A 72,089-nucleotide genomic window follows, 5' to 3' on the forward strand; every position below is an offset into this window, starting at 1 on the left:
AAGGGTGAAGTCCTTGTAGATCTCTGGCACTTTGAGGACAGACCGATCCAGGAACTCTCCACTGTTGTCTTTGTATAGTATGCTCCTATTAAAGACAGATTCATAGACATCAACACGTATTATATTAGGTGTACATAGCTTGCTTTAACATCATTACTATCTTACCTTACCTTCTCTGATTTGGTTTTTTGGACATCAGTAATTTCTCTCCCAGGCCTGGTTGTGCACCCTGTGAATTTAAGCAAGAAACATAAGTGTATGTAACATGATTTTACTATTATATTATTATTATTTTTACAATTGCATTATTATCAGACTTGCCAACCTTCTTGGTTTGTGCTACTGCTGCCTGTCCTCTGCACACAGGTGAGTATGTTCTGACTGGCACAGGTCCATGCACATAGTGCAGCTGTGATGCAGCTCAACGGGTACTTAAGTCACACCTGGAAGAAGAGAAACAAACCAACAAAATACTTGTTCTTTCTGCTCAGTTTGCTTTGTATTAATTAAAACAAAATTACATTTAAGTTGCAAATAAAGCATATCATCTCTAGATCTGTTTTATTAGTGGTGAAATTGTACTTAACAGACTGGGTCCGTGTACTTTTTCGTTCATTTGATTTTCATTTCATAAACAGGTATTAAAACAAATGGTTATTTGATTTTCGTTTTAAATCATGGGGATCAGACCTCCGGTTGCTGGGTCTAATATTCTAATATTAGCTGCTGCAGCTAGCTAGCTAGCTGCTACCAGCCCTGTGAGCTTGGTCCCCGCGAGTTCAGCTCCCAGTGCTGACTGACTCTGGTCGTCTGCAGAGCTGCGTTACCCGCTCTAGCTGACCTGGGAATCTTCCGCTGCGTGATTTATTCATATTTTATTTACTTTGCAGTGATATGCTATGCACTGATGTCAGGCAGGCTTGCTGCTGCTTTTAGTCTGAGCCTGTGAGATAACTAAACTTCCTTTGAATATAACGTGCATATAAATAGACGGAATAAATAAAAGTCCCCGGAAATAAATATAAGTAAAACATATGTATTTAGGCTATTGAACTATAATGACTAATGCCTATATATGTATCGCCTCATTTATGTATTTCATGTTCCATTTCATAGCCATATTTATTATGTAAAGGGGCAAAAATGGACGATCAGTCGCTCAGGAAGTTATAGAAAAAAAAAAAATGTAACTTAATGTACCTAAACAATGATCAATCAGATATCAATCAGTTATCAGTCACATAACGTCCATAATAATTGGACTTTGGGTTAGATTTTTTGACAGTTTTCAGTGGTTATGAGGAGCAATATGAGAGAGAAATTTGGTAATCATTGATCATTGTTTAGGTACATTAAACCACCTCTATTTGTTTCTGGACATCAAGCTAGGCCATATGCTAGCTAGCTAGCTAGGTGCTTAAGTTATGTTACTCACCCTCGTAGTTGTGGACATAACTTCATACGTCCCACTTCAAAGCTTTCTCCCGTTTCCTGACGGGTGCAGGTGAAAGTGCGTCGACCATTCTGTGCACATTGTTGACATATACTTATAATAAAGCTATAAACGGCGCGAGATATATAAACTTGGTTACAGTCAGGTTACAGTGCAGCCGCCCTCAACAGACGTTCTAAAGTAAAGTGAACGCACCCTCAACGGGGTTGGGATCATTTCATTGGTCAACACTACAGCTGGCATTCTATTGGTTGTTGACTTTTGATAGGGTTATAACACACAAAAAATCCAAGCGCGCAGGAGAAATCCGAGAGCAGAAACTTTGCAAGTGAGCAGAGTGCGAGGAGAAGGTTCAAAGCTGAGAGCAGGAAATCTGTCCAAACAACAACATATCTGAGTCCAAGCAGAAAGTTTGAGTGCAAGCAGAGCAAATCCAAGCGCGAGCACAAACTTTGAGCACAAGCAGAGAAAATCCAAGCGCGAGCACAAACAAGCAGAGAAAATCCAAGCGCGAGCACAAACTTTGAGCACAAGCAGAGCAAATCCAAGGGCGAGCAGTGACTATTTGAGTGTGAGAGCAAGGTTTTGAGGGAAATTATTACAAAATCTGAACGTAATATCAGTGAGAAATGCTCTCAAATTGAAAGAATGCGCTCTTGATTAAAGATAGGAATATAACTCCATAACCACTAAGGTCTACATAAAAGCATCCAAAGAGCATCATGTCATGGGACCTTTAATGTTCTGTTTACAATAGGTCCTGTTGTACAATGTCATGAAATAAGAGAATGAAACCTGCAGCTAGCCACCAGGGGGCAGTGGAGTTCTTACCCCTGTGAACCATACCGGTTCATCAGTTTTAACCACCGTTGCAATTAATTCTCAAGAGACTTAGCATATTGAAAAGTGCAGAGACAAATCAACAACTAATATAAATAGTAGAAATACAGGTACACATACATCCCACTAAAAGCTGAAAATATAAGAGACAGACAGTGGAATAGCTACACAGGTGTGAACGTTTTCCCCTCCAATTACTGTACACAAACAACATGATTTTAAAATAACTTAAATACAGTTCACAAACCTGGATACAGCACACAAAAAGGTAAAAGCGTGCTTTTTGGGGGGGCGTATTTCATTTGAGATGCTTCTGAAATAAGTGCACCGGAAATAAAACGTAGATTACTGATCTTTTTTTCTTTTTAACAAATGTAAAGGTATCTTGAAGTATGCATTATCTGATATTTGTTGTGGTCTCCTAATCAGTCGCTGACATTTGTAAAAGACTCAATTTGTCAATGTTTACATTTTGCATCTGACCTACGTAGGAGGACACTCGTGTTTAAAGCTCCATATGGATCTATTTTGTCAGCTGTTTCGACGATATGCATTCTAGCCAATCACAAAACAGACTCGAGCGGAGTAATACAGCGGCTCTTTGGGTTAACGCTACTTCTCTACCCACCTGGAAGTTCTTTACTTGTACATACTTTTTCTTAAACGGAAACTCCTCTTACCCTCACTGATAGCAGAGACGGGTTAGACGCTATTACTAGTCGCTACTGCTAGTAGTTAAAGAGAATCTTTGCTTCCAGTTACCATGGATGTACACACAAACGCCCCCGCGGTGTGACACCGCGGAGGAATACAGTCGGCGGTGTTTCGGCACTTTATAAAGTACTGTGACTCTTTCCGCCCGTGCTTCGTTTCCATATTTGTAATAGTGACTGTCGACTCTCGGTGAAAGCTCTCCCGCGCTAAAATGGCAGTTTAAAGGCGTGCAGCGGCTATCCTTGCAGCGGCAGCGACCCGGCAGTGCAAAGGCTAAGTGCACTGGCTATTTCTGGCAAAATGGCGTAAGTATTTCTTATTTCGACATATTTGCTTCAGCCGCCTAGCTAAATGTCAGCTGGACTAACGTTAGCTATATGCAGTTTACAGACCTGATGAGTACGGTTAAGCACTTGGGCGTTACTAACTTGTATAAGACTATTGTTGCAATGGATACAAAGTAGATCCCGATATTACGATTTCCTGGTTCAGGTGTCGGTGTCAAATTACGAACTGTCAGTTGAATTAACGTTAACAGTAGCTAAATAGCCAGCCGGCTGAACAGCTGGGGTTGTGCCGAACCATGGTAACATTGGCCTCTGTAAACTGCAATAACTTTTCAAGTCCATGTAAAAATCGTATGTATTTTATAGTGACCATAAATCTAAACATTTGTGTTTGTGTATATTAGCTAGCTAGCTAAACATTGACAACGTGGCGTGTCCAAAATGGCGCGCAGTCTTTCTTCCAGCCCTCGTACAGATGGCTCTGTTGTGAAAATGGCGGTTGCCCTCCCACATCTCCGCTGTGACGCAGTGAGGGCGGAGTTACTGGCCAAAGCATGACCAAATTAGGAAATGTTATGCCCCGGTGGAGGGCGGGGTGTTTCTCGTCACCCCTGCTTTGTCAACTTCACTGGAACGGATTAGCCAAAATTAGTCTCCCCTCCCCCGTTCTGCCAGCCTAACTACCCAAGCACACGTCAACGAGAAAGTTGTATTGTTTGCGCTGGGGTTGTTAAAGTCCGGAAGGTGTAGGCAGACTTGTTTCATGAATCGCAGACACTATGAGGAGTGTTTCAGATATACAGATAAGGTTGGCCTCTTTCAAAGGCATGTCTCAACTTGAACTATATTTGTGTCCTTGAAGGGCGAGTAGGTGTGGAGCAAGTATAATCGCATACAAGACACATAAATACATACAAGTTCTACACACAGTCCAACTGGAACACAATCGTAACAGTACGAGGACAAATAAATGCCAGTACAAGGTGCATGGATAGCAGCGTCAAAGTAACCTACATAGGGTAGGAAAAAGTGCATATCAGCCTACAAAGTTGACACAATATAATCAACAATGACCATCGTCAACAACATCCTTTACATCACCAACCCCTTTTGTCAACGCTTCTGACATCTTCAACACGGTCAACAGACTAGAATATATAACCAACTAAGGAATAAAGAAATTATGATGCTAAGGAATAAAGAAAGAAATGATGATACTGCCACGTATCCTATTTTCCTAGGATTTCAATACCTTTACTGTTCACATTTTTTTTTTAAACGTCAAACATGCTTGTTCAGGTGTGTTCAGCTCCCAAAATATTTACCCATTTTTAACCCATTAGGGTTCTACACTCAAACTGTCTATATTCCTCGCTTTGTCCCCCCCCATAACAGGCATTTCTGTGTCTCCTTTACCCAGGTCTCTCTCGGCAACCACCTACAGCTTTGCTGCCGTCGACAGCAGTACGGAACCCCTCGACTTGCTAACGTCATCAGACTCTCCTTTGTTTTTATTCGCCCTTTCACGTCTAACGTTGACCAGCAGCAACCATGACACTCGAGCTGGCGTTGGAGGACGTGGAGGCCCTGTACTTAGGTTAGTGTGTTTTTATTTTTAATTTTTTTAATGACAAATGTTCCTAAAGCACGACTACAGACGTTACTGAATATACAGCACTCGTGTTTGGATAACAAGCTGGAAAGTGTGGCAAATTGCAAAGTTTAGCATGAATAAAAACATTTCATGTATCAAAACAAATGTATATTTTTGTGTTTTGTGGCTCTGATCTTAAAGTCTGACCAATCAGATCGTCAGGCTTAGCGGGGCTATAAGTTGAAACGCATCGTTTTCTATATTAAATAAGTATTTTGTACAGAAAATTAGAAATTAGGCGTTTAACGAAGAGGTCCTTGTCCACAGGGCCCTCGTTTTTGATGGCTGACCCCATGGGGCCCCTTCTGGACCAAGATGAAGAAGAAGCTCTTTCTCCCTCCACCTCTTTAGAGGGGAAGGCGCCAGCTTCGCCCCCCCTCTCTTTCTCCTCCCCGTCTCCCTACCAGACCTTGTCGTCCTCTCCGTTTTCTTCTGCCTCCCCTCCTCCCTCTCCTCCTCCCCCCAACCAATCCTCCTTGTTCCTGGGAACCAAGGCCGGAGTGGACTCCCTGTCCCTCCCCTGGCTGGGAGCCAGCGACCTGCTCAACACCCACGTTGGAGCGGACGATGGCAACGGTGAGAGTGACTTAAATTTCACATCGATGAAATAATAATCAGAAGCCATGAGGAACAAAAGATTGTAAGCACAGTTAAGTAGGATTACAATTACTGTATGAGAGTAGAGTAAGGTAATTCACTAACTACAAATGGAGCTGCTATACAGAGGAAAGTCATAGGCTAAATTAGAAACTGCCTTTATCAGTGAGTTCTTATGTGGAAAGAAACCAAGGGCAGAATGGTTTTCCACTACTGAGGTGATTAAGTTGGGAATGCTTACTGCTTTCAGGCTAGCGGTTAATATTTTATAGGGGCCTTAATATGTTTGTAAAGCACTTCTGGTTGCCCTGCAGGCAGCATGTCCTAGATGTTAAAATTAGGTTGTACTCTGACATTGTTCCTTTTTTTTTTTCCTTTTTTTTTTTGTTAAAGGCGTGCCACATTTTGACATTCCTACAGTCAAGTTGCTCAAAATATGTGGGCGTTAATGTCTTTTGCAAGATGCTGTACAAACTTTGGCCAAGACCAACATTTAAAGGCAGTTTAATTGGTAGTTATTGGTAGGTGTGTTGGGCAATGGAGAACAATCAGTGGTTAGCAGCTGGCAGGTGTGGTTCTCAAGGGTGTACTTGAACAGGCTCAAACCAGTTTTTTTTTTTTTTTTTTTTTTTTTTTTTTTTTTTTTTTTTTTTTTTTCTATGCTCTCAATACTCGTCACAATGTTTATCTGTGTCACAAAACCATAACCGTACAGGGCGGGAGTGTCAAAGATTAATTTGTGCTTGAGGTCATCCATAAAATGTGTGAAGTAATAACATTAATAAATCCTCTCTATCGGCAGATGATGCTTTTGCAGGCATGGACTGGATGTCAGAGAAAATCGACCTGAGTGAATTTGACCTGGATTCCCTCATTGGCTCCTGCTCATCCGATGAGTCTCCCACCTCCCCTAAGGATCTCCTGGCCTCCCTGGACTCCCACATGGATCTGGATCTAGATGCCTTCGGCCCAAGCATCCCCGCCCAGCACGGGAGCCTGGAGCTGGGTCTGTCACTGCCCAGCATCCCCCCTCTCCCTCTGGAGCTCGCTCTCCCTGGAGCGGGCGAGTCCAAGAAGACCGAGGTGGCTCCGGATCAAGAGCTCATTGTGAAATGTGAGCCCCCCTCTCCGGCTCCCTCTCCAACCTACACACTGGAGCTGGGCAGCGAAGTGGATGTCCTGGATGCAGAGAAAACTGCCACATCCCTCACAGCCACCATCATTCCAGATCCCAGTGGAAGCTATCAGACCACCAACCCCATTATGCTCTCTATTCCCACCTCTGGCCACTTTGTTGTGGTGCTCACCAGTAAAGATGAGACCTCCCTCGTACCTCACCCTGACCAATCCATTAAAACATCTCCTCCATCAAGCGACTGTGACAGTGACTCTGGCATTGAGTCCGTTGCCGGCTCACCTGCCCGCCTCCCATGTCCTCCTCCCGCCCCCTCTCCAGCAGCTGGTTCCTCCAGGACCAAACCCTACTCCAAACCAGAGCCCTGTGATGCTTCCTCCCCCTCGGCCAAGACCTCCAGGGTCAAATCGGTGTCTGGTGCTCCCAAGGTGGAGAAGAAACTGAAGAAGATGGAGCAGAACAAGACGGCAGCCACTCGCTACAGACAGAAGAAGCGGGTCGAGAAGGACCTACTTCAAGTCGAGTGCGACGAGCTTGAGAAGAGGAACAATGAGTTGGCGGAGAAGGCAGACTCAATCAGCCGAGAGATTCAGTATCTCAAGGACCTGATGGAGGAAGTTCGGAAGCGCCGCGTCAAGACAAGTTCAGTGGCTTCGTAACCAGAATGTGTAGTGACGGCGCCGTTTCTACTCAAACACTCGCATGCCACAACAAAATGTTTTTAAAAAATGGCATGCTAGGGTGGATGTATGAAACGGGCTACAGAAAGGAGGGAATTGCTAGATGAAAGTGAAAAGACTCTGGAAGTTGATTGTTAGTGTAGAGCAGGGGGCTGGGAGGTAGTCAGGTGAAGCATCTGTACATGCTTGTCTCTCAGTCCCCTGTTAGATCCCCAAAATGTACTCTCTGTCTTACTAGCGGTACTTGGGCAAACAGGCAGGGTGTATATTTGTATTTGTAGACTAGGCATGCAAAACATGAGTCAACAGTAGCTCCCGGTAGTGTTAGACTTTGAAAAGAGATTTCCTCACACTCAAAGCATCAGTCAACAGCCAGACCCCAACCCAGTGTCAATAAGTGAGACCACTTCTACCTTGTTACCCACTCCTTTTGAACCCAGTGTCACCCCATTTCCACTGTCCTCTTTAACAGCTTCAAGTCCAGAAAGGGGCCTCAACCTATTTATGAATTCTTGATGTTACACTGTCAACTTGGATTTATTTTTATGTTTATTTACTTCTCTCCTCCTTTGCTTGCAGATATTAGTTATTTAATACTGGATAACACCTGATCATGTCTTGAGTAGCTCAGTCTCTTAGCACAGTTGTATGGCTTGTAAAAAATGCTTGCTCTTCTTTTTCTAATAAATATCTGTCAGAATTCAAGTGACTTGTGTGATGTGTTTTACTGATTTTAAGATGGTATAAAACGGAAAAGCTGCAGATCCTTAAACGTGACAAGCTAAAACTGCCAGGTTATTGACCCAAAGGATTTAGTCATTTTCAAAATTTGAAGTTGATGAATAATACTTTGTGGAGGCTTTCAACAAAGGATAAAGCTATTGTTTAATCTATAAACCAAAAGGGTGGTGTGACAACCCAAATTGAAATTACATGAAGTGTTTGGAATTTGTTATTCTATCCTAGAATAACAACAAAATATTGTGTGCAGGAGTACAACAAGCCTACTTTCTCAAATATAGACGTAGGAGAGACAATGGATGTTAGTCATTTTTTATGTTAATATATGGCAATCATATGTGTACCTATGCAACAGACAAACTAGAGACATCTTGCTGTACTGTTTCCACTTTCCTCAGCATAATTATGGGTACTAATATTTACATGTTATGTGCATGAGTCATATAGCCCATGATGCCAAACTTTTGGTGTGTCAATATAATCCAGTGAAATATAACTAGTTTATTGTTTGACACTGAGGGTTACCAGAAAACCAGTACATAGTAGTTGCAAAATATTTTAAATTCTTCAGCAAGATAAGGCAGCACACACCTTTTTAAATAATTTGTTTCTTATTTTTTCTTTCTTAGAAATTGATAAGTATTCATAAATGTCAGTCTTAAATGGGGGTAATAATCCACAAATCTCATTAATTTAACCTGGCAAACAAGTTCAAACCAGTCAACTTTCAGCTCTAAAAAGCTTAAGTGAAGTCTCAGGTCACTACCTAGACTCTAGGTACTTTTTTTGTTGAGACAAGCAGAAAGAAAGCGAGAAACATATGGGCAAACCTTTTATGGGAAGGTCCTTGTAATTGTGAAACCAGTCTCACATGTTTCACAGGTGGGTGTCAGAGGAAGTACATATTACATAGGGGTTGAGCCGCAGATCTTCAGATCAGGTCTTTAATAACAGCTTGAGTGCCACATATGTGCTTATTAAGCATCTGTTGTGTGTGTGTGTGTGTGGTCACATTTGGAGACATATTTTTCACATCAAAGCAGTTGATTAATAAGGTCAACCTTTATAACTTGTTCCAAAAGTGGGGCACACATTAACATGCTTTCTGTCTAATTTGTGACAATGTGTAGGCGATTCCAGTAATACCTCCTGAGACTGAAAATAAGTCAGTGTAGTATCCCTGAAAGTGATACTAACACGTGTGTTTCGGAGTCAGCTCAATGTGCTGACCGCTGTCAAGCAGCTGTGTAAATTTAGTCTTGGCAGAAAAACCCGTGAAGCACATGGACGCACTCCTCCCTGACAGATTCCACATTAGTGAGGCCTCGCCCTCCTGAGAAGTCACAGATAAGAAGAGGGACCCGGCTGAACAGCAATAACAAAGGCTGCTTTATTATGACTTTGATATTGAGGCTACAAATGAGTTGTTTGGTGGTTTCATTGGTTGTAAAAAGAGAAGTTCGGCAGATTTTACGCCACTTTGTAAAGCAGTAGGCTACATGGATTCATTTTTTGTTATGTTCATGATATATGCTTGATATCATCTGTGATCAAGGTTATTATATCACAGTATAATGTTGTCTTTTTCACTTCTTAAAGTATGCTTCTACCTGCTTGGGCCAATGATATCTAAAATATTATCTCATTAGTAACCCTTGTGTTGACTCAGGGTCAAATTGACCCGTTTTCAATTTTTGTTTTATATCAGAAAATATGGGACGTAGAAATAAGCGCTGAAAATGTAAAAGAAGAACATTTTTACAATTTAAAACGTTGGGAAAAGCAAAAACAAACTGTGAAAAAAAGGCGTTGAAAAATATTTGACGGGAAGACCGCACAAGGGAAAAAATAGCCATGTAGCTAAAACCAGGATGCTTATCTTAGCGTATCTTAGCAGACCGGAAAAGAGGGGGACACGACACTGAACCAGGCTGGTCAAACAACATCTGCTTACTTGCACCTCTTAAACTCACCACCTGGTGTTTTGTACAAATTAAACAACCAAGATAATGGTCATTAGAGAGCGTTAGCAGTGCTGGTGTAGGCGGATGTTGGCACCTTTCAACGGAGCTAGCTGTTTCCCAGTCGCCTTTGTCTTTGCGCTAGTTTAGCTAACCGGCTGCTAGCATTAGCTTCATATTTACCGTACAGATATGAGAATGGTGTCTTGTCATTAAATCCAATAAGCATAGCATGAAATCCAATAAGCGTATTTCCCAAAATGTCGAACTAGGCTTAAGCAATATTCCTTTAAAGGTCAAAGACTATCAGTAGGATGTACATTTTGTATAAAGAAATACTGTTATCCGTTGATGCTATAAATGAATGCCTAATAAGTCCAGAAGCGTACTACTTTATATTTCTGGACTCCAAAGCAGGCTGTTGTGTGTTGTATGCAAAACGAGGCTTTAGTTCCGACCAAGTCGGTCATGAAAACTAGGACACATGACTGCACACAAGCACGCACACATTCTGGCCTGACGCGGCCTTTGCTAAATCGCATGAGTAACTGTGAGAAACTGTAGTAATGATTACTATGGACCGCACGGAATGTGACGAGACAAGAATAATCGTTGGCGCTTTGCTCGGAGCCACCACGCCCATGATCCATGTGGTTGAACAAACAGTTTATTTCCGTCTATCAGCTTTTCAGAGGTGCAAAAGATCACTTTCACTAGATGCTCTACTTTTAAAGACACTTTTTACTCTTAATCCTTAGTGCTTTAAAACAAACTTCTCAACCTCTGTCAGGTCCGTGTGAGAAGCATGTTTGAGGTTTCTCTTCCAGTTACCAGACTCCACGGGCATGTATACCTCAGCTTCACTCTGGATTCTTAAGGCCTTCTTAGACACACATAAATTACACACACACAAATTGGGATACGAGCGTGATATCAATCTCCCCCATCTAAATTTCGGCAAAAAAAGTGAATAAGCGTTCTTTATACCGAGAGGTGTTTCTAATATTTTACTTTGTGAATGTTGGATTTTTTTCACGGCTCTTCCATTAGACTGCATTAGTTTTAGCTATAGGTGTACATAATAACACAGAAAGTTTATAGCCTTTAAGCTCTCCTCTTATTCCTTTCCTTTCTTTAAACATCCTTTCTTCACATCTGTTTGGACTTGTTGCCCGAAGCCAACCCAGTAAAACCGGTTTTGAAAGGGTACAAATTGAATTTTACCCTCTTATTGCCTGCACTTTGATGCTATAGGCTGTTGAGACAATACTCGACTATATTTCAAATGACATTACATGACACGATGGCATCTGGCTCACCAAGGACTGGACCTAGTAGGGCTGTAACTCTATTCATAGTTTGTCTACTGTAAGTCAGTAACAGTCAAGCAATCTGACACTTTCTAATATTCCAGTCTATTCCTGGCTGATATTAATACATCTATCATGTGAAGGATAAACTTGTTTTAAAGTCCACGTGTGGATACTGACACATTGGAAGACATGGAAGCGCAGGATAGTTTATTGTGTCGGCAGCTTGGAGGAGTTGGACTGAAGAATTTATTTTGGCTCCGAAATGGTTACCACTTGTGTTGACACAACGCAAAGTGTGCAGAACAGCTAGTTACAAGTTTCTTTTGTTTTAACGTTGTAAATTTGCATTCAAAAGTCCACATGTCATGGTAACCTTGACATTACATTACCCAACACAAAAACCAACAAAAGGCCAGCACAGCACCTGGATATTTTAACAATCAACATTCACGGTTATGCTCCTTTGTTGTTACTGTACAGTTGACTCATACTGCACCAAGAATATCGTTTGTTTTGGAGTTTGGTGGGTTTTAGACTCTACAGGTGATGATTCAGAGGCTTTCCCACCCATGATGTGAAATTGTCCAGGAAACATTGCATTCTCGTATTTTTCCCCAGCAAATGAGAAGATTTGAATGACTGTTAAATAAAAATATCAGAATCACTGTAGTTACTGGCCTCCAACAACCATATCAGCCACGACTATAACTATAAAACCATTCTAAGATTTAACGGCATTCGTTCCTGTGGGGGAAATTACGTAACAGTAAAAGTAAAGGAAACGGGAAAGAAAATGAAGAAATAGGCCGTTATAAACAGTGTATGGGAAAGCTCCATCACATTCTGTATGTCTAAAATGGAGAATAGGTGAAGGCTGCTGGGTGACAGGAACAAATCCACGTCAGCGGGCTTGAACACATGGCACTTTACTACAGCTCCCGCCATTGGCCAATGACCAAGTCGAGGCGAATGCACTCTCTAACTAAATGTGACCAAACCGTTAAACAGACTATAAACAAGGAACGTGTCAAAATGAGTTAGTTACTGTCAAACAGAGAAAGGGAAGACAAACAACAGTCGCTCTAGATGACCCCAGGAGCAGTATGTGGAGCATTCAGTTCACTTTTTGTTTGTTTCATTCATGTTAAAAAAAACGTATTTCTCCTCTAGTCAGTGTTTGTGGGTTAGTTCATAATTCTTCAGACATCTGGGCTTGATTGTGATGCAAGAGTTTGTTACTTCACATCCTGTCAGTAAATGTTTCATCCCTTGTGTGTTTCCTACTTTACACCTCTGTCGCCAATACATCTAAAGTAGAACAAGAAGCTGGGAGGTAGTAAGAGTATTTAATAGTAATAGTAATTTACCGATCTGAATGCACTTATTTCACTGCAACTGAGTAGCCTTGTTGGAATCAGCTCAAGTATTTCTTATTTATAATTTGGCTTTGGCTGCTTCGAAAATATCTCTTACATAAATATAAACCCTTGAAAGCATTGCAGCAAAAGTCACTAATGAACTTGCCACACATATACGATTCATTATTTCATTTTGTTATATTCTTAAATGTAAACAAAGCAGTATGACATCTGTCCAATCTGCCTTTTTTTAGTGGGTGTAGCTATCTCTTGAAAGCCCCATATCATTTTCTGAAGCCTGATCCTTTTTCAGTCAAACATGACCGTGAACCTAAAAAGCAAATACAACTCTAATACTTTTTTTTTTTTCTTTCTTAAAGGTTTCCTGTTGAAAGTTAACGGATTTTGAGCTGATTTTTACACCAGAAACTTGTATGAGATCACTTCTAAGTCTTCTAAGAGATATTTTGGTATTCGTGTACTCCGCTCCTGAATTTCACCCAGTGTGACCCTGTGCCCACTCTAGCTGAGTGAATCATCGTGCTGGTCATCAGCTGATATGCTCCACAGAGGATCTCTGAGCAGCTGAGCTCATTACTGAGGTCATGGGCTTCAGATTAGGAAGACAGATTTACTCCCAGAAAGTGGGACGACACATTTTGTTCACTGTACTTCACTGTCTTTCACGTGAGACCACTTGTAAACCAAAGGAATTCACATTTATTGTGACATACGTTGGAAAAAATGTAATATACAAAAAAAGACACCACATCCCCACATATATCTTACAGTATGCCAATGGTTTGTCAGTTTTTCTAAGAATGAATCACTTTATAAAAATGACCAAACATCCCATATTTTTCTTACACACACAGTGTGCATGGTAACTTTACAGATAATACAGGTGACCAACACTTTCTGCAATTATAAGAATGGGCAATAACAGGTGTATTCTGCTATATGTTTGACATACATATGGTTATTCCCACTCCATGTATTGTTTTTCCGTCCTTTTATGTATTTAATCTTATCCAAGTGCTTCCATCTGTATAAGTTCAATTGTGCAAGGGCAGTGAAAATGTTTTGGCTACAGACAAAGTGATATTAGTTTGTGTGATCTTATATGTCTAACTTTGTGAGGACCAATGTGAGTTCTGTATCTGTCCTGTCCTCACTTCCTCATATTACTGTTTAATGGTTAAGATTAGTTTTTTAGAAGTAAGGTTAGAATTATGTTTAGCTGAAATTTAGGAGAAGAGCAGTAGTTGTGATGGCTAAGAATATGATTAAAGGCTAGTATTATGTCAATGAGGGTCTGCACAAGTGGGCCTGTTAGTACAAGTGTGTGTGTGTGTGTGTGTGTGTGTGTGTGTGTGTGTGTGTGTGTGTGTGTGTGTGTGTGTGTGTGTGTGTGTGTGTGTGCATGTGTGTGTGTGTGTGTGTGTGTGTGTGGTGTGCGTGTGTGTGCGTTTGTAGTATTTCCAGGCCATATTGTTGTCTCAGTTTGAGTGGACACCCGTTTCTCTATTTGAATTAAAATACCGATAGGCCTCACAGATGTAATCAGTGTGGGGTTTTTTATGTTGAAATTCCGCAGAAGGAGGAAGTGAGTAATTCTGAGAACAAGCCAACGATTACTTAACACTAAAACCTAATATTTGACAAATCGATGTAGACGGAATGGGTGTTAGACAAAGAGTTATGACTCAAAAGGTTTTATTGCAGCAATTGTTGAGCAAATGTTTAATTTCTTTCGGAACCTTTTTATTTCACCAGTGAACAATTCACTCCCTTTTGTCTGCAGCTCAAGGGCTCCCTCTGGTGTCACCTCTTCAAACTGGTAAGAGAGATGTATGTTTTACAAGATTGTATGTTTTATTGTGTGACCTATGTGTCATATAAAATAGACCCCTAAACCAGAGCTCTCTGCTGGATGTCACTGCTATCAACATTTATTGTCGGAGAGACAAAAGCTCGTCTGAATAACATCTCCGCTTCGAAGATGTTAACCTTTCTGCATAAACACACACTTTGGGAGACATGAGTCAGCAGGTAACATGAATATAAGCTGTGCTGACACAAGTCCAAATGACCCAGTCGTGTTGATGTGTTCATAGTCAGTGCCTGGAGATGCCTGAACAGTTCATTTGATCTTGATTTTCAAGTTTGAACTTTTTTAAAGCAAACTACAGAATTTACACTGACATCCAGTGGTTATCTTTGCACAATGACGGAAGATGAAGAGATGGAGCTGATCCAAAAATCTGCATGGACAAAAAAACAGGATCCAGTGCATTTATTTCCATGGTAATGAACTATGCTGTCGAGATACAGAGATAGTACCCCCCAAAAAAAGATCAAGATGGTGCTGGACGCAGATCGATTTTTGAACCTCGTGGACATAGTTTGAATCTTTTTGATGTTTGAACCTTGTGGACAGCGCTTGTCCGTCCCTCATCACCACCACTGAGGTGCCCTTGAGCAAGGCCCTTAACCCCAACCGCTCCAGTGCAGCTGCTCAGTCAGTAGGGAGTTGGGTTGGTAAGCGGATGGTTGCTGGTTCAGGTCCCCATACGGACAAAAGTATGGTGGTGAACTGGTAGCTGGAGAGGTGCCAGTTCACCTCCTGGGCACTGCCAAGGTGCTCTTGAGCAAGGCACAGAACCCCCAACCCCCAGTCTTTCCATGGGCAGGCCCCCTCACTCTGACATCTCTCCATTTTGTGCATGTATAGGTAGTGAGCATGTGTGTGTTTCAGGCCTGTGTGTAATAATAACAACAGTGAAAACATTGTATTTTCCCTTGCGGGTTTAATAAAGTATGAATTATTATTATTATAAGGGTTACTTCACTGAGTTTAAACAGAAGGGAAGAAGTGGTCCATACCAGACTTAGATTAGGTCACACAGGATTGAACGCTACCTTACAAATAGTAGGAAATGGTAATGGCTTATGCATTGACTGCCAAGACAAAGAAGATGTAGAACATGTACTTTTTGCATGTGAGAAATATAGTAGAATAAACTGGCAGGAAATGGAAGGAGACAACTCAATACATGATACTTGAAGAAAAGGGTATGAGACTTAAAGCTTTATTTTTCTTAATAATACTGATATAATGAAAATAATGAGGGGGGTGGGGGTCTTTGTTTTGAAGTTCATGGTATTACCTATTACACACTCCTGTACAGTTGGTGGCGGTATACTAACAAAGTAGTAATCTGCCAAGGAAAAAGAAGAAGAAGAAGAACTGGATTGACTGAAAGTAAGGAGAGCAAAATAGAGTGGGAGGAATGAGCACACAGCCCATGGCATTACAGTCATAAGATCAGGGCTTTCTGTTAGCCTATAGTTCCTTTTTCTCTCTTTCACTCAGCACTACGGATGTGGCGAGGGCGGAACCGCAAACACTGCTAGCTGCTTGTGCTTATTTTGCGGCCTGCTGCGAGCAAACAGAAACAGCTAGAAGAAGAATGTCGGTTGAATCATCGCCTCCTTAGAGACTTCATGCTGTTTAACCTTACAGGGTTCGTTATTAGAAGGTAGGTCAGCTCAATATGTGTGTTCATTAGTAACGTTCTTGAGTGGACAGACGGTTAAACCAAACTCCATTATATTTAAAAAAAAAAAACTAAGTTGAACTAAGTTATTTAGTAGCCTTGTGGCTTTTATTTTGACAGGTTTACCTGAACTGAAAGCCTTTGCTCGGGAGAATTAGTTCTAGAACTAGTCCAGCTAACGTTAACGTTACATGTTAAATGTTGTAAAAGCCCTCGTGGTCCAACCGTTTTTGCTTTATGTGAACAACAGAAAATGCCACACTGCAAGAACTCCATGTTACAACTAAAAGTCCTGTAGCCTATTTATGATTTAACTTAAGTAAATAGGCTATTTGTAGAAAACAATGTACCAAATGTATGAACCAACACAGAACCATGTAAGAAAAAAGAAAAGTTACGTCACTCATGTTATGCTGTGTGATGATTTTACATAAATGACACTTGCCCTTGGGAGCCAATCAGATTTGTCCATATTGAATTATTGAAACATGCGTGTGACATGACGTGCCTGCTGATCCTATGAGAAGTTGCAACAAAAAAGGTTAATTTTGTAACCTCAGAAGATAACGTTTTTTTTTTGCATATTTCTACTCCTATTTTTGAAAGGTTCTCATTTGAAGTGATTGGTGTTTTGAATAAGACATATCTTAGAATATGACTTGAATTAGAAATATTGTTTCTTTTGAAATTAAAATGAGTTTTAGCATGTGAGCAAACAGACCAAATGCTGCATCAACACAGTAGCTGCATAGTATGGTATGTTAAGCCCATGCCAGACATGGCAAATTAAACAATAAAACATTATAAATAGGTTTAAATTAATTGTACTTCAAATGATAGATTAGACTGTATCATCCATCCTCTCCTCTCTCTCTCTCCTGGCTCCACAGAATGTCCTCCGCTCTTCCCCGTCATGTCATTTGGGAGTCCGAGGGGCTGGTGGCCCACCTTAACCCCCGGCCCTGGACCCCGGGCTCTGTTATCCTGGAGCGCAGCACCCCCGGCAGCCTCGGAGGCAGCATCTTCCACCTGGAGAAGCAGGAGTTCTTATCCTGGCTGTTAGGGGCCAGAGCTGTTGCAGAGCTGCTGTGTGACAGGCTGGGGGTTAGGAGGTGTGCGCTGGTCAGCAGACCCCACAGAGACAGACCGGCCCAGGTGAGGGTCTCTTTGACCAGTTGATGGACTGGTTGGCTGTACTGTTCATGGAAAGAGAGCCTTTAGGATTTAAAGGGTAACTGCTGTTTTTTTTTTTTCATTTTCAAACCTGGACCCCATTTCCCCATGCATGTGTGTCTAATAGACCAATGTGACCAAAAATCTTTTGAAGTTGGTCCAGCATTGAGCGAGATCGCAATGACGGGCCGGCGCGAACCAAGCTGCAATGTAACCTAATAGGGCAATTGTGCAGCCTTGCTTTTTATCCACTAAAAGTGATTTATTTATTTATTTTTTTTGCTACTGCAGTGTTTCCTCTATGTTGATTTGACCATGGCGGCCCCCCACGGCAACATTTCTGCCCCCCCCGCTATCAGAAATAGGGCGTTTTGTATTGTAGGTGCATTATTTACATGCTGAAGTAGTGACACTGCATTAAGATAAAGTAATTAATAGTGGGTTTATTGTTATTTGCTACAGAATGCTTAGCCTATATGTCAAGATCAAAGTTGGCCAATATAGTAACTCAAAAAATACAGTTCAATCACAACTGAAAATATCCCTCCCTGTTCGGACCTGCCCCTACTGCTGAAACAAATCCTAAAGGAAACACTGCTACTCAGATAGTTTTTTTTATATGTATATATATATTTAACTTTTTTTTATTTGAGACTTTTGATAAATAATCATCCGTAATGTGGATATAATGACGAAGTGGGCAAAGGCAAATGATAGAACAGCTACAACATTCTTGTAAGTTCAGAAAATGACATCACTTTACTAACTTAATGCAGCCTTTAAAACCAGGAAAAGACAACACTTGTGTCATGTTGCGATATTACGATATCCAAAATTTAAGACTATATTCAGCCTCAGATATCGATATAATATCGATATGTTGCCCAGCCCTAGTAAATGGTACACATGTATTTTCATTTTCCACAGATCCGTGTCCTCCCTCTACATGGTCTGGATGCAGAGTGGCGCCCCCACCTGGCAGGAGAAGAAGAGCACAACGCCCACGACCCGGGCTACTGCACCTCGAAGACCGCTGGCCGATGGACTAACTCCAGCCTGACTGAAATCCAGACCAAGATTCGAGCTAAGCTCCCCATCCCTGACGCCCCGCCCGATCTGTCTTTCCTCGGGGACAACCCGGCTCATCCCGGCCTGTTTTCGCGCATCGTTCGCGGGGAGGAGGAACAGTGGCGGGTGTGGGAGGATGAGGGTCACGTGGCCTTCCTCACTCCTTTCCCTAACTCCCCCGGCTTCACCGTGCTGGTCCCACGCCGACCGCTGACCTCTGATATTTTCCGACTAGAAAAAGAGGACTACGAGGGACTGGTGCTGGCAACCTGGGAGGTGTCGAGGCTTGTGCAGGAGGCGCTGGGCGCCTGGGGGATGGGGCTTATTTTTGAGGGCTTCGAGATTGACTACGCTCACGCCAAGTTGATACCACTGCTTCTAGCGTCCTCATCAAGGACGGGAAATGAGACCACTAAACCACCACCTCCCCAGTTTTACCCCACTTATCCTGGATATGTGACCTCAGAAGATGGACCTGAAGCCAGCCTGGAAAGTCTGAAGGAACTGCACGTTAAAATGACTCCGATTTAATGCTGTTACCTATAGTTTGATTCCTACTCACCTGCCTAACCTGTAATAGTTTTAGCTGTGAATGGAATTCCTCTTTGCTTCTGAATTAACAAGAATTGTGTAAAATAACACATTTAAGAATGAAGGAGATGTGATGTATTTTGGTGTATGTGAGGTCATTGACATAATTTTTTGTACTGTCACAGTCGTTAATCTACCACAGTCTTGTCTTTGACTAATCATGATTGGACAGGGATGCTGCTTTGCACCAGCAAGCATGATCTGTAGGCATTAGATTAGATATCCAAAATTTGACACATTTATGAAAGATAAAGAAATCAAACATCTAATCATGGTTAAGCTGCATAATTTACAAATTAGACCAGGTCTAAAGTTTGTAAATATGAATGTGCTTCTGTCAATTACAAAGGAAGTTGCAAGTGTAATAAACTGACTAAAAGCGGATGTTTTTGTAAGGAGACTGTATGTCCTGCTCTGGCTTAGAATATAATAGCAGAAATAAGTGATTCCTTTACACATTCATACACTTATTTAGAATATACCAAATAAAACCCAATAGTTTGTGCGTTTTAAATATTGAGCCATTTTTGTTAATAGATAATAGAATGTAAAGTTCTGTTATTAGGCCTACAATCAAAATTAAAAAATTTTTAAGACAAGTTCTTTCACACATATTGTACGATGACAAACTCTTCAGGAAACATTCTATTTTTTTTTCTCAAAATAAGGACTTGTTGACATGTTTATCTCTGTCAGAGGTCATTAATACATTTTTGAAAATGCAACATGCATTCTGAAGAAAAAAAGTCAGACATAAGTTGCATTATATTTTTTGGCAATTACAAATAGTAAAATCTTTTTGAAACAATGGATTATTTTGAGAGTTGAAATTATATTTGTTAGTTTTTAACTCGCAACAAAACTTTTATAAATTGAGTCGTTACTTAAATCATGTAATAGAGTCATCACACCGCACAGTTGTGTTCTTTTATTAATTACACTGTGTATTTACTTTGTTAACCACTTGCATAATCTGCATGCCCACTCATTACACTGTTGATAATTGGTCCCACAGTGCATTTCTGATTATGAGGCTTAATAAATGACTGGCTAAGTGCTTAATCAGTGCTCTCTAAACCAGGCACTGCCCCAGGCCGTCATTCAAATGTTTTAAAAGAGGTGTACGTGTTAACAAGAGGGGGTTCTAATACTGGTTGCCATAGAAAAACAAACTCAACTCTCAAAGGAATAACCTACCTTATTTCAAATTATTACCAGCCGCGACAGTGTGTGTGTGTGTGTGTGTGTGTGTGTGTGTGTGTGTGTGTGTGGAGGAACTACCACAGAGGCAGTTTTGATTACTTTTGTTTACTAGCCAGTTGTTTAGGTCTGTCTACCAGGAATGTGATGGGAAAATGCCGCATCTACCAACAAAATGTGTTGTTTCCGTTTTCTTATCGGTTAGTTTAGTCTAGTTTGGATAAGACTAGTTTTTCTAACTAGTTTGTTTCAGAAAATAAACTTAATTTTGATTATTTACAGTCTAGTAATGTTAATTAAATGTTTCTCAAATGTGTAATTAGCTTCAGCAGGAATTTTGCTGGATTATTTTATAATTTAGCCATTGCCACATTTAGTTTTATTTTAAAACGCCCATATTATGCTCATTTTCAGGTTCATAACTGTATTTTAAGGTTGTACCAGAATAGGTTTACATGGTTTAATTTTCAAAAAACACCATATTTTTGTTGTACTGCACAGCTCTCTCTCACTGCTGCAGATCCTCTTTTCACCTGGTTTCTGTTTTAGCTACAGAGTGAGACCTCTTTTCATCTTCTTCTTCTGTACTATCTTTGATTGCAATCGCAAATGCTCAGTAGCTCAGATGTAGATCATGTCAGCTAGCTCCATAGACAGTAAAAGAAAGGTTGTTTCTCCAACTTTGGTCAGTTACAAGGCAGGATTAGCTGGGAGACTTCTAAATGAGGGCGCACATGTAAGTAGTTCTTTTGTAGATTATGGTGAACTTGTGTGTGTTGTAGCAGTGCTTTGCTATTGAGAACGAGGTAGCATGCTAGCGTTAGCATCCTAACGCTAGCATGCTAACGGTTGCAGTTAGCCTGCTCGTTTCGGCTTGTGACGTAGAAAGCCGTGCCGATTTTGAACAGCTCACCCGGAGACTGAAGGCAGGACACATTCAGAAACCGTATCTCACTCAAAACAGCAAGGATGGATTTCTTTCAAAGTTTGTATGTGTGTGGAAGCACCAGAGACACAAAAGAACACCCCAAATCCCAGAAAAAGTGTTTTTTTCATAATATGGGCACTTTAAACTAAATTACCGAGATGTAGGTTCCTCAAAATGAATATTTTTTTCAATTACAAAAAGCTAGGGAAGAATTTGTAAATAAATTAAGTTTGAGCTTTAGCTAAGGCTAAGCTTTAGCTATCTCACCAGCTAGCTTTCACTCGAAATACCTCTCTTGCTAGCTGTCTATTTCTCACAGTGCAGTTACTGCTATAACCATAGAAAGCCATTTCCAGGAGTCACCTACTATTGGTGCTTGGATCAAGAATATTGCGCAATGTATATCAATGGACAGACTGACATATATATTGAGAGGCAAACTGGGGTTGTATGAGAAAATCAGGAGGCCATTTGACCGGTTTGTGAAAGAAGAAGACACGGAGCTGCTGCTGTGATACTGTCATATCATTAGTTTATTGTTTTTTGATTGTTGTCGTACGGCAGAGGTTGAGAGAGTAATATTGTTGTGTGTTATGAAAAATTAATAAAAACGGTTACACTTTACTTGAAGGTATCTACATAAGAGTGACTTGACACTGTCATGAACGTGTCGTAAACATAAACAAGTCATAAACGTTTATGACATAATGCTTCTGTCTATAAGTGTCATTCGGTTTTTTGTCATGACAAGTTAGGGTTAGAGATAGGGTTAGGATTCATGTGTTCATGACAGTGTCATGTTACTCTTATGTAGGATTGGGCATCGTTTAGATTTTAACGATTCTGATTCCAATTCTGATTCTTCCTTTCGATTCCGGTTCTTATCGATTCTCGATTCCGATTCTTTGAGGAGTGGAGTTGAAACGGGTCACATGCTTATATGACAAATAAGAGGAAAGTTTTATTTTGATTATTTTGTTGCAGTTTGACGGGAGCTTTTTCAATGTAAAATACAGCCACACTAGAGCGCTGCTTACTGTGCTCCATGGCTGCAACACAACAAGCGCCTGGCCGCTACAGAAACCAAAACTTGCGCATGTTAAATTTGGAACCCATGATCAGATTTGAAACCAAATCCTCCAAACGATTCCAAACGATTCCAATAAAGAAACGATTCCGATGGAATCGTAATTTTTGAAACGATTCCAAGTAGGAATCGGTTCTCGATGCCCAACCCTACTCTTATGTAGATACCTTCATGTAAAGTGTTACCATAAAAACATTGTTTTAAAAAAAAAAGTAGACATTTCTAAGACGGGGTTATTTTATATTTAATGGAAGCTTGATCACACCTTGACATCGTGTGGCTTCTTAGAGAAACTCCCTCCACAGCACCTGCCTTCCACGCGCTCCATCTTGGTGATGTAGAGGAGAGGCTCAACGCTGCTGCTCAGATCCATTATGGAGAACACGCTAACGCTGATCTGGCAGCGAAACGCCACGAAGGTGTAGTAGGACACGAAGGGCATGAGAGCTACGGGCGGCAGGTAGTTGGACACGATGATGGCCAGCATGATCAGCACCATCTTAAAGGCCTTCTTCTTTACCGGGTGCATCACCTCCTTTCCCGCCACACAACGTCTGAGGACCCAGATGATGGAGATGTTGCAGAAGAGCATGACCGCAAAGGCAAAGAGGATGACACCGCTGAAGACCTCGTTGACGCTCATGACTCCCAGAATGCACTTGGTGAGGCCGTAAGCCAGAATGACGCCCCAGACCACCGCAGAGATGCCAATGCGAATCTTATTGTCTCGAACACCAGTGAAGAGTACTGGGTGGACCACAGCCACGTAGCGATCCAGACAGATACACACCTGGAACAGCAGATCAGTGAAGAAATGTCATGTTATAGTATACTTGAATTCATTTCCCCAGCTTTAGTAGGTAGAATCAAAATTACTGGACTAGAATTTTAGTTGATGAAAAACTGAAGAAGCTTTTTGGATGACTTTTATGTTATGACCCCATTTATTTCAAAGGAGAAAGTGTTCTGCACTTAGGCTCACATTTTTTAAATACTCATACTCAACTTACTTACTCCTGAAAATGACCACAAAGAGACAGAAAACCTGAATGAAGTTAGTTTGAAGTTGTACTTTTGAGTGCCTAGTCTCGCGTCTAGTCTCGCTTTGCCAGACCCTCCTCCAAAGTGCGCGGGAGGAGGGTCTGGCTACTTCACATAGCAGTCAGGGATGGGAGGAAAACGTGCTCTGGTTTATTGGCATTTCTTTAAACCAAATCACAATCGTCTTGGGCGGTGGTAAGCACCGGAGAAAAGCCGCGGTGCCACTGCAAAATAGGCTCGGAAGGAAGTTGTTTTGGTGGAACGTGTACGTTTAAAATTTGTTTTAGTCGTGCAACAGAAAACTCAGATTGGACAGATAGTCTAGCTAGCTGTCTGGATTTACCCTGCAGAGATCTGAGAAGCAGTTAACCATAGTCCTCAGAAATCCACCCAAGTACACAAAGGAAGCCCAAGGCAACGGATATCCGGCCTAAATGAGTGAAATCTGCCGATTTTCCGGCGGCAACGGAGCAATCCCGGAAGTGGAACGCTGAGGATATAGACTACAACGTGTCCGACTCGGCTACGAGCCATCTCCTTTAACCCTCGTGTCAAATTTGACCCGTTTTCAAAGCTTTTATATCCAAAATATGGGTTTCTTTGAACCAAAATGGCCAAAAATAACATGGATGCATGGATGTATCTTTGCACATCAAATTAATGATTACTTTTATTGAATTTTGGGTGTTTTATTCAATTTCATAAACATGTTTAAATGGTTTTAAAACAGTATTGTGACCAAACTTTAACATAAACCAGTCTGTGATTCACTCACCATCCTTTGATCTTAACTATTAGTCAAAATAATTCATAATTTCTGCTTTTTTAACTCAAAAATTTGGTATAATGTCATGTCAATTAGGTTTACTGATCATGAATTAAATAAAAAAAAGTGACAAAAATGTTTTAAAAAGTGACAAAAGCATAAAAAAAGAGCCAAAAATGCTGGAAAAAGCACCAAATATTCGAATTCACTTTTGACCTGGATGGACAACAAGTTCATGGTCGACGGCAAGACAACACAAGGGTTAGGTGGTCGATGAGAAAAAATGTTAATAACATTTTTGAACAGAGTAGAACAAGTGGTAATAACAATATTACCACTTTTGGATATGATCCAAATCTTACCCTATAATTATCTTTCTTAAATTTCAGACAAATAAGGTCATGAGGTTACGAGATTATGCAATTTGCAGCAACCACAGTATTTTATATATTACCGTACCTAAAATACACCAAACTAATATATATGGGTTGATGTTATTATGAGCAAGGTAACATCCAAAATACGGTGCTGAACTTGCATTCGCCTTTGCTTTTGCCCAACTGTATCTGTATTTCTGATCTTTCTGCATAAAAAGCAAACTATCTGATATCATGTATATGTATTAGAGCCTAGCCACATGTATCAAGCTGCACGGGACCCAGGCAACAGGTTAAGAAAGGCTGTTTTTACTGCAGTTTCTAAATTGAAGGTTCATAGAAATCAATTCTTATACATTAGCCATTTTATTTTAGGATGCAGAGAAGTATCACCCCATTTATCACTGCTCTGGTGTAAGGTATTACACACAAAAACTCACCAGAAAGAGTGGGGCTGTGTCCTTGATCCCATATGCGAACCTCTGAAAGTACCAAATGCGACTGTCATCCAGCAGCAGCCGGTTGACCATATCTACGGGCGTCATTACGCAGAAGTAGGCGTCCAGGATGGCCAGGTTGAAGATAAAGATGTCAGAGGTGGACGCGTCACTTTTCCTGGTGGCGATCTGCCAGATGACCAGGATGTTACAGGGCGTCCCCACTGCCAGGTTGAACACCTTGACCCCAAAGTAGAAAATGAAGCCGTAAGGGGAAACGGCGCACTCTGGGAACTGGTACCAGGGTGGAGGTCCTCTGGGGCCACCAGGGGTGGTAGAGTTTTCATAGAAGTTGGTGGTGGGGTTCAGAGTGGCGTTGAACATTGTGGGGAAGAAGTGCCGATGGTGGAAGGAGAGTCTGGGACGCTATGAGAAGGAAAGAGAGTAAAGGGTTAGTTTTGATCATCCACATTTCATTTGTGTACATTTTGACCCCCATAAGTGTGCCATATAAAATCGTCGCTGGTTCAAGTCCCCACATGGACCGAAGTACGGCACGTGGACTGGCAGCTGGCGAGGTACCTGGGTGCTGCCAAGGTGCTGTTGAGCAAGGCACCACACCCCCCACCCCCAACTGCTTGTGTGCCTGTCTAGCAGTCGCAGCCCTCTCACTCTGACATCTCTCCATTTGTGCATATACACAGGTCGAGCATGTTTGTGTATTTCTGTGTGATCTAACACAGAGTGAAAAAAATGTCCCATTTCCCCATGCAATAAATCAATAAATAGTTTAAAAAAGGAATAAAATGTATTTTAAATTCTAAATAGAGAACACCTGACAGAGGCCTACACAGTGGAACTAGAACATGACATCAACCCATCTTACCCTAACAGAGATAACGGTGTCCTGCAGCCCTGGTCTTCTTCACTTGCTGTAAAACGTTTCTGCATGTAGCACGAGCGGGGCCGAGGGCTTATAAACACGCTGCACAGGGACCAATGCCATTGCTGGATTGGGCCAGTCAGAGGGACAATGGCTATCTCTCCTCAATGTGGTGTCAAACCCAAGCTGTGATTGGGCAGTAATGCAAGATAGAGTTGCTGAGACATGTACAGTGATTGGACGGTTTGGATACGTACAAAGGGGCGTATTTAGGTTGAGTTAGACAGGGTTGGCATGATGTCCTAGAAGTAGACGCATACATGCTGCGGGGGCAAAAAAATGTATGTCATATTCTCTCGTCATTGAGTAATCCATGCGGCAAGGGGACTCTGTATTTGTCTTCAGGGCTCCCTGAGTGTTGAACTGAGGAATGTACTGTAGTGTTGTCGTCTGTACCGTCCTTTAAATTTCCCTTTGGTGTGGCAAGGTGGTTGCGTTAATATGCGTATTCCCAGTTGTTGCGTTATGAAGACATCAGCCTTATAGTTTCCCAAGCTACTGGCCTGTGGATGACTTTTCATTTTTCTCATTTTATGGTTGACCTTAAGGCGTAAACAGGTAATCTGATCCCAGGTTCGTTTGCTATGGCTAATTTCTATCTACAGCAGCAGTGCAGCTGAACATTCATTCTCACTGATGCAACTGTACACTGTTCAGTAAACAGGTGATGCAAGGTAAGCATAAATGAGAAATCTAAGGCAAGGAGTTACTAATGTGGCCAGACTGTGTTGAGAAAAATCCTGCTGGGAATACAAGCTTGCAAAGTCACGACAAACACCCACCTCTATAAAGACTGCTGTGTGTTTTCATAACAGTTTTGATTACACAACCAACAATTTTACACATGATCAGGTTACTGATAATGAGGATTACTACTCAGCCGGTAAGACGGGGTGTGGAGTTTGAAATATATGGGCATTTACCAGGCATACAGAGTCCAGTGAAGGATGCTATCAAGTTGCAATATGGGAAATGGATCCAGTTACTGAGTTTAACTATAACTGGGGATTAAAAGTCAGGATATCTTTGCCTCTGGTGCTTCGATTTAGATTTAGTTTAGTTGTTTTCTTTTAAATCTCAATGTCTCACCCAAGTCACTTAACTTTATGTAACTGCAACACAAAATTACTGGGAACTCACACACGCGACAACTGTGGCAACAGGTCAGAGCAGTCCGGCCTTCAGGCAGGAGTGTCGGATGGGGGGGGGGTTCCTTGTATGAATCATAGATGAATAGCTGTGGATGCGGGGAGGGGCCCATAGAGAATTCTATTTCTACAGGGCCCAGAATGTTGTGCTACACCGCTGCTTCAGGACATGTAGATATATAAGTAAGTGAAGATTGTGATCTAAACGTTGGAATGGCAATATATCAACATTCCATATATTTGTTGTGACTTTATATAGATATTTTTGAGAAATTACTTTTACCTCTGGTGATTCTACTGAAAAGCATTGTGGTGGTAGTTTACTTGTCTGCAAACCTGGAATTCTTTTTGTTTGTATCTTTTTTCTTTTTGGTGAAAATATGGTAAAAGTAATTTTTGTGATCAAGAATTAGAATTGTTAATAATTATAATAATTGTGTAAATAGAACCCAGACAGGTCTAAAAACAGCAACTGGACTCTGAAATGTAATCACTTTTTTTTTGTATATTTTCATATTGCATGTGAATATGCTCTGCAAACAGCACATTTTCTCCATAAAGGTCACCGGGCAACATTCAAAAATAGGACTTTATATATATAACAATAAATGCAATGACAAAAATACATAACAATATTTTATTGAATAAATCCAACATTCAGTTGGGCTTACAAATAGGCATTGGTAGTCAAATACTCTGGAGAACACCTCAGGCCAATTCTGACACATCAATCAGTTTAATTAAAAGAGAAAACAATTGGCAACAATGGTCATGTCTGAATGTATTGTTTAAGTTAGAGTACATACATTATCAGATGTGCGTGGAGAAGCTGAACCTGATTAACTGGGATGCATTTAACCATTGTCGTCAGCGTTGCTTGTACAGCTTCACACTAACAGGAATCTGAGAGAATTAAACTGCCTGTATTGTGTGTTCCAGAAAGAGCACGTATACACAAAGATACAGCTTCAGGACTGTACAGGCTGTTCATCAAATTTCTGAAATGAAAATGAAACGTGTCGCCTCTTTTAGGTAATACAAGTGAAAGAAACATAAGTGTTGTTTTTTTATTTTCTCCAAATCCATGAGACATTATACATTGTACTGTGTCCAATAACATATTTGACCCTAATCTGCATCTCAAAAGTCAATCAAGTTTGAATTCAATGTATGACATCAGTGGTTCTCAAACTTTTTCACGTCAAGGACCCCTAAACTGACACAAATTAGACCACGGACCCCCACCTGATAAGACTTTGTCCCAGGGTCCCCTACCTGATAGAATTTTTGCATTTAGATGTTTTACTACAGGACACGCAGCAGAAAGTGAATGAAATCCATGAGCAAAATAGTCATACAATCTGTCATTGTGTTACTTATGGATGAAATTATAGTGAAAATAGGGAAACACTTTACTTGAAGGTATCTACATAAGAGTGACATGTCACTGTTGTGTAGATACCTTCAAGTGAAAGTGTAACCGAAAATAGATCATTCTAGATTTTGTTGGGGACCCCCTGGAACCACTTCAAAGACCCCTGGGGGTCCCCGGACCCCAATATGAGAACCACTGGATTACATAAAAGCGCTTCCACCAAGAGGAGGTTCTAAAAGATTTATAAGCGCTCCTAATTTATGGTAACACATAATCAAGCATTAGAACTACATCAGTTCTTGTATTAACTACATGCTGCACTAAGATTAGAGAAGTATGTAGCCTGCAAACATTGTATCAAAATATAGAAATATATAATAAATAATTTGTGATACTGAATTTGTTAGGATCCAAATCACAATTGTCTGAAAACACAGAAAGCCTCCTCTGTCTCTCTTTTCCTTGTCCCATGTCCTTTAAGACTAGAACATATTTAAATGATGGACTTGACCTGGATTCACCTCTAGTGCACTTCATAATTAGATAATAATAATTATAATATTCTCTCCACCATCTCAACAAACGAATAGAATACATGAGAAATGACTGAATGACACAGACGTACACAGTTTGTCTGTTGTTTGGAATCCAAGCAGCTACTCATTCATCAAATTCACGTGTTATTAATTCATAACCCAGAATAGTCCCATTCTACAAATGAAAAAAACAAAAAACAAAAAAAACATTCTTTCTCATACAAAATCAAAGTGTTATGTACAAGGAAGTAGAAAGTCATGAAGTCAACATGACGTCTTTCAAAGAGGTTAGAAAAAGAGGTTTTCAAGTATTCAAGTACCGGTAATAAAAGAGTTCAAACTTGCTAAAAAGAGAAAACAAAAGAAACTTTACAAAGCTGCATATTTTATCTTTCGTTGGAATATCAAATCAAACACGGATTTAAAAAAAAAAAAACATTCACTGCTGCCCTCGGTATAATTTCTACCAATTGTTCAAAGGATGGTACATCCCATCAGTCATGACAAACAGTTGTTTCAATCATTTCAGATAGCAGGAAACTAACATGTATGACTGAAAACTTCCCAAACTAGATCCATGTATTGTAAAGATATTAAATATTGCAATTAATTATGTGGCCAAAAAATGGACATATCATAGCGACGTTTAAAAAAAACAAAAGAAAAACCTAATTAATGTCACTTTATCAAATGTGTTGAAACTTTGAGGTGCAAGCTCACAACCAGGGTCAGTAAGTTCATTTAACCCTTGTGTTGTCTTCCCATCGACCATGCAATTTTTTATTTATTTTTTTTTAAGTTTTTGTCACTTTTTTCAAAAAATTTCGTCACCTTTTTCCCGATGTTTTTGTCACTTTTTTTGGTTACTTTTTTTCCAATTTTTTTGTCACAAATTTTGGATGTTATTGTCGATGTTTTTGCTGATTTTTCTGCACTTTTTTAAATTTTTTTTTTACCTTTTTCTTGTTTTTTTTCCCAAACTTTTTTGTCACTTTTTCCCAACATTCTTTGATCATTTTTATATTTTTTTCAAACGCTATACAATTGAATAACACACCCAAATTCAATGAAAGTAGTGAACTGATCATTTATTTGAATTATAAAGAGTAATGGCTGGATGGAACAGTCCACGTTACGTTTTTTTTTTTTTTTTTTTTGACCATTTGGTTGAAAGAAACCCAAATTTCTGATATAGAAACTTTTTGAAAATGGGTCAAAATGGGTCAAACAGGAGGGTTAAAAATACTGTCTTTCCTTTTCATTTGTCAGAGTACCATGAAGAAAGGCGCTTAACACTCAACTGGTATAAAGTAATGTAACTTCAGTAAGGAGCTCCTGGGTAGGTTTGTGCGCTGCACTAATGCGAAGCAGAAAAAAACCTGATAAATAGTAATAATTAATACTAACAAAAAGTTAAAAATTATTCCGTGGCACTCTCACATAACTGAAAGCATAAAGTTTCCAAAACTATTATGCTCCCAAATGGTTTTACTAGATACTTTTTGGTTTTTAGAAACATATTTTACACTTCATTCTGTACATGTATTCAAAGCCAAGTGTGCACAAAAAACTCGATCTATGATTTCTGTCACTTTAACATTAAGCAATCCAAAACACGACACACAGGAGTGCCATTACTCAACGCTAAACATCTTTTCAGTAGCATCTGGTCCTGAACGCACCTCAGACCACAACGTTGAATTCAACTTAAATAGCACACATTGCAAATGTACTTTCTGATATGTTGGAATGAGCCGCCGCGGCCCGCTCAGTAAATAACGCGTCCCTTCACCGGCTCTACCTGGTGCAGAACGCCGCCGCATCAATATGAACAGGCACCAAGAGAAAGCAACACATTACTTCCATTCTATTTTACTGATGACTTTTAAAGAATGAAATGGCCTTGCTCCAAATTATATCAAGGATTTATTGACCCCCAGTGTGCCCTGGGCTGGGTTTTATCATCCCTCCCTGGCCATTTTATATATTTTTTTACCTTTATTCTATCCTCCGGTGTTTTTACGATCACTCTGTTGCTTGTATTTTATTCTATTGTCGTTGTATTGTTGTTTTTGTTTTGTTTATGTAACCTGAAGAAAATTGCTATATATATATATATATATATATATATATATATATATATAAAAATGAATTACAATGTGGAGGCGATCTGTCCGTGCACACGGAAGCGATAGAGGCACGTGTATTCAACATGTCCCCAGTTACTGAGGACACGCAGCTCCACAACTCGATACACCACGTCACTGGGTTTCTGCATAAAGGGGAATGTAAGAGAGTAGAGGAAATATAAAGATAAAAAAAAAAAACAGAAGTTGTCAGATTATTTTCATTTTCACAGTCAACAAATAACAGCAAGCGCTTACGCTAACCTCATACTTTTCATATAGAACAGGAAATAGTTCGGTCTTTATGTCAACTCACTGGCAGCTTGAATGTTTGCGTAGGCTCTCCATTTACATCGTAAGTGAATGTCCCCAGCAGTGTTCCTTCCTCTGTGTCATTTCTCATTCCCTAGGAAAGAGAAAGCAAAATCACAACCATCAGAGCGGTCAGCGTAGACGTTTCAGAATCAGAATTGGTAAGCTGCTCGGTGTGACTTTTGTTCTTGTTCCTGAGGTTTAATCACAGAGTGACAGGACTTGTGAAATGAAGGAAAATAAAGGATGACCAACAGACTTCCAATCAGAGTTATCATGACTACAACAAAAATCGGTCTCCGAAAACTTCTCAAATTACAAATTTTGGTAATACTTTACATGAAGGTATCTACATAAGAGTGACATGACACTGTCATGACACTTACTGACATAAGCGCTATGTCATAAACGTTTATGACTGTTTATAATGTTTATGACACATTCATGACAGTGTCATGTCACTCTTATGTAGATACCTTCAAGTGAAGTGTAACCCACATTTCTTTTAATAACTACTGTAAAATACAGCTCCATTAAGCAGGCTACAGGCTGTGTATTATGTAAGCTGATATCCAAAATTTCCCCACCTTTATTGGCCAATACTCGTAGCTTTTTTTCAAGTCTTTTTACAAATGACGCAAATGCCAAATAAGCACAGCTTTACCAAAATGTTCATGTTGAAGTAATTGTTTTTAAATAACTATGCCAAATCCACAATCATCCAAACTTTGTCAGCCGTCATAGCTGGACTGATAACAATGACTTTTTAAAGCTGCTATCATCTACTGGAAAAACTATTTCAACTTTTTATTGTTATCTGTCAATCAAACAGGGTTCAGGCAGTTTAGGTAAGTTTGGGTTTGCTAATAATGTTTTGTCTGAATATTCCAGAGCACAGAGACATGCAATCCAGCAAATCACTTTTTAAGCAACAGCGGCCATGGGCTGAGATGGGGAGCACTCACATAGACTTCAAAGTCTTTGGGGGAGGAGTCGATGCGGCCGGTGGGGGAGTTGTAGCGCGGCAGGTGGTCCAGTGTCACGTGAGTTATAGTGATGGGGTGAGACAGAGAGATGACAAGAGTCCCCTCGACACCGTGGAATGCCCAACATTTCCCTGGGAGCAGCACCGGGTAGCCCTGGGGGAGAAGGAGGGGTTATGGTGCGTTCTTTTTGTCCACCGAAGTCGTTTTACGAGTTGTTTTCCGGAGTTACGACCCGGAAGTTGCAAAAAGAACGCCCCCGAGGTCGTATTTACGACTCGTCAAGTCGTCTGAACTCAGAGGACCCCGAGCTCACTTTCAAAGATGGCTACGTCGTGCATCACACGTTAGTAAACATTGTGGTTATCTACAATTTTAAGCACTTTTGTCTTTGTTGTAACCAAATGAAGAAGTCGTACACATAGCGCTGTATACTGCTACCTATAGGCATGTCGCTACAGTCTTATTAGGAGTTAAGCACGCCTAATTAGTTATTTTGTAGCTTGTGCAGCTGAAATTGGCTAGAGACGGTGGTTGCTATATGACAACAATGGCTTTAAGCCGAGTCTTGAGCAGAAAGCAGAGCAGTAGCCTAACGTTAACGTTAATCAAAACGTAATTTTCATGTATCAAACTGTGAAATATATGTGTGTAATATGTCAATAACTGGGTGAATAGAATCCTAAATGTTATTAAAAATGTTACAAAAATCCATCTTTTCTCCGACTCGTAGTATTGTGTGACAAAAAGAATGCAACAACCCGCGGTTATTCGTTTTTCGACACGGATGTGACGTCACGCTCGAGCTACTAGTCGCGATTACAAGACAAAAAGAACGCACCATTAGTATCTGGACATGTGGTGAAAACTGTACAGTCATTGAGAGAGAGAGAGAGAGAGAGAGAGAGAGAGAGAGAGAAGAGCGGGGATCGAAGAGAAAAGACAGAAGGAGGGACAGAACGGTCTTCAGAAGATAGAAGAGAGAGAGGAAGGTAGTGGATGATAACTTGTTTTGGGGGAAATAGACAAGATTTGAGAAGAGTTAGAAGTTAGAAGAAAAGAAATAACAGAGAGAACTTAATAACACCTGAATAACAGTGCGTGGGCTTTCAGATGGGTACCACAGAGGGAATCCAAACAGGGTCACGCATGCTGAACGAATACGATAGGTCTCTGAACACCTGGTACTGATCACACTGGCACCTGCAAACATATACACACACACACACACACACACACACACACACACACACACACACACACACACACACACACATTGAAAAATAAAGAGTTTGAAGCAACTTTGTTGAATCTTTTTTAATTACATGAAAGTATGAATCTGTCATCTTTTATCCACAGTGAAACAATTAGACCCACCTGTAATCAAAAGCAATACCATTTTTGATTAAACTACTGTATTTTCCGGACTATAAGTCGCACTTTTTTTCCTACTTTGGCTGGTCCTGCGACTTATAGTCAGGTGCGACTTATATATCAAAATATATATAATTTAACATGTTTTTAAATGTTAATTCATACTGTAAACATTACCGTCTACAGCCGGCGGAGAGCTCTGTGCGCGTGACTACTAGAACGCTGCTCCTAAAGACAACTGAGAAAGAAAAGAGATAACAAACTGCAGGTAGTAAAATATGCAGCCGAAAACGGTAATCGAGCAGCAGAAAGAAAGTTTGAAATGAGGGAGAAACTTGTGAGGGACTGGCGAAAGGTGACTCTTACTGCAATGAAGAAAACAGAGAAAGCTAATCGGCTAACGTGGGCTGAAAGCAAGATGGCCAGAGCTGGAGGAAGGAGTCGGGAGGGGCTTGTCACGGTGCAGTTACGTCTCCACGCCTTTTAATACATCCATGCTCCACGCCCTGGTAGCTGGTTGTTCTGTGTGCTATTAGATAGTTCAATAACTGTTAATGTGTTACGTTAACATACCGGACACCTACCGTATTCAGCCGGTTGTTCTGTGTGCTATTGTGTAGTTGACAGATGAAAAAAAAATTCTAAATAAATGCGACTTATAGTCCGATGCGACTTATATATGTTTTTTTCCTCTTCGTGACGCATTTTTTGAGTGATGCGACTTATACTCCGGAGCGACTATAGTTATAGTATTAAAACTAAATGATATTGTGGAAGAAACCAATGAACAAATACATTAGTATTGCTTTTACTTGTCTTCCCAGCCATCATATTGATTTGGTAAATAAAGCCAAGTGAAAGTATCCCAACCTTGCGTCTCCAATGCAAAGTCGGCCATTTTGTCAGCCATGGGACGTCCACAGTCGGAGGAAGCTCCTTTGTCACCAAGCCTGATAGCATCCTGCTCCTGAGTCACATACAGTACAGACGGTTAAGTGTGTGCGGACCAAGTCATACACGTCAACATATGCCAAGATACAGACACGCACATAAAAATTCAGAAGTCTAATCAAAATCACCCACGACCCAAATCACGTCCTGTACAGTGAGTATGAGCTGATGCAGGTTACCAAACTGCAAGCTTAACAGGTATACATTCTCATTTGTGCCGCTTTCAATCAAATTAATGAATAATAAGAGGTAAGATGTGTGTGTATTGGCTGCAGTGATGTATGTGTGACTAATACTACTATATATATATATATACTACTATATATATATATATATATATATATATATATATATATATATATATATATATATATATACCCTTCACCATACCTAGAGATTGGCATGGGGTACTTTCCATAAAATCATCTCTCAATGCAAATCAAACCAGCTATTAGGCTAACTGAAATAAAACCATGCCAATCTCTAGGTATGGTGAAGGGTGTGTGATGACGTGTGGCTATTTTAATTCCAAAGGCCAAGGGAACTTTTATCAGGATGCATAGTATCCTGGATCTGTGAAATAACTGGCCTTTAAAAATAAAAATCTGCCTGCCTCGATGGGAATTTAACATAGGGGTGTACACTTGCTTATGCCCCCTGTATTTTAAGGAAGAACATTTATTTATTTACGATACATTATTCATTCACAAACAAAATTGGTGTCCTTAAAGGTTGGATTTTTCCTAATTTTTTTAATTAAGGCATTAAGATCAATTTCCAAAAGATGATTTTTTTATTCCTCTTTTTAGTCAGCTTTAGCATGGGTGTCCTCATTTTTGCACATGACTGTGTATATATATATATATATATATATATATATATTATATATATATATATATATATATATATATATATATATATATATGTGTGTGTGTGTGTGTGTGTGTGTGTGTGTGTGTGTTTTGGAGTCGTTAAGTGGTCTTGAAAATTGTCTTCAGTATCTATCCCTCCACTCACCTTGATGCGCTCAGTGAGCCACTTCTCCATGGCCTGTTGGAGCTCTGGGGTGAGATGGTTTTGGACGGGGGTGGTGCTGGTCTCAGGACAGGGGGCAGGAGGAGGCATCAGCTGGATGGACGACCACTCCTGGGACAGCTACAAGAACGTTTATTATAGCCACACAATCTTAAGGAAACAGGTTAGGTTGGAAGATAACATGAACAAAAGACAGGATTAATACATAGCTCTAGTCTTTCCTTACCAGGGTTTCCCCTACCATTATAAGGCTTAGGAGCAGCACCTAAGCTAAATGAATGCAAAATCAATGTGAGAATCAAAACGGTCTAAATTAATTTTCTCAGATCTAATGAATGTAATTGGTCGACTTCTTTAGTAATGTTTGTCTTTAAGCTTTCTGAGCGTTACTTATTTATTATCTGCTCTAGCGTTTCCATTGTTTTAGACACAGAAATAATAATAGCTCAAAATAATCTGAAATTGCATGTTTTTGATAAAAAAAATCCCCCCCAAAAAAATCTCATTTTCTTGAGAAAGGACCTCTAAACCCCCTGTCAAATATGTGCACCTAAGTCTTCCACAAACCTAGGGAAAACACCACTTACATAAATCTTGAGTCTATCAGTTGTGTACATCTCTAACAGTGCTGTTACCTTTGCATTCTGGGACTCTAAAGCTTGGATCCTGAGCCTGAGGCTGGCAGCGGCCGAGTGGCTGTCTGTCTGGTAATCCACCATTTGCCTGCCCAACCCATAAACCTCCTGCTCCAGACGCAGCCGACTCTCCGAGTCCACAACCTCCAGCTTGGCTTTCACATCCTGCATGTCCAGATGTAGTCTCTCCTTCATCTGAGAGAGAAAGATATGACAGGGCTTATGGTGAGATTGGAGGAAAAAAGTGTTGGGCAGTGTCGGGGAAGGTGAGTATCGTTCAAATCAGTCTAGAGGCTCCGTGCTGTGAGGCTTCTGGAGGCATTGTGGTTCTAATAAAACGTTACATAACTGATGGGACATTAACACTTGGTAGCCCGAATGTCGCTCTCATAAACACTCTCTCTCCCAGTCTAAATAAATGTTCATCTTAAATAATAACGCAGTTACCCATACATATGAATGGTTTTCTATCAAATTACATGGAGAGATATAGCTCAGACCATGAGCTATTGATAAATTAATTTATTAGATTTTATGTCGAGATCATTACCAAAATCAGATCCTTTCTTGTATTACCCGAAAACTAAAACAGATTTGCATTTCAAACGTTTAAAAAGGTACCAAAGTCCAGAATAGGGCTGCACGATATGAGGAAAATATCTAACTGTGATTATTTTGACTGATATTGCGATTGCAATATGATTCACGATATTGGAGGGAATGATCATTTTTATATCATTAATATGATTTTCATTTATAAATATTCAAATTAAAAGAAAGTAAAATGATTATAGTGTGATTTTTGTGAGGATACCAAACAAAGATCTTTTCTGTGTCAAACCATTCTTTTAATTCTGAATGGTTTGACACATATTTTGCTTTTAACAAAACTGCAATGAATACTGCACTAGTCCATATTGTGATTTCGATAAAATGGCGATTAATTGTGCCGCCCTATTCCAGAAAACTACTACTTCCAGCGAGTGAGTTACATGAAAGCTGCAAAATCATGCAGACAATCTGCCTGTATTCTCTGCAGTTCCCCTTCAACACCACTAGATGTTACTCTATAGCACAGCTGGGGTTTGACCCTTTTGTACGGTGGCCGACAGGGGCAAACTCCCTGCAACTTCAGAAAACACACGCAAATAGACAAAACACAAGCAAATTAAGAAAACAATTTCATTAATTTGACAGCACATTCAGCAAACGCGCTGCATATACACACAACACAACCAAATACATAAACGCCATGCAAATAAAAAACGATGCAAAAAGAAAAGCACCCCGAAAAAAGAAGCGATGCAAAAAGAAAAACAACTTCATTAATTTTGACAACACATGCGCAGCATTCAGCAAACGTGCTGCATATACACACAACACAACCAAATACACAAACAAATAAAAAACGATGCAAAAAGAAAAGCACACAAACCCCGAAAACAAATGCAACAAAAAAACGATGCATCCAGATTCCACAACGGAAGTTCTCCAGACCTCTAGAGGGAGCAGCTAAGTGGAACAGCTGGATTTTCGACCCCACGGGGAGAGAGCACTCTGCCTTTTTGTTAGTCGGGTATGGCTGCATAGTAAAAAGAGTACTCCTGTCTCATGCCCTCCTGTCCATAGACTGTATATTAAATTCATATTATTATTATTATTATTAATAACATAATATAATATATTAGTAACATACAGTCTATGCTCCCGTCTCATGCTCTCGGCGGGTGTGCGTTGCTGAACAGCTTTTCACTTTTCAAAATAAAAGCTTGCGTCTGGTCCGCTCTTCTTCCTTTGGTGTTTTGGATGTTTTTTAACTAAACAGTACGGCAATCATGCTAATGAATACAATAACCTTGGAGCAAGCAAAGCAGTTTTGTGTTTAGCCTATGTGCGGGTGGGATTTACTCAGTTTGATAAATCCCACGATAAATTGGCTGGATTATTAAACAGGCAGGGATTATAAATAGTCTGTTTTTTGTATTTCAAGAGCGAAATGCTCCACAATATGAATACAGATTGGTCACTTATTTTGTTGTATGATCACAATATTACACTTGAGGAGGCCTACACTTCAGTGATGCGCCTTCGGACCTGGAAATTAAACCCTCTCATGTAATATGGCTTAAACAAACCTCAACGTTAAACGCTGATGCAGTTTCAAATGTTTTATTACCACGAGTTTACAGACGTCTCTGCTGATTGAGTATCTCCTGTGACCTGAGCCGAGACACACCCACCAAACCAGAGAAAACATATCTCAAACATAGACTTAAAGGGATACTTCACCGATTTAGCATTCAGCTTTGTATCAGTAGAAACCCGATAGTATTTCTGAATGACCGTGCCTCCCTCCCTCATGTCCCCCTGAGACGAAAGAAGAAAAAATCTTCCGATGACGTAAAATGACGATTTTTGCGTCATTGGAAGATTTTTGGGCCAGAGGCAAAGGACTACAGCCAGTAGTAGGATCTACCCGCTTCTATGTTTTCAACACGCCCACAGGGGTTGGACTGCCGAGTCTGGCCGAGGTATTCCGAATAAACGACTGTCAGCCATCTTGAATCTTCGCTAAACAGGCTTTCGGTTTTCAGCAGAAAACATTTACAACAATTATCTGCATTCAAACTACCGGGACGTGTGTACCGACCGATACATCGGTACAGATCGGAGAATATGGAGGAAATGTTATTACAGACGCATAATACTCGGCACACTACGTGAGCTTCGCCTGCGAGACGGAGTAATAAGCTGTCGCATACCGCTAACCGGCTAGGGGACATCCTCATCGGCTAGGTGGAAAGCTACGGCTAGCTGTCCACCGTCCTCCAGCCATCCTGCTTGCAAGTGTCTGCTCATTAAACAACAAGCTGGACTACATCCTCCTTCAACAACAGTTAAGGAACCGGGACTATCCAGCTACCAGGCTGCTCCGCCCGGCCCGGAGGTGGGCTGTGTTAAAACGGACTGGTGTAGAAATAAAATCCAACTAGCTACCTGCTAACTGCTGGTGGAGCTTGTGACTGTTAAATGCCGACCGATATACATTCCACGCTTAATTCACGGCTGTGTTTATACTCTGTGTTTAGCTACACCAATGCTAGTATGCGTTAGCTGAACTTTACGGAATCCTGCTTGCAAGTGTCCGCTCATTTAAACCACAAACTGGACTACATCCAACTTCAACGCACACTCCCAACGTGAGTTCAGAGACTGCCCGTGTTTTGTTGTTGTGGAAACCTGCCTGAATAGTGTACCGGACTGTCCAGCTACCAGGCCTGCTAGCCCTCCGAGCTAGAGATGCTCTGTTGCCAGGTAAAAGAGGTGGGCGTGTGCTTAACACCGAGTGGTGCAGAAATGTGGTGATTTGTATCCATTTAACTGCTAACTGCTGGTGGAGTTTGTGACTGTTAAATGCCGACCGATCTACATTACACACTAATTCACGGCTGTGTTTATGCTCGGTGTTTACAGCCCACCAAGCGCTAATGCTAGTATGGGTTAGCTGAACTTTACGGAGCCTACTAAAGTGTGTTGTACTAAATGTAGCCTGTTTCGTATGTCGTTTTTATATAATGTTGTTTTTTTATATGTTAAATGTGTAACACCACTTGAGTCCACGATGAAACGTTGTTTCGTGTATATGGTTGAAATGACAATAAAACACGCGTTGAGTTGAGTTGAATGCCTCTGTCGGTCTGTCAAGCGGTAGGCGTGGCTTGGGAGTGGACTCAAAGCAACGAAGCAGGTGCATTCTGGGATTTGGTGTTTTTCATCCATATAAGACCAAAACACATTTTCTGGCTTTTCTCGGCCTAGAAGGCACCAATTTCAACTTTTTTTTCACATTTCTACTACATAAGTGACCCAATTTAAAGATATATTCAGCTTTCCAGCGGTGAAATATTCCTTTAATATTTACAGTCTATGATCTCACCGTTGCACACCGTTCTGAGATTGAACGTCTCTCTTGTGTTGTGTGTATTTGCATCGCGTTTGTGTATTTGGTTGTGTTGTGTGTATTTGCATCGCGTTTATGTATTTGGTTGCGTTGTGTGTATATGCAGCGCGTTTGCTGAATGCTGCGCATGTGTTGTCAAATTAATGAAGTTGTTTTCTTAATTTGCTTGTGTTCTGTCTATTTGCGTGTGTTTTCTGAAGTTGCAGGGCGTTTGCCCCTGTCGGCCACCGTATTTTTGTTACTCCCAGTCAGGCAGGACTTTTCACCATACACAGTTTGTTAACTACAAGAGGAAAGGAATGAGAGAAGACATGGAGCATAACATGGAAAGAAACAGGCAGTCTCAGAGAGCGAGTTTCCCTCACCTGAGAGAGAATGTGTTCCTGCTTCAGCTGCTGCTCCTCCTGCGACAAACACAGATACAAGTTACACTCCAAAAACAAAGTAAAGCTGGTGGAGCTACTACGTCACACTTTCGAATTTGCATACGATTGGTGTCTTACCAAAAGACGATGCATCTTTGCTTCTACAGCAGCAGACACAACGGCTGAATCCTAGAGGGAAAAAAGGACTCTTAATTCAATCAAGTTCACAAAAAAGACCCCACGTTTTCATGCCAACAACAGGGTTGGGGCTAGAAGGGGGGCACGGGCTGGCCCCCCTGTCCTTGAAAAATCCTAGATTCGCCCCTGGCCAACAACCCCCAAATAAATAGGTGTTTTTCATTTTAAATATTTGCAAAAGATCAGTTTCTCACCAAAAATTGTTCTATCCTCGCATCTACAGCAGCAGACACGACGGCTGGATCCTAGAGGGAGAAAATTAATTTTCAACAATCGAGGTAACAAAAAGACCCCAATTTTTCATGCCATCAACACCTAAATAAATATGTTTTTTCACAATGAACTCCATGTAAGAAACTTTTTAGTTATTTATGATTTTTTGCCCTATTGTAGTTGTCCTTTTATATTCTGACAGTATACTTTCAGTATATATACCAAATTGGGGTCATAACAGTTCCTTGTGCATTTGTGAGCTTTTAAATCTTTTAAAAGATTGCTTAAGGTTCCTAGGCCTCTTTTGACCTCCTAAAGGAGTGGCCAACAAGTCTGACACTTGTAACCAATAATTCAGTAACCAAAAATTACTGAATTATTTTAGTCTTTTAGTTTAGCACAATCTTACAGTTTTACTCTTTCAATTATGTCCTTATATTACATTTGTGTGCCAGGAAATACATACTACATTGTTCATGTACAGCCCTGCAAAATGTAAATTAAGAAATGGACACATTACACAACAGGAAATAATTCTGAGGATCTGAATTCCTTAGTAGCTAAGTTAAAGTTATTTGAAGAGGCTGGGAAACATTTGCAATTACCAAAGTTATCAATCAATCAATATCCACCACCCACTCATCCAATGCCAATCAATTTCAATTACACGCACACACACACGCACACACACACACACACACACACACACACACACACACACACACACACACAGTGAGAAGAAGGTTATCTGTCCTACCACCACGGGTGTAGAATGTATGATATTGGATTGAGGAGGAGGAGCGGCAGGAGAAACAGGTTGACTCTTGGGTTTAGTTTGTGACAGGGTCTTTGTGACAGCCATGCGGGAGATGTAGGAGGTCAACAAAGGAAGGAGGAACCAAATACCTGGAGAAAATAGGAGGAATGGTGCCTTAAGAACAGCACTTGGAAATAGAGACATGAAAAAAAAGTAAACATCATCTGACTCCATGAACCTTCTAGGATCACAGTCCCTGAAATTTATAATGACTCACATTTACTGTGACTCATTCAATCACACTGAGCAGGGGATGTGTGAGGGGAAACAAATCGACTCACAGCAGTGCTGCTGTGCAAGTCAAACACACATAACCTGCAATCTCTGCTAACCAATTACCTGGGGGAAAACCCTGAGTACTACAAATGTAAGATGTATTAAGGAAAGTAGGTCCTGTAGAAATTACATCATGGTGACATAAAAAGGCATGTACTTCTTTTTTTTTTTTAAATATATAAAAATATACAGAGCAATCGTCAAAACATAAGAAAACTTAAGATTTCTTTTAATTCTTTTAATTTGTGAGCATTAGGGGTGTAAGAAAAAAATCGATACACTTGAGTATCGCGATATTTTATTTTGCAATACTGTATCGATTTTCAAAAAGGCAATATCGTTTTTTGTTTCTTTTAAACGTTCAAAAATATTCATGTAAGACAGTGGTTCACGTTTATGTTGTGTTCAAACCCCCTACCGCTATGCTAACTAGTGTCCTCGCCTAACAGTGCCTAGCAGGGCCTGACTTTTTGCTAGAAGCTAACAATGTAGCTATGGCTGACTTTGGACTACTTTAGCATATCAAAATTAGCTCACTAAGAACCTGTGAACCACAGACAGTTTGATTTTCTATGTACTGAATTGTTTACCTAAAGTAAACTTCTTTGACTTTTATGAACATCATGTCTTTTTTTAAATATTAGTTTTTCTAAAATTATACTTAAAAAAAAAAACTAATATATCGTGATACGTATCGTATCGCCAGATTCTTGCCAATACACAGCCCTAGTGAGCATCACATCAAACATAGTGTAATCAATGCGTTTTTCCTAAGTGATCTTAAAAAAATAAAACTTATTTTTACCTTTAAATAACTTTTTTAAAATGTATTTTTATTGTCTCATTCAGGAAACATGGAAAGCTACACTTCAACGTTTAAGGCACAGCACCATAGCTAAACACTATGTCCCAGGGGATGATGAGGTGTCTCCGAGTTGTGATTCAAAAATTTGCCAGATGACATGCAAAACCTGAATCTGTTAAATGTTTAAGCCACTTACATAAAAGTACGATGAGGAGGAGGAGGAGAAACAGACCACAAGCCTTCTTCATGCGACCGCTGACTGAAGTATTAGCTGCAGGGACACGAAAAAAAAAAAGTTGGTTTACAGGGATTTCCAAATCACAAGCAGCGATTGTGAAAACACAAACCTACTGGCATGTGAAAGCAGTATGTATGCGGACACTGTGCAAATCCACTTAACAATGCTAGAAAAACAAGCATAAGAATGTACATACTAAACACGTGTTCATACATGTGCAAAAGTACAGTCAAGACTAACTGAAACACATACAGCAAAACCATACCTAAAGCTGTCAGATGCATTATTTTTGACTGTAATGCAGCGGCCATCAATGAGACGGAGTCTGCACAAAACAAAGGAAACAGTGAGATTATTATATAGACATTCAGAGCAGTGGCGGGCGCCAGAGATTTCCTTTTGGGGTTGCTCGACGTTTCAGTGAGGGTGCTCTGAAATTTTGACTTTCCCTTGACCTACATAGCCTACACACGCGCGCGCAGATACGCACCCACCTCCGCTAAGTGGGAGGCTACTGAGCGAGCGAACGAGAGGGAGAGAGAGATATTGATTTATGTTTGGCCCACTGGCCAAATACAATCACTTGTGTTGGCTTTATGTTTTTCTTCTCAAAATAATCTTCTAAAATAGTTTGTTTTATTAATGTATCTATTCATTTTTCAATATATAAATGTCAGTGTTCACACATTAATGAAATTTTTTTTTTTTTTTATAAACCACAGCAATTTCTTGGGGGTGCTAAGGGAATCCTAGGGGTAGCTACAGCACCCCCAAGCCCCTCTCTGGCTCCGCCTATGGTACACACACACACACACACACACACACACACACACACACACACACACACACACACACACACACACACACACACACACACACACACACACACACAAGTTCTCACCCATTAGACCAAAGAAGGCACGTCTGACTCTGTATCCAATACTGGGAGCCCCACTATTACTGCTGATTCTACTGTCACTGCTGCTGGCGGTGGCGGCTGTGGGCTTCCTGTGAGGGCCCTCAGAGGAGGAGTACCCTGAGCTGTCCACAGCGCTCTGACTCAGCTCCTTGTGGTTGGGTTGGAGGTGTAACCCTGGCCTGCTGGAGCTGCAGAGCCCAGCGTAGGGGCTCTTCTCTGGAGGTACCGAGGGGCAGCATGGGGGTGTCTGGCTCCGGGTTGATGATGGGGTCAGGGGTGGCCGAGGGGTAGGTGTGGTGGAGATGTTGGGCACCGCCCTCGTGATCGGCTGGGTCTGGCTGCTCAAGGAAGAAAAACTGGGGCCTGAGAGGCAGAAGAGAGACAAAAACAGTCAGCAACAGTCAGCTGTGAATAATTAGATGATAAATAATCACTTGTTTTCTTATGCAAAATGTTGCAGGACTACTTTTCCAAAAAAAAAAAAAAGATGGATATTTTATCATGTATTCAGTTTTATGGTGTATCATTTATGGACTAATTAAACCTATGAAAAGGGGCTGCAGCAAATGCTATTTGTAAATGAATGATACCATTTGATTTAATCATTTCTTTCAGACTTCCCTCGAACCCAGTTTTTTGTTTTTTTTCTTGTTTTTTACTTGACAATTTTGCCTCATCAGGCCTCTAAAAATGATTACAAGAAAATCCCTCGTTAGTTGAACTGGTGCCACTGGGTGGAAATATGCAGCCAGTGACGAGGAGTGGCAAGCAGGACGTGCTTTGTTATAAGGGATCAAAAACTGTTTTTGAACCACTTCTTAAATCTACAGTGCCTTGCGAAAGTATTCGGCCCCCTTGAACTTTTCGACCTTTTGCCACATTTCAGGCCTCAAACATAAAGATATAAAACTGTAATTTTTTGTGAAGAATCAACAACAAGTGGGACACAATCATGAAGTGGAACGAAATTTATTGGATATTTCAAACCTTTTAAACAAATAAAAAACTGAAATATTGGGCGTGCAAAATTATTCAGCCCCCTTAAGTTAATACTTTGTAGCGCCACCTTTGCTGCGATTACAGCTGTAAAGTCGCTTAGGGTATGTCTCTATCAGTTTTGCACATCGAGAGACTGACATTTTTGCCCATTCCTCCTTGCAAAACAGCTCGAGCTCAGTGAGGTTGGATGGAGAGCGTTTGTGAACAGCAGTTTTCAGTTCTTTCCACAGATTCTCGATTGGATTCAGGTCTGGACTTTGACTTGGCCATTCTAACACCTGGATATGTTTATTTGTGAACCATTCCATTGTAGATTTTGCTTTATGTTTTGGATCATTGTCTTGTTGGAAGACAAATCTCCGTCCCAGTCTCAGGTCTTTTGCAGACTCCATCAGGTTTTCTTCCAGAATGGTCCTGTTTTTGGCTCCATCCATCTTCCCATCAATTTTAACCATCTTCCCTGTCCCTGCTGAAGAAAAGCAGGCCCAAACCATGATGCTGCCACCACCATGTTTGACAGTGGGGATGGTGTGTTCAGGGTGATGAGCTGTGTTGCTTTTACGCCAAACATAACGTTTGCATTGTTGCCAAAAAGTTCGATTTTGGTTTCATCTGACCATAGCACCTTCTTCCACATGTTTGGTGTGTCTCCCAGGTGGCTTTTGGCAAACTTTAAAACGACACTTTTATGGATATCTTTAAGAAATGGCTTTCTTCTTGCCACTCTTCCATAAAAGGCCAGATTTGTGCAGTATACGACTGATTGTTGTCCTATGGACAGAGTCTCCCACCTCAGCTGTAGATCTCTGCAGTTCATCCTGAGTGATCATGGGCCTCTTGGCTGCATCTCTGATCAGTCTTCTCATTGTATGAGCTGAAAGTTTAGAGGGACGGCCGGGTCTTCGTAGATTTGTAGTGGTCTGATACTCCTTCCATTTCAATATTATCGCTTGCACAGTGCTCCTTGGGATGTTTAAAGCTTGGGAAATCTTTTTGTATCCAAATCCGGCTTTAAACTTCTCCACAACAGTATCTCGGACCTGCCTGGTGTGTTCCTTGTTCTTCATGATGCTCTCTGCGCTTTACACGGACCTCTGAGACTATCACAGAGCAGGTGCATTTATACGGAGACTTGATTACACACAGCTGGATTCTATTTATCATCATTAGTCATTTAGGTCAACATTGGATCATTCAGAGATCCTCACTGAACTTCTGGAGAGAGTTTGCTGCACTGAAAGTAAAGGGGCTGAATAATTTTGCACGCCCACTTTTTCAGTTTTTTATTTGTTAAAAAAGTTTGAAATAGCCAATGAATTTCGTTCCACTTCATAATTGGGACCCACTTGTTGTTGATTCTTCACAAAAAATTACAGTTTTATATCTTTATGTTTGAGGCCTGAAATGTGGCAAAAGGTCGAAATGTTCAAGGGGGCCGAATACTTTCGCAAGGCACTGTATAACATGTCGGAAAATAACAATTCAAAATGCATATTATTACATTATAGTTTTACCCTGCCCATTGTGATATCATCACAGTACTTGTTTTGTCCAACCAACACTTCAATACTCAATATTACTTAATTGACACTGGTATAACCCAGTAAAAAGCAGCAAATCCTCACGTTTGAGATGCTGGAACCAGTTAGCGTTTAGCATTTTTGCTTATTACATGACGATCAAAGCATATGTCGATTCATCAACTGCAATTAATCAACTAACTGTTTCAGCGCTGCTCTGAAATGTCTCTGAAACAAATGTCCCCCAATCCGGTTTCATTCATGCTGTTATTATGACTTTTGTATTGACAGGATACTATGTCATTATTCTTGCACCGATAGGATGTATTGTTTTTACCGTCATACTGGCCTGCAGCGATGGGCGGCTCGGGGCTGGCAGAACTCGCATTGCTATTGGTTCTAGTGGGGGTACGGGAGCCGGCTTTGCGGGTCCCCGCCTTCTTCTTGAAAACCCTGAAGATAGTAAACAAACACATTAGCTGCTGACTATAATCCAAGCTACACACACAAACACACACACACACACACACACAAACACACACACACACACACACACACACAGAGTTACATACTTGACAGGGTTTTCGCGGTAAGATATGTTTGTCACGCTACTCGAATCCGATTCTTCGTCTGAATTATAGTAGCCGCCGGACACCAGGCGAGAACTCCTACGGGACATGACTGAAAGACACAGAGAGAAACATAATAAGACATGATTTACATGATAAAAAAAAAAGCCTCTGATAAAAGGGAGAAACCCTGAATGGTGCCATTCAACCCATCAGCATGCTAGGTAGTAGTAGCAGTAAATAATAACAGTACATGATGTGGTCAGAGTGGTAGATGCAGCAGCTAATGCTGCTACTGAATGAATCAGTCACAAAATCAGCACAATTAGGCTAGTAGAAGTGTTGAAGTAGCAGCCGCTAGCAGCAACAGTGGTTACCGTACCACTGTGTGGTAGTTCTCACTGTTAACAGTTGTCACAGCAGGTACATTTGATTTCTTTTGTAAATATGCGTGTTATGTTTATAAAAAAAAAAGCAGCAGTCAGAGCAGCAGTTATAGTAGCAGTGGTAATAGTAGTTGAAAGTGGTTAAGTAAAAGATGCAGTAGCAGTAGTTAGGGTTGGGTATTGTTTTTTTTTTTTTCAATACCGGTGCTAAAGCGATACTTTTAAAACGGTGCTGGTGCCTGAACCGATACTTTTTAATAAAGTAAAAAAAAAAAGAAGAAAAAAAGAAGGGTACTAAACAACAGTTGGCGACATTAAAGAACGGCTTGTTTATTGCTAAGGCCATATGGTCAAAATTAAAGATTTAATAATAATGTAACTAACAATAACTTATTTCACCAGTAAATTGCTGTTGAACGACAAAAACAACCACCAGATGGGAAAAGGGTATTTTACAATAACTTTGAATGCACCATAACGCTACCTGTTTTAAGTGAATGCACCGTCTGTGTTGTTTAATTCCGACAATGGCAGCTGCTGCTAGCTAAAGGTAGGCTAACGTTACCTGCTGTCGAGTGTAGTGTAAAGTCAGGCACCAAAATTTTCGTTCTTATTCAGTCTTGTTACTACCGTTTACGTCGGCACCGGTGCCCTATTGGCACCGCGTTTCGGTACCCAACCCTAGCAGTAGTAGTGGTACTGTAGCAGTTGATGTTGTAGTGGTAGTACTAATACTAGCAGAAAGTCTCTGACAGAAGCTCTATTGGTTAATCTGGGCAGTCTGTAATCCAACTAATCTACAGGAGTCCTCCTGCTGCTCAAACACTCACTCCGATTCACAGAGCATATATAAAACACCAACACACTCAGATACAAATGCATTTGAACACACAAGCCTAAAGAACATACACTGATAGTACGAAGCAATACCGCACTGTAGAGAGACAAAAAAACACACACACAAATGCAGCATACCTCAACGGACCCACCATACTTGGGTATAGGGAGGAAAGATCTCGGAAAATATTACAGTTGAACAGCGGGTGATGTAGAGGACGAGAGCAAAGACAACCTGAATTCAGCTGCATTACGCTGTGATGTTTGTTAGAAAGTATCCGGTCGCGTTATCTTTCAGAAATGCTGCCATCACAGTAGTTATGTAACAGGCATCTTAAGAAGAGCAATCCGATTGGTCAGTGTGTTGCTACTGTGCAGATGATTAGCATAAACCACAGCTCACCAGCTTTACTTCTTGCTGTGCCAACTCTTGTAGGAAGCAAACTTTCTTCAATTAATTTGAAGAGCACAGAAAAGCCAAAGATGGATCTGCTTAAAACATCATTATTTTCCGAAAATTAATATTACTAATCCAAATTACTATCAAATATGAGACTACATTACTCTTGCGGTATTATTACTGTAAGGTGCATTGCCAGAATCATTGCGCTGTTGTACCTACAATTACAGTAAAAAAGTGGCGGCTGGCCTTTTGTATGTAATTGCCAATATCCATTCATTCCCCACCAAAAATGCAGCAGACAACAGCCTGAAAACAACAGGTACTTGCATGTATTGTTATTATGGAAAAGACGAAAAAGTGTATGGTTGTAATATCTGAATTCAACCCTTCCATCTTTAGAGTATATTTCAAGAGTGCTGTAAGAAGAGGGCCCAAGTATTGATTCCTTCATTGGCATTCGCTCAGTCTACATAACTAGCTCCAGAGATGCTGCTCCGTTGTTTCCCCTTATGTCTGAACTGGAGGTGGGCAGAAATAGTGAGAACATAGAGGAGAATTTGAATTTCATAATGTAGTTTGCAACACAACCCAATGTCGTAGGGTGAATATCATAACATCAGATAACCCAGACACAGACCTCATCATCTGGAAGAATGAAATTAAATTTGTACATCAGCATTTTATGCAACTTCGGTTGCAAGACATACTGGCCAATACAAGTGAGAGGTTAGAAAGTAGCCGGATTTTGAAAGTGATGAATGTTAATCTATCCCCTCCACTGGACGTTATGCAACTTGATGACAACCATGTCTGCTCAAGTTTCCGTACTGTCAGAAAATGTACTAACCTGCTTTGTAATCCGGTCTTTACAGTATATCCTGCCTCCTCTACATTAAATGAGACTGGTGGTCTCAGAAAAACTAACCTGGTCACAGTTTGAATTAGCCTTCTGATATTATGAGCAGGGGGACAGGATGACTGCAGAGCAGTTGCTACCTAATGCTACTGAAACGAGCGGCAGAAGATGACAGAAAGGGAAGCTGTGGCTTTTTGTACCCAACAGATAGAGACAGGAAGTCAGTGTGAAAGCACACACACGCACGCACACACACATAAGCCTCCACTCCCCTAAAAAAGGGCGTTAAGGCTTAAATTAGCTTATCTTGATCAGTGGATACACTCGTGCCCAACTCTCTGATGTTTTTCCACTAACGCCTTCCGCACACGCTCAACATTATTACAGTGATCGTCCACGTCATTTTTTTTCCTTTTCATTTCAACTTCCTCCACTGGTTCTGTGTGCATGTGATTGTTTAACAGAGTAAATGAGGAGGATTTGGGGGTCTTACATAAATGTATGTTGACAGACTAATAAAAGCAGAGAGGTCAGAACATCAGCAAACAGCATCACTGCTGTAAACAGACAATAACAGCAACGTGACACGTGACGTGACTACGCCTAACAGTAGTCCATTACTGTGGTTGCCCCTGGCAGCAAACAGATCTTCTCTGTTTACTCTAAATAAGGACAACACACCGTCATACAGGAACTGGTTTCTCTGCAGCAGCTGCAAACAATCCATAAGTGAAGTCTTATTTTCAAAAAAAAAAAAAAAACACAAAAAAAAATTTGATTTGATTTCACCCTGCAGCTCAGGCTGGAAACCTGTACATATTACACTACTATGGGGACTGCATGGGGACTATATATCTGCTGTGGGACTACAGATGCAAATTAGCCTAAGGCTAACTCTGGTGCAATGCATTAAATGATTACATTTGTTTAAATTGCACACTGTCCCTTACAAATAAAATTGAAATTTGTAAATTTGTCTATATTACTACATTACAACCGTTACAGTACCGTTACAGTACTGTAACAGTACCGTTACAAATTTGCGGGAACCAATCACAAACTGGCTTATCCACCTGGCACGCTATTGGCAGGTTCAACACGGTGACAATACAGAAGCGACAAAGCAGCTTCTTGTTTACATTCAACATGGCGGCCACCGAAGCGCAGCAACCCGTTGATGCCGCCGTCGCTGCTACGTCACCCGGATCGTTGGTCTGATTGGTTGAAGGACTATCCAATTGCGTACAGAGTCATTTGAACTATGCCAGTAGATCAGTCCCTCCAGAAAAACGTGATTATGCAATCGCATAATTCAATGCATAATCAGCATTGGGGGCCGCATTTTTTCAAATACGCCGCACTTTCGCCGCATAAATTGCTGATTTCCGCGCAAAATATGCGGGGCTTGCATGATTTCATAATCCCCGTATTTTCGTTGCAAACAAAGTCACATATATCTTAGCAGAAAGTTGAAAAATTTTGCGTTTACTTCACACAAGAGCAGCCATTTTTCCCTGTTACCATGGGAACGTTATGAAGTGACGTAATTACGCGACGTGAACATCATCGAAAAAAGCAGGGTGTTGGGGAAATCACTTTTTTTCCTCTTTTTCATCAAAACGCAGTTTTTTTCCCGCAATTTTTGCAAGTTCATCGCATAAAATTGCATAAATATCCCACATATTCCATCGCATAAAAAAAAAAAAAAAAGTGCTGCATAATCAAGGATTTTTGTCCGCAACAATCACAAAAAAACTCCGCATTTTTCTGGAAGGACTGGTTGATCACGCCTATTGTGCAGTAGAAAATACAGAGCAGACTCCCCAGACTAATGTTCAATCGTAAAAGATTGAGCTTGGTCTGGTGATAGCCAGACTAGCCCATTACACCACGTATCTCTTCACTTAAGAAATGTTTTCTTTTGTCATATTTTGTCCCACAGCAAAATGTTCATCAGTTCAACTTTACAGGGACAAAAATACCGTATTGGAACAGTGATAAAAATGTGTTAAAGGCAACTCTCCCTCTCATGTCTATCCAGCTATCAGGCAGTTTATGTTAATGTGAGTTCTTGCATTTTAATTTTACATATCTGCATAAGACTTTCCACTGAAGGCAAAAATAAATTCCTTTATCAAAGACACTGCCAGCAGTCCATACATGAAAGATGTCTCTGACAACTATCTAACTCTATTTAATTTCATTTTCCTTTAGCGTGTTTGATTAAACCAGGATTAAAAAAAAAAAAAGAGGACGTTGCTACTGGACTGTGAAGAGTGAGATATATCCCACGCAAACCTCAGATGTCAAAGATAGTATTTCATAAAAACTGATAACAAAATGTGTTATCTTTTCAATGGCAACAGCCATAAACACAAAACAGACAAACGGCAGCAAATGTCACAAATATTTGGACTCCACAGCAACAACAGCCTGTGTCTGTACTGAGCAAACAAACACCTCTTTCACCCAATTAGCATGTCTTTCTTTAGGGCACGCCAAGAGGCTTTAGCTAAGAGTGTGGAGAAAGGAGCGCTTTGTACGATAATTCCCTCAAATCCTCACTTCCACTTGAAATAGCATCTCAGTGCAGCCCTCGCTCAGCACTTTTCCCCTTCCTGAACATACCAACCCCCCTCCTTATTAAAGCAGACACCTCAGCACAAAGCCACACCTCCTCTTTTTCTTACCCACCCCACTCATTCTGTCATTTCGTCTCCTCATCCTTGACCAGTTTTCCCACTAAAATACTGAAGAAATATTTGATTCCGTCCTCGTTCTTCTGTAGCCTTGCCCTCTTTGTAGCTAATTATCATATCCCATTCCCCTTGATCTCAAAACTACATTATATTTTACAATTGCCCATTCATACTCTATTTTTATCCTGGAATGGGTTGGACATATTTAAAGATGTCAAAAGCCTTGTTTTCCCACTAAAGGACTGGAAAAGATTTTTTTTTTTTTTCATTTCTTTTTAACCTTGGACACTCATTGCAATGCACTGCTCTATGTGCACATAAGCTATGCTTCCTCCAGGTGTACGTGAGTGGTCTGTAAAGTCACGAATAGACAAATCTCAGTGGGACCATCCCCTTATAGACATAGTGAAACCTGTTTCAGTTCCTGTGGGACTTATGTGCAGAAATACACAAAAGGTGCGGTTCTTCCAATCTTCTAATCACTTGCAGTGATTATTTTGGAAGATTTAACCTACCTTAATCGTGGAGAAGGAGAGCAGAAGATACGCATTTCACATCTGGCAGGCACTTACAGTAAGACTAGGGCTTTCCCCTGTCATTATAAGGGTTAGGTCGCAGCACCCAAGCCATTTTAGGCAGGACCTAAGCCAAAACGAAAGTAACTAAAAGATCTAATCTCTAATCTAATCTCTCAGATCTAATGACTGTAGTCGGTCCCCATCGGACTTCTTTAGCAAGTTTAGTTTTTAAACCTCTTCTTGAGTGCTTTTTATTTAATATCTGCTCAAGCTTTTTCAACCTTTTAGGCACAGATATGGGAATAACAATGCTGCAAAATGATGTGAAAAAAATGGACGCAAAACTGCCAAAAAAAGAAACACAACACGCCTACAAAGAGACGCAAAAATCCACAAGGAAATGTGGTATGGGCAAATTGCTTTTTTTTCACAAACCGAGGGAAAATAAATGAAGAGAAATGTATCCAAATGAAAAACTCTGCATTCCAGGTATTGTTAGCGCTCTGCCCACAGGAGGTGAATTAGAAGCAAAACTGTCTCCTGAACACCAGTGAGCTGCCTCAGTCAACCCTTTGCTATCTTACATCCCCTTACCGGAAATGAATTGAACTTTTGGGAGTATGAGCATTGCTTAATGCAGGTTGGACCCACACCCCACCGTGATTCAACAGCAGTGTAAAAAAACCGACCAAAACACCTTATACCCACATACAAACACACATGTACAAGCATGTGTGAGTCCAGTAAGCCCCAGCAAGGCATCTATACTGCAGGGTCAAAATCTGAGGCATGCAGAGATCGGGATGTAGTGGTGGTGTTTGCTCAGGGCTGGGCAGGGCGGGGCCCTGTAACTGGTCCAGTATCCTGACCACTGACACAGGCCCCAGACAAAGAAGGAAAAATGACAAGAGCAGACTGGGACAGAGGCAATGGGGCAGCAAAACAAAGACGAAAGAATGAATGGTGGACAAATGGATAAAATGACAAAAGGGGGCAAAGGTGAAACAGGGGATCGTGTGTGAGAAATGTTTGTTTGAATTCACAAGAGGGAACATGTGAAAAACACTCTTGCGGGTTTAATAACCAGCAATAGAGTTAAGAGTTTTCTAATGAGTGGAAAAATGCAGGAACACATTAGAGAAAAAGCACAGGAATGAGAAGCTGAGGGAAGAAAGAAAGTAAATACAGTGGGAAGGAGAGGGCAAAGAAAGGAATGCAGATTAGTAGCCCCCATCAGTACAAAACTGGCAAACGGTTTAATACTGTGGCTAACTTTAGGACAGTGCCAGTGAAATATGACTCAGCCATACAGATCAGATGAGTCATCGGTGTGGACTGGATCAAGACAAATTACCCCAAGCTCTTTGTAAAGTAAAGAGGGGAAAAGACAAAAACTACAGTCTAGTGTATTAGCTAGCTAGCTGAGTAGCTACCCAGTAAGGTCTGTTTATATCAATGTGAACCAGATGCTTACATTACATTCTCTCTCTCTCTCTCTCTTTTCCATGCTACAGATGTAGAGTTACTGCTGCCTGAGGATCAAAATGTCCTCTATTCCTCCTAAAAACTCATTTTATCTTTCAGCCTTCATCCACATTGTGTAATGTGCTGTTGCATCTGTAATTTTGTTTATGCAGTATCTTTGTTTTAGTGCTATAAACGAGTTCATAAATATGGATAAAACGGTTCTAATCATTTTTCCAAAGGTTTTTCGGCACAATATGAAACTTATAATTAGGCTAACTTAAGTATAGAGTAGGTATGTATTAAACTCCTTATTCCTTTCAGATATCATTTTTTGAGATATTTTAACTGTTTATTTAACAGAAAAACATATTTGAACATCTCTAATAATAGATTAAAATACTATTTACATATTTTAAGAAGTTACAACCTTTCAGAAATTTCACAAATGCCCCTTGTGGTTAACAGTAACGTTACATGACAGTTGTAACATGACAGTAGTCCCTGTTGTGTCATCCATCACCGCAGCGAGTAGCTAACGCACGTTAACGTAACGGTAGTCCATCACCGCAGCAGGTAGCTAAGCCGGGTAACGTTAGTCACTCAACTGACAAAAGCCCATAGAGCTCTATGGCAAAAGCGATATATAAAGAGACAAAAGCATCACCCAGAAGCAGCGCATGTGCACATTTGGACACGAAAACTAGTTGGCGTTAATTGTTTAAATATTAACAGCAAAATTACCAGGCGAATACAACATGTGACATGAGTCGGGCTACTGTTTCTGTAGTCTGTGAGTGTCCTTAACTTACCTCGCTATGTAGCTAGGTCTGTCACGGGTAAACAACAACACCACGCGTCCACGCCAACCAACAGTCAAGCGGGGGTGACTGTCAAATTCTCTGTCAGGAAATGATAATCCTCGCGACCACCCAAGCTCCGCTTAAAGAAACATCTCCACTCTGTTCAACTCCGAGAATGTCCCAAAACAGCAACCTAAGTATTAATAGATTTTCGATAAGTAATAAGTGTGGTGATGGATGGCATGACTGTGGGCTGAGGCAGTGAGACTTACCGACGCTTTTGACAGCTCGGAGGTTTTGCCGTTACAAGTTACAAGTAGCTACGGTGGTAGCAGAATCAAGCTAGCCACAATAAACACGAAGACTTCCGGTGAAGGTTAACAAAATAAAGTTCTGCATCACGATTCCGTGCCAAAAATTAAATATGATCTTCATCTATATATTTTATTACTTATGTTCCAGTTATTTTAATGTATTATTATTATTATTATTATTATTATTATTATTATTATTATTATTATTATTAGTAGTAGTATTACTACTACCGCTAAAAGGCAATTTAATGAGCACGTAGTAGAATGGTGTATGATTTCCTTGCTTATCTTTAAAATAATATGTATTAGGACCAGAAAGAACAAAGACAAAAACATTCCACCAGAAAAAAGTGCATAACAGAGAGCCCCCCCCCCCTTTTTTCTTTTTTCTTTTTTTTCACTTTGTACACGGCCATAGAAATGATGTTGTACACTTTTGAAACTGTTTCCGGTCTCGTTCTGGCAGTTCATGGCACAGCGCATCCGACAATAACAAAACAAATGGCGCCCTCTAGCGGTAGTATGTTTACCCTCCATTAAACTGTTCCCTTCAGTTGCTATTCAGGCCTGCTGACACACAGTGGAGCCATCTGGCCGTGAATAACTATATCCTGTAGGCTACAGCCGAACAGGTCTGTTACACTGTAGAAAAGGTTCTCAAGCATAATTACATTCGCAATTTAATGTTTAGGACCACATCCAATGTATGAACATATTACCCTATTTGATGGGATGTTTGAAACAAAATTTCAAATCAAAGTTACAGAATGAGAGCTGAACACCTGACACACCTAATTCAAACTCCTAACCGAGTGAGCAAATTCTGTTGCTGCTCATACGCCTTCATCTAAAATGAGGCTGCTCCTAAAGATACTGCAGGGTTTTATTATAACCTATCAAGAAGCAATCTAAACTGTCTGACATCTTAGTCATGTCAGAAGAAAAAGAAACATCCAAACACAAGGACAGGATGGGGATGCAGAAGTGTAGGCCTAGAGGTGAGAGATATTTCAACAAAGCTCTCAAGAATGAATGTGTGTATTTCATAAAGTTTGCGTGCTCACCAGACCTCGGCTGGATACAACTCATTTTCTCCAGTAGTACTGTAGTATTGAATACATTAACTGCACTGCAAAATTAAATTCGAATTAGGCTTTGGAAAAATGTAACACTGGCATGAAAGCAAAAGCATTCATTATTGACAATTTACATTAAGTCACCAATGTGTGCAGCCGATGTTCATCTTGTTAAAGGGATACGCCACCGTTTGTTGAAATAGGGCTTATCACGGTCTCCCTTAGCTGTAGATAGGTGGGCCAACGCATTTTTTGTGCATGCATCGTTTTAGTCCGGTGCAAAACCAGCAGCGCCGCCGCTACTTAGCTTAGAATGGAATCCTATGTTGCCGGTTAGCATGTTGTGAGTAAAAGTGAGCCAACAAAAGACAAAAAAACAACCTAATTACTTGCACTGAGACAAAAAATGCGTTGGCCCTTTAAATTACACATCTATATCCTTGTATCAATGTATTGTTATTTGCCAACCTAACTGAACTACTATGGCTGTGTTATATGGTCATGGAAATGTAAGCCTTAGCTGCAGATGTAGCTGTAATATATTAGAAATATATGATATAGTATAATGTATAGAGTCTATAGGCACTTCAGAACCTTACTGATAAACAATAACACTTTTAGAGAGACTGCAAGACACTGCACGGATGAATTGTTTTCAGAAATGTATATCAGAATCAGAATCCGAAAAGGGTTTTATTGCCACAATAAGTTACACTTATGTGGAATTTGCCTTGGTGAATGGTGCATATAAATAGCTTTTCATTATGTTTTTGATTGATTGAAGAGAGAAAGCGACAACACCAGTAGCAGGTAATGCAACTAGTCACGGTTAAACTTCTCAGAAAGAGAAACCAGGTTTTAGAATTGTAGCCTCAGTCTGTTCGCCACACCTGAGGGACCAAACCTCCCGAAACACAACAAATTGCTTTTAAGGGAAAACCTCAGGGCTTTGGTACTCTTTGCAGTATCGCAAGCAGCCTAAAATAAACCCAATCTGACCTTATCACTGGGCAGACAAGGTCCAGGCAGAGGAAGGGAAGGAGGGAGAGGAATAATTCTTTATTCCAACGGGTCATTTTAGGAAGAAAAAAATAGAAGCTCAGAAATGTGGCAGGTATGTCCGGATTGTTCCATATTTGATAAATAATTTCAGAAGGTCTGGAGACTATCAGCAGCACAGGCAGAACCCCTGACCCCTGAGCTTCACCAGCACAATGTGTGCGTATGTGTTGTGCATGAACGTGTGTGTTTCTGCTCGTGTATTTACGCCCGTTGGACCCATTGTCTCCGAGGCTGTTATCATTATGCAGCAGTTTCCTCCGGCTGGGGTGAGGGAGAGGGAGAGACAGAGAAATAGGAATACACTCAATCATCAGATGCTCAACAATGAAGAGTCTATAAAGTTGACAAGCCCATCACTCCGGAGGCCAATTCCACTGACTTTCAACAGAGCATTTCTTATGCACTCTTTCATGTCTGGCATTTCCCTCCTCTCTTCACATCAACACACACACAGACACAGACACACACACACACAAAAACATATTCAAAAAAAATAAAAGGGGGGGGGGAAAAAAGGGGGAACGCATTGAAAAAAAAAAAAAAAAAAAAAAAAAAAAAAAAGAAAAAAAAAAAAAAAAAAAAAAACCCCCCTTTTCTGCGGGGGGGGCGGGGGAAAAAAAAAAAAAAAAAAAGGGGAAAGGGGGGGGGGGGTTTTTTTTTTTTTTTTTGAGGAAAAAGGGGGGGGGGGAAAAAAGGGGGGGGGTGGGGGCCACTGGGGGGGATGTAATCTTCTACATAACAGACACGGGGGACGAACCTATAGACGGTGACACACACTGTCCACACTCACAGACCGAGACACACACGCACATACACACACACACACACACACACACATTAAAATGTTTTTATTTTTTATTTTTCAAGACCTTTCTGGTTCCTCCTTTTAAAAATGAGTTGTTATTCTGTTTCCTTCGTGCATTGCATTGTGGGATAATAGTGTGCATCAACAGGACACAAATCAAAGGCATTTAGTATGCATACGAACTCAAGATAGGAAGGGTTGGGGTTAGGGACTTTTTTTTGGTAACACTTTAATTGAAGGTATCGACATAATCGTGATATGACACTGTCATAACTATGACATGACACTGTCATGAACGTGTCATAAACGTTATAAACAAGTCATAAACCTTTATGACTTCTGTCATTAAGTGTCATTCGGTTGACATTGTTTGGGTTGTCTTGATTATGACAACTTGACATTAATCAAAGTGACATTACCAGAAGTTGTCTTGGTCATGACAACTTGACATTAAATTTGTTTGGGATGTCTTTGTAGTGACAACTTGACATAATATCATCCTGTGTAATGTCAAGTTGTCTTAATAAGTACGCTCCAAAGAAATTTAATGTCAAGTTGGCATAACCAAGACAACTTCTGGTAATGTCACTTTGATTAACGTCAAGTTGTCATAATCAAGACAACCCAAACAATGTCTACTTGTCATGACAAAAACCGAATGACACTTAGTGACAGAAGTCATAAACGTATATGACTTGTTTATAACGTTTATGACACGTTCAGGACAGTGTCATGTCATAGTTATGACAGTGTCATTTCACGATTTTTTCGATACCTTCAAGTAAAGTGTTCCCTTTTTTTTTTAAAGATTATTGTTTGGGGCTTTTCCGCCTTTATTTGATAGGACAGCTAGGTGAGAGAGAGAGGGGGGGAAGACATGCAGGAAATCGTAACAGGTTAGATTCGCACCCTGGACCTCTGCGTTGAGGCATAAACCTCTCAGTATATGTGCACCTGCTCTACCCACTGATCCAACCCGGCCACAGGATTAGGGACTTTTAAAACCTGCGTATAATTAGCATGTAGTATTGAAGTGGGACATATAGCTTTTAACTCAGAACCTACAGGTGGCTTGAAGGGTGGAGGGGGACTTATAAAAGGCTTTATGAGCTGCAGCAGCAGATGTAAACTCTGAAGTGTTTGAGCAGAGAGGACAGATCATAAACAGATTAAATAGACGACCCTCTTGCAAAAGGGTGCGTTGGATGTATGTTGCAGTGAACAGAGAGTGTCGTGTGAGTGTCGCACTCGAGCTCTCTGTCTGCCTGATCTGGCTCACTGGCTTTGCTTCATTTATTCTAGGTCACACTCACTAAATATTTTATGGCGCGAGTCTGGTGAGAAGCTTAAATTTAGATGGTTAAATCTGGGATGGAGTCCAGACATCTGTGGTTGCCAGCTGACAAGTGTTTACACTGTAACCAGCCGACGAAATAGTCCCACAACAATCATGTGGCCTGCTCAAGTGTTCTTGAGCAAGAACCTGTAACTTTCACTATAGAATTAACCTACCGGTACCTAGATAAGAAAATAGGAGTTGAGAGTACCTTCAAAACAAAAAAGTAGTTTTTAACCTGACCTTAAGGAAGGAAGGAGGTTAAGGAAAGCAAGAGGCTGTACACTTGTCAGTACTTACAAGCTATGTTAATCTATAGGGAAACAATAAGAAGCAGACATGATGATAAATTGATATGATAACAATATGTTTTCCTGTCCAATCAAACATTTTTATTAACGTTTTTTTGACAACATATGAAATAAATATATAAAAGTTAGGGCTGGGCGATATGGAGGAAATCAAATATCACGATATTTTCGACCAAATACCTCGATATCGATACCGCAACGATGTTGTAGTGTTGACTATTGGTGCTTTCACTAAATATTAACACAATGAGATTTTTGATGAATAATCATCAGTAATGTGGACATATATATATATATATAAATAATAGTACAGCTTAGAAACAGTCTGGTACGTTCAGAAAATGACATCACTTTACTGTAATGCAGCCTTTAAAACCAGGAAAAGCACTTATACCATATTACGATATTACAATATCCAAAATCTAAAGACCTATTCGCACGGGATAAGTATTACCTGGTGACCTCCAGTCATTTGTAATAATTGCGGAGGTTGTCTGCGATCTTAATCCCGTGCGAATCGGTCATGTCTGTAATTTGTAAAGTAATAATTCCCCCGCAAATGACCTACCATATCGCCGAAAACGGAGGTCCTGTGATAATATTAGTCCCGTGCGAATCGGCATCTCTGATTTTTCCAGGATTTGGCAGGGCTTTTTTGTTTTTTCAAGGTACCTATTTCCTTCTTTTGCGCCTTTTTATCAATCTTTCGCGAAGAATGGAGGGTGCGTTGGAGTGTTTTGACAGTGTTTTGGGTGCTGGGTCATGTCACTATACATCATATACAATTTGCAGAAAGAGAAAGATGAAAACCACCACAAGTGCGAAGACAAAAAGAATGATTAGATGTTGATGGATGACATGTATAGCAGCATGCGGTAAATATATTTTTTGTTTGTATCATACATCCAGAGATAACGACAAGACATCTCCAAGCAATAGCTTATCAAAAATAATGCACAATCAAGCGAGGGGGCTCACTTCATAATTAGAGGTTAATGTTACAAATAAATCAAGCTAATAGATTTTAACCTGGTGAAATGTTTTGTTGTATCCATCTAACCGGACCCTGCTTGACACCACCTGGAGAAAAAAGTGAGAGAAAGAAAAAGGAGAGGTCGCAGCTCGGACGATGACTGACTACCCGGTTGAGATTGTGTGCGTGTGTGTCCTCAAGATCTGACCACACACAAACACACGTAGCAGAGCTACCCACACCCATGTTTCTACTGTTGCTTAATGTCAGTAAATTCGAGTAAAATCACAGGCTTCACTTATCCCGTTCGAATGCGCCATAAGACGATATCTAGTCTCATATCACGATATCGATATAATATCGCTACATTGCCCAGCTCTAATAAAAATCCAAACACCCAAAATCCAAACGAAACAAACAAGCATACCCACATACACACACACACACACACACACACACACCCACCCACCCACACAAACATACACACACACACCACACACACACACACACACACACACACACACACACACACACACACACACAAGGGGGGAGGTACAAATATGCCCAATTCGTCTTATAGTCGAGACACACCAACCAGACAGCCGACCGTCGACTGAAAAGCCAGTCGGAATGATCAGTCGGGTCCCCGAGGTCCAAAAAACTGCCTCGGGACACACTGAGGCGACAGCGACTTGAGAAACATAATACGTCTCCATAGCAGCTGGCGGCGCTACTCTGTATTGTTGCCCAAGAAATGAAAACCGCCAGCTGATTGGACGAACGCGTCACATGGGTTTGTTTTCTCCGGAAATTCAAAGCCAGACTGTCATGGCGGCTTGTTCAGAATACGATCTCATATTATACTAATATAGTTCACTGAAACATGTTTCTGAAAACATTTTAAGCGAGAAATAGGCCGTGCAGTTGCTGAATCTGTCTTCATTTCAGCTCAACAAACCCTCAGACGGACGACGGCACGGAACACACCGAACTGACCTCGCCAGACTGTCCCACGGCCGATAATCGGCTTGGTGTGTGTCGGGCTTTAACCCCAAGCCAAAGAAACCAAAACCCAAAGATGTCCAGTAGTATGCATACAAAAACCAAACAAAGACCGGCATAGACAAAATCAGTGCATAAGTACATGCATAAATAAAAGTAGAATCAAAGTAGGTCCAGATATTGCAAAAAGGGGCCCCTGGATTCTTCCCATTCATGCTGATGTTTTGAATACTTAGTCCACAGTTTCACCAGGTGGCTCACTGAAACAAGTTAATGTAGCCAGTTTCTGAAACATGTTGGATTTGATGTTTTTCCAGTCCTTAAGAATTAGTTTTTTTGCCAGGACCATGTCCATCAATAAAGCTTTGAAAGTTTGAATGTGTTCAATTAATGGGCAGCTCCAAAATAAATGCAGCAATGTACCATTATCTGATTTACATTTGTCACAAATTGGAGAAACAGAGGGGTATAATTTATGTAACATGACCTTAGAATAATGATAACGCTGCATCACTTTAAACTGAATTAACCTGTGTCTCCTATTTATTTGCAACTTGCAAAAAATGACCTCATACACCTCATGTTGGGACCCCACCTCACCATGATGATGACCATCGGGGTTTTCCTAATAGAGGAAATGAGAAAACTTCCAATGAATTGTTTATGAAGTAACCATGTTAACAGTTGCTTTTGTTTTTCTCCCCAAAGAACGACCAAAAGTGTTTCATGAGAAAGCTGAGGGACATTTCTAGCCTCTGATATGTTTTTCCTGTAAGGACGATGACACACTGTGACCTTTGTAATTTTTTGGAATGTGCAGGATGGAACAAACAGGATGGATTTTCCTTCCGTAGAAGCCAACAAGTATATTTTAGTGGCACAGTTTACTTAAAGGGGCGGTTCACCTGAATTACAAAAAAACGTTCTCACTTACCCTGACAGTTTTTTGTTGTTGCTGGGAACTTCATTGGACCTACTGAAAGTGTTAACGACATGTCGTTTAATGGATAAGAGTGTTTCTGGAAAGGGGTGTTGCTGTTTTAAATGCTGTGTGCACTGAAAACAAACGCACATTCATCTCTATTCTATTCATTGTATTCATATCAAACGGATGTCTCAAAATCTGGACAAATGAAACATGCGTTTCCAAAAAATGTTTAACCCTCTGATATAAATTATTTTCTGAAGAAGAAAAGCAAAGAAAAAAGCCAAGAAAAAAAGGGACGATACGCAATATATGCCAAGAGCAGGGTTCAATTTCATGACATCACCAGCAGCATGGCACACATTTTAATCTGTTGAGCCACACAGAGTGGCCCTGTGCGGTCAAGCTTAAGCTACCAGTGTGACAGCAGCGTGCCGCAGGTTTAATCTTCTCCCAGTCTAACAGGACACTGACCTCACTGCAGTGATGTCATCAAGGTGAGTCAGAGACGTCTGCGAGAGTCACAATGCCACAGAGACTGTGTACTTGTATGATCCGGAGGAGAAGATAAACCATGAGATTTCTTCAGTAAGGCTGCACGATGAAACGACTACATGTATGCAGGACACTATAGTTGTGACAACAGAGAATTATCACCCAACTTTGCAGTTGCTCTACAGAGCATTTTAACGTTTTTAGTTTTACGGCCCACACCTTTACTGCTCTGATTCAGTCTCATTGCTCTCATCAACCTCATTTCCAGCAGCTGTTTTCAGTAAAAAGGCTCTGATAAACGGACAGTATGCTAGGTCTACACAGCATCAGACGGCACACAAACAAAATGAACTTGCTGGGGAACATAGTGGAGCAATTAGCGGCTGAAGAGCCAAATATTTCCCTCAGGAGTTGGTGGAGACAACAGGGGTAAACAGGCATAAAAGAATAATAAATATTGAACTTAGATTCATCTGGTGGCCGGAAGCATCACTCCAGATGAATACTGATGTTGCTCTGTGTCTGCTGCATCTGTAAATACTTACCTGTTCGCTAAAATGTTTGCCACAACAACTTGTACACAACTGCAAGGGCATAATATTCAAATAATGTTTTGTTTAGAGCTTATTTGCTTTGCCCCCAAGTGGCTCTATGGTTGGCTCTATGGTTATGCGATTACAAAATTGTACATGTGCATGTTTGTGCGTGTGTGTGTGTGTGTGTGTACAGATAACATAACATATCAGACATTACACACTTTTATGCAATTTTATATATCTGTGTGTCAACAACAACAGACTGAAGAGAGAGACAGAAATGAGACATATCTGTGTGTGTTTTTGTGTGGTACAAGGGCCAGGAAGTCCTTAGTTAGATATTGTCAATTATTAACTAAAGCCTCCCTGCAGTCTCGCCACTGGGGAATTCTTTATCAGTGACATCACAGGTAGTGGACAGACAGCAATCAGAGTGAGAGACAGAGAGAAGGAGGGAAAGAGGGTTTCAGGCAGCCAACGAAAAAAGACTCCTTAAAAGGAGATTTATGTTGTTTTTCGTTTCGGTCCACCGCCGTCAAACATCATCTCCACTTCCTCAGATTGTCCTGAGGATGAATACACCGGTAGATGAGTTCCAGTCACTTCAATGTTATTCCAAAGTCACTGACTGTGAGAATTATTAGCTTCACGTAACTCGTGAGTGGGTGTCAATGATCCGTCCAAGTTTGACTTCTTTCACAAGCCTCCACACGCATTTATTCTCAAGCTACACTGTCAAGAATACTACAGCTTACAGCTTTAGTGTGTCACTTTTTGATATTAATAAACGTCCGTTACATTCAAGCCATTGCCAAATGCTACAAAGCTAATTAAGACCATCAGGTCCACAACTCTCTCTGTATTTCTCAGTATGGCTATGTTCAGAAGATTGTGTCATCCGGTGACTTTCCCGCGCAAAAACTTGAGTGAAGATAATGACCTCTTCTGAAGAGTCCATCATGTTTTTTTAATCCTCCTTGGCTACTTGCAACTGTGTGGCGGAGGTGTGTGGGCGCGTGCGCTGTCATGGAAGCGTTATTATGCAACTTCTAGGAAAGGCCCGCCCTTCAATAGCATTCACACACTACTATTGGCCAGGTGTCCATGCTTACGCAAGGTAACGTAACCCAATTTTGTTCAGGTCCAATCCCCTGACCAATCGGCTATCCTAACCTTAACCACTTGAGGTCAATGCCTAACCCCAACCAATCGAGCTGCTTCGTAGGACGGGCCTTTCCTAGAAGTTAAGTGGGTTCCATAATAACGCGTCACCTAATGCTTGTATCATGTGGACGCGCCGACGGTTTTGTTGCCATTACTTAGAATTCCTCATGGGGGTGACAGAAACTACGCACTATAGCTTTAACCAATAAGTTCATTACAGCATCAAAGTCGTATCAACTTTTTTACAATTAAGTTTGACCTTTTTTTTGGCAATCGTTCGTAATAATAAGAATACAATGTAAATACTATTTAGGCCTATATTTTAACTTTTGGTAAAGGCTCAGTAAAATACAAAAAACAGTATTTACAACACAAATTAAACTACAGTGGCTATGTTCATCATATTACTGTAATAATCAATAGTTTTTGGACAACAATGGAGGTCTATGAGGAATAAACTATATCACACAGACACTACTTGTTAGAAGGTTCAATTCAATTGTTAATGTTGGTCTTTGTGTGGGATTTGTTAATAAAATCATAATATCAGACTTATCCTTTAAGGTGGCAGTATTCTTCAACAAAGTCAAATTTGCATAAGAAACACAGAGCAAATTGGTTACAGTTAGAAAAGATTGATAAATGGTTTCCGTTAAATGAAGAAAACACTGCGTCTCATGCTTAGTTTTCAATATTTAACCACGACCACCTTTGCCTTAAAAGCTATTCACGTCTTCAGTATAGGAACAAATTGGTGTTTAGAGCCACAAAAAGGCAGGGGACGTTGGGAGATTACAGCTTTAAGACAAAATTAGTCCATAAAGGACAAATTGTGGACACCAACTAAATTGGTTGCTGGGTATGATTTAGTTCAGATACAGATAATTAATGTTACATTTGTATTATCAAGTTATACAGACAACAGTATGAGCAAGAATCCAGTAAGTGAGATTGCAAACAGTAACATGAAGCTTTGTGCAGCTTATCATCTCATGTTATCATTTACAGTATATGGGTGCAACTTGGTGAATCATGGCAGATAATGACAAGCTGTGAAAAAATAATGCATTGTAATAAGACTGTTTAAGTCTAAATATAGTAAGAGTGCTGTATAATGTGTAACGATGGATACAGCCACATCAATAGACGTACACACAGACAGTGATTTAGACATACCAAGGGGAACAGTGGGTTGTAAATATGTGAGTTTAGACAATACGAAGGGAAAATGTGAAACGATATGTCTGAGGGCTCCTCGTGCGAGAATTTCAGTTAACCAGACAAGCTGATTAAGAGGAGATTTCTTTTGTACAGTAATGACCTGAGGGAAATGATTAATTACATTAAAACGCTGCCTGGTCAAAACTGCTGTTTTCCACTGGGCAGCTGCAGGATTTGGAGCCTTGCTTAAATGCTTGAGTCTTTGAGCAAGCAGTGGTAACTCGTCTTTCACTTGTTAAAGAATTGTCAACCTCTCAGTAACATGTCTGGGTTTGTATGCATAGTAAGTATTTTTTAAGGATGAATGCACAAGTACAAGTGTGTTCATGCATGAAACGTGTGTGGGTGTGTTTCTGAGCATCTGTGTACAGGTCTGATGCTATAGGCATTTAGAAAACCGTGCATCCCCCACTTGGGTGCTGCAGACACCACAAATTGTCACCCCTCACGTCCCCACCACAACAAAGGGAGTCTCCCTGTGAGCTCATGTCTGGAGCTCTGCCCACCTTCTGTCTGAAACAGGATAATACATTGTTTTTATCAATATGTAGGCAGCGTCTCCTAAATAAACTCACTAAAGATGTGTTAACTTTTAGTTTGTGAGCATTTAGATAAGAGAGCTAACTTATCATGTCAGTACATTGTTACTGCTATTGTTATTAGTAGTAGTAGCTTTTCTTTAATCATAAATATTTTTTATTATTGACCATTAAAATAGACGAATCACAATGGACAGTTTTTTTTTTTTTACAAAAAAATTATGAAAATCAATGCACCAGAACAACAGAAACTGTCTTTTTTTATTCCACACATTTTTCTTCCTTGACAAAACATGGCGCCTACACTACTGACAATGCAACTCGACCACCAACAGGAGATCTGGGTGTGCCATGCTGCTAGTTTGATGTGCAAACTCAGTCGAGTAAAATTAATTCCAAGGCTGACGAAGATAATTGAAGTGCAAACACAACTTTTAAATTACAAGCCCATAGCATTTGGAAAAATAGCGCACTCTGCGGTGGCAAACATGGCTTGATTTGAGATCTCAATTGTTTGTTACTTCTTTGTATATGCACATCTGGAATATTATAGTCTAGCCAAGTAAAGAACCTTACATCACCTAAAATAAAATGGCCAACGGCTAAAAATGGCCATTGAGGGTAAATGCAATTTATTATTTTATACTGATTGATTTATGAACATATTTGTGTCTGTGCCTGACTACACGTGGTGTGTGTGTGTGTGTGTGTGTGTGTGTGTGTGTGTGTGTGTGGAAACTAAGGGTCAGGGTGTCTAAATGAGGGCTAAACCCCCAAATCAGGATCCACCCAGAGAGACTCACGCAAGCCTATCAATGGAGCCATTGATACATGAAAGACCACGATGGATGGAGGGAGTGTGTGAGAGAGCGTGAGTGTCTGAGTGTGTTGCAGTGAGTGTGTGTCTGAGTGTGTGAGGAGAAGAGATTTATGAGAACAAATCCGCCAGAAGCAAGCTTCAGACATTCATGTTTGCCCAGGGTCACGACCTCAGAGAGAGTTTGAGTTTTCCTTGACCTGCAGACATCAGGCCAATGTTTTTCTGCTGCCTAAAACATTTAACCGTCCTTCTTTTCCTTGACCCCTCCTTTACCTTGCATCCCGTCATTCAGTTCTCAATCAAGTTACTTAGGTGGAAAACAAACGTTTAGGTTAATCATGTGTTCATTTGTAATGACCAATGTCACAGTGAAATCCATGGAAACCGATTGTTGTGTTTTGACTCAGCATCACACACCTGAGGCTGGCAGGCGAACACTTGCAAATGTTGCAAAAACTTTGCTTTGGCAGAAGTGGTCACAGTGTCTCAGCAGTTTCTGAAACACTCTTGTTGTTCACAGTTGATTCAGTCATGATATAAATTCTGAAATAAAAGCAGGTAGATATTGTAAATATCACCTGTACAGCAACTCACATAACAGCTAATTTGTGTTGCATGGCAAAGACAATAAAGGTTAGTCCCTAATTCAATCAGGAGAGACTTGTTTGCAGATATGCAAAGGTTTATTGTACATAAGCATAATAAAATGTACAGAGTCTTTGGAGATTAGACTCCATCGTTTATACTGATAGTTTTTTATAGGGTTAGAGAACCATCATAACCCCCCGATAGAATCCAGACACCAGTGGTGGCAGAGGAGCCCGAAGACCATACCGAAGGAGGCTCCGGAGAAAGACGCTGGCTGGAGGTGGAAGGGGAGGTGGAGGGTTGCACTTTTTTGCCTAAAACGACACGATAGCACAGGGAGAGAAACAGATTTAAAGCAGGGTTGTGACGCTGTGATTGGCCCTTGGAATTCGTGGCTGATTCTGATTGGTTTAACAGGAAGGTGAACGCTTCCAACAGCTGATTCGATTTAGGAAGAGAGCATTGATTAACCGTGCGTTCATGGACATCGGAAAAACGTTTTTCCCAGTGAAAACGTCACCATTCACGTCACTTCCTGTGGGAATCAGAGGTGGGAAACTCGGGCTGGATTTTGCTAACCGAGTTCCCCAGTTGGTGACGCGTTGTTGACAACTGACGTTTGATGTTGGCGACTTTGGTTCACTGAACATATTTCAATGACAATAAACTGTTTATTGTGGACAAATGCCTCTGCCAAGAAACATTCAGAGACATAACATGTTTAAAATTATTCATAAATAGGCCCATGTATAAAAAACAACACATTATCCGTGTCTTTTCCCGTTGGTTGTCCTGCAGATAACACAAACAAACACCTGGCGATGTGCTGTTTGGATGCTCGTATAAGAAAACAGCAGCGAATCTTTTGTTATTGTGGCCTCCGTGTTTTCACACACCTGATGCTCTAGGCTCGGCCCAACCGTTGGTGGCAGTCATGCAACAAGTTGTTACGCCAAACGCCAATATAAGAGAAGAAGAAGAACACGCATCCCGACCAAGTGAACGCTGCCAGTCGGAAAAACAACGTAATCACGGGGGCGGTCCCTATTATTCCGAGGTGATATGAACGCGCCATAAGAGTTAGGTCTTCCTGAAAGAATTTACGCTGAGCTACATGTTCAAATTAACTGCCTAACAGAAAACGGAGGGTAGGTACAGTAGCAGGGTTCAATGCTAATTTTTTTTTTTTTTACAATCGTCCGGTTGAGGGAAAACAAAATTATATTTGCCCGAAGTTAATTTTTAATGGCCCCTATAAAAAAGAAATTTCGAGGAAAAATGTCGGAAAAAATTTGACCCCCATAAAAAACATCAAAAAGCGTAAAAGAAATTGTCTAAAAAAATACGTCAAACCCCCCAATATAAAACGACAAACGTTGAAAGCATCAAAGTGTAAAAAAATTGTCAATTCTTGATTGGCCAACGCCACATTTGGATCAAATGATTATGATACAATGACGAACGTGCTACGATATTTACCTGGCCGAAGTGGAGTTTAATTTGCAAACCTCATTGTTGAACCCTGAGTAGGCAGGTATGTATGATGGACTGTAGGTAGGAAGCTACTTTATTAATCAAAAGGGAAATTACAATGTTAACAGTATATCTTCCTGAACCACACCGCTTTCTGTGTGCCAGGAAAGACAGACCTCAACTGAGTATTTATACAGTAATAGCTAAATTAATGGACTTAATGTAATTTAAGACATGGATCACCTGGGCGGAATGGATATATATTAAATCATTGTGTCACTTTTGTATTAGGAATAGACAGTTGTGAAAAAGACATTTTTTTTGTATGAAAAGATTGTGCTTAATCACATTAAATACCATTCAGACATATTATGTTAATGTTGCTTTACTTCCACCGCCACAATAATTTAAATGCATCATTTTTACAGTAGCAACCAACTCTTTCTATGAAATCTTTCCTGCCCTGTCTGTCACCTCTTCATATCTGTCTCATCTGTTCCCTCTCTTTCTATTTGTCTGTGCTAACTCTTCCACAGTAAACTCTCCGGTCCGTGTGTGCAACCAGCTGTTCATGTTTTGATTTTCACTTGTTGCTCTGTGTTTCAGTGCTACCTGAACTGTGGCTGACACTCACATTTTCATGTTTCACACATGCACGCACGCACGCACGCACACAGAGACATACACATACACACACACACACACACACACACACACACACACACACACACACACACACACACACACACACACACACACAAATGTAGAAGTGGAAATGCTTCCAGTGCTCATTAACATCACTGACACGCCACATAAAAGAAAAGGCAATATGATAAATGTCAGCTGAGACTTCTCTGTATATGTCTGAGCGTGTTTTATCATCTCTAAATCTGGAAATACAGTTACAGTAATGGCAAGAGAACTATCTGTATAGTGTGTATTGTTTGTGTGTTCATAGAAATTGTCCTCATAGTGCAGGTGAAGAGAGCGAGAGAGAGAGTGAGAGAGAGAGAGTGAGCGAGAGAGAGAGAGCGAGAGAGAGAAATACTTTTTACCTTATTCTCCAATGGATTAAAAATATTCTTGAATTATGAGTTTATAAGTTTATCTACCCTTATTGACTTAGAAAATATTAACAGCCTATGTCATAAATTCTGCAGAGAATTTCTAAAATCATTTTAACTTGTGCATATTCCTTTCTCTATTATGTCATATAATAGAGTAGTAGAGGAAAGGGTGGATATATAGAATTATATATATATATATATATATATATATATATATATATATATATCCACCCTATATATATATATGATTTGGGTGGTTCCAGTCACTTGGGATCTCATAGAAAGAAGACGGACTCAGCATGGCTCATTTTGTGCTGTAGAACGCGTCGCATGAGTGACGCTTCCTGGTCAGCTCGCTCTCATTGGCTGTTACGGGTTTCCGCTCAATGATCCATCGCTGTCCCTATCACACTACAGGAGTTCAAGCATCAAACATGTTTGATATTTACGGGAATGGGGGAGACTCCGATCCAGTCGGTAGCATAAGATTATGTATGTAAACCCTTTACAATACAGCATCATTTGGGTAGATAAACTGTTCATACCAGCCTGGAATTGGGAATGCCAATGTGAGTATCGGGAGGCGCGAATCGGACCCAAAATCGGCCCAATTATCCTCTGGTGTGGGGCCGGCATTAAAGAGGTGACGGATCAGAGAAAGCTCATTTCAATGGAAATGACGTGACTTGATCAAAATTGAAATATCTAAAACAGATTGCCATCTAAAGCTAAAGATGAGGTTATGCAAACACAGAAAGAAATACTTGCACGCAGCTCTGCTCATTGAGCTATTGATGGAGACAATAAGAGAAAGTCAGAAGAGGAACACACTGGGTGTGCAAAAAACTAACAGTCATAGAGGAGGGAGGAAGCAGGTGCAAAGAAAGGGGTTAACCCTTCATCTGAAGGCTATGGTCCAGATGTGTGTACAGTTTGTGTGTGTGTGTGTGTGTGTGTGTGTGTGCTTGCTGTTCCTTAAGCACCAGGAATGATAAGCAAGCGGATATTACTTTTCTGCCCATATCTGTTTTTGTGTGGGGAATGATAATAAGGTCTCGCTCAACATCAAACAGCGGGGACTTTGGCCACCACAACAAACTACATAAACCTTTTTAAAGCCTTCACTCAGAACGTTAGAGGTAAGATGAAACTTTAAT

At 40.5% G+C, this 72,089-nt stretch overlaps 4 protein-coding genes across 4 annotated transcripts; 2 read left to right on the top strand and 2 right to left on the bottom strand.

The window, feature by feature from the left end:
* Window positions 1–3,143: 3,143 nt before the first annotated feature.
* On the top strand, window positions 3,144–8,065 carry atf4a (activating transcription factor 4a). Its single transcript, XM_039795070.1, has 4 exons — window positions 3,144–3,312; window positions 4,715–4,891; window positions 5,216–5,524; window positions 6,348–8,065. The coding sequence occupies exons 2-4, from the start codon at window positions 4,846–4,848 to the stop codon at window positions 7,337–7,339; spliced, it is 1,347 nt and encodes a 448-aa protein (XP_039651004.1). The 5' UTR covers window positions 3,144–3,312; window positions 4,715–4,845; the 3' UTR covers window positions 7,340–8,065.
* Window positions 8,066–15,979: 7,914 nt separating this feature from the next.
* LOC120555899 lies at window positions 15,980–19,509 on the top strand. Its single transcript, XM_039795084.1, has 4 exons — window positions 15,980–15,998; window positions 16,110–16,275; window positions 17,184–17,448; window positions 18,394–19,509. Exons 2-4 carry the CDS (start codon window positions 16,241–16,243, stop codon window positions 19,063–19,065), a joined length of 972 nt encoding a protein of 323 aa, XP_039651018.1. The 5' UTR covers window positions 15,980–15,998; window positions 16,110–16,240; the 3' UTR covers window positions 19,066–19,509.
* Window positions 19,510–22,575: 3,066 nt separating this feature from the next.
* LOC120565993 (G-protein coupled receptor 4) lies at window positions 22,576–25,994 on the bottom strand. Its single transcript, XM_039812176.1, has 3 exons — window positions 25,848–25,994; window positions 24,965–25,387; window positions 22,576–23,130 (listed from the first exon to the last, which is right to left on the bottom strand). Exons 2-3 carry the CDS (start codon window positions 25,343–25,345, stop codon window positions 22,600–22,602), a joined length of 912 nt encoding a protein of 303 aa, XP_039668110.1. The 5' UTR covers window positions 25,346–25,387; window positions 25,848–25,994; the 3' UTR covers window positions 22,576–22,599.
* Window positions 25,995–27,675: 1,681 nt separating this feature from the next.
* LOC120561813 lies at window positions 27,676–55,524 on the bottom strand. The gene is made up of 17 exons (XM_039805083.1): window positions 55,498–55,524; window positions 47,263–47,371; window positions 47,028–47,143; window positions 44,154–44,534; window positions 43,518–43,577; window positions 43,211–43,285; window positions 41,874–42,022; window positions 41,098–41,148; window positions 40,844–40,894; window positions 40,706–40,744; window positions 36,380–36,574; window positions 35,727–35,864; window positions 34,629–34,725; window positions 33,472–33,587; window positions 32,367–32,540; window positions 31,406–31,495; window positions 27,676–31,235 (listed from the first exon to the last, which is right to left on the bottom strand). The coding sequence occupies exons 2-17, from the start codon at window positions 47,367–47,369 to the stop codon at window positions 31,116–31,118; spliced, it is 1,959 nt and encodes a 652-aa protein (XP_039661017.1). The 5' UTR covers window positions 47,370–47,371; window positions 55,498–55,524; the 3' UTR covers window positions 27,676–31,115.
* Between the last annotated feature and the right edge of the window lie 16,565 nt (window positions 55,525–72,089).

This window comes from Perca fluviatilis, chromosome 1 (assembly GCF_010015445.1).
Source record: "Perca fluviatilis chromosome 1, GENO_Pfluv_1.0, whole genome shotgun sequence".
Taxonomy (NCBI): domain Eukaryota; kingdom Metazoa; phylum Chordata; class Actinopteri; order Perciformes; family Percidae; genus Perca; species Perca fluviatilis.

Bases quoted from the DNA above. Each gene is read 5' to 3' on its own strand.
- atf4a (XM_039795070.1), top strand. From the start codon at position 4,846: ATGACACTCGAGCTGGCGTTGGAGGACGTGGAGGCCCTGTACTTAG. The intron at 4,892-5,215 runs GTTAGTGTGTTT...CCTTGTCCACAG, and splicing joins CGTGGAGGCCCTGTACTTAG to GGCCCTCGTTTTTGATGGCT. The intron at 5,525-6,347 runs GTGAGAGTGACT...CTCTATCGGCAG, and splicing joins TGGAGCGGACGATGGCAACG to ATGATGCTTTTGCAGGCATG.
- LOC120555899 (XM_039795084.1), top strand. From the start codon at position 16,241: ATGCTGTTTAACCTTACAGGGTTCGTTATTAGAAG. The intron at 16,276-17,183 runs GTAGGTCAGCTC...CTGGCTCCACAG, and splicing joins ACAGGGTTCGTTATTAGAAG to AATGTCCTCCGCTCTTCCCC. The intron at 17,449-18,393 runs GTGAGGGTCTCT...CATTTTCCACAG, and splicing joins ACAGAGACAGACCGGCCCAG to ATCCGTGTCCTCCCTCTACA.
- LOC120561813 (XM_039805083.1), bottom strand. From the start codon at position 47,369: ATGTCCCGTAGGAGTTCTCGCCTGGTGTCCGGCGGCTACTATAATTCA. The intron at 42,023-43,210 runs GTAAGTGGCTTA...TATTTTCTCCAG, and splicing joins CCTCCTCATCGTACTTTTAT to GTATTTGGTTCCTCCTTCCT. The intron at 36,575-40,705 runs GTGAGGGAAACT...TTTCTCTCTCAG, and splicing joins AGGAACACATTCTCTCTCAG to ATGAAGGAGAGACTACATCT.
- LOC120565993 (XM_039812176.1), bottom strand. From the start codon at position 25,345: ATGTTCAACGCCACTCTGAACCCCACCACCAACTTCTATGAAAACTCT. The intron at 23,131-24,964 runs GTGAGTTTTTGT...CTGCTGTTCCAG, and splicing joins ACACAGCCCCACTCTTTCTG to GTGTGTATCTGTCTGGATCG.